General features: G+C 41.5%; 4 protein-coding genes and 1 non-coding gene across 6 annotated transcripts in view; 1 reads left to right on the forward strand and 4 right to left on the reverse strand.

Annotated features, from left to right (window-relative positions):
* Positions 1 to 8,598: 8,598 nt before the first annotated feature.
* On the forward strand, positions 8,599 to 24,524 carry LOC111869400 (venom allergen 5). Its single transcript, XM_033753419.1, has 6 exons — positions 8,599 to 8,837; positions 11,396 to 11,566; positions 13,356 to 13,434; positions 15,287 to 15,419; positions 16,986 to 17,215; positions 23,735 to 24,524. The coding sequence occupies exons 1-6, from the start codon at positions 8,688 to 8,690 to the stop codon at positions 23,956 to 23,958; spliced, it is 987 nt and encodes a 328-aa protein (XP_033609310.1). The 5' UTR covers positions 8,599 to 8,687; the 3' UTR covers positions 23,959 to 24,524.
* Trnaq-cug lies at positions 20,895 to 20,966 on the reverse strand. The gene has a single exon. It is a non-coding gene; the product is annotated as a tRNA-Gln (tRNA).
* A 9,046-nt stretch (positions 24,525 to 33,570) lies between the features above and the next one.
* Positions 33,571 to 42,182, reverse strand: LOC111869415 (phospholipase A2). The gene is made up of 4 exons (XM_023860932.2): positions 42,070 to 42,182; positions 39,748 to 39,907; positions 38,310 to 38,462; positions 33,571 to 33,720 (listed from the first exon to the last, which is right to left on the reverse strand). Exons 1-4 carry the CDS (start codon positions 42,161 to 42,163, stop codon positions 33,636 to 33,638), a joined length of 492 nt encoding a protein of 163 aa, XP_023716700.1. The 5' UTR covers positions 42,164 to 42,182; the 3' UTR covers positions 33,571 to 33,635.
* An 8,089-nt stretch (positions 42,183 to 50,271) lies between these two features.
* LOC111869435 (phospholipase A2) lies at positions 50,272 to 63,218 on the reverse strand. Of its 2 annotated transcripts, none has more exons than XM_023860967.2 (6): positions 63,131 to 63,218; positions 57,662 to 57,908; positions 56,914 to 57,073; positions 56,589 to 56,741; positions 53,765 to 54,411; positions 50,272 to 50,637 (listed from the first exon to the last, which is right to left on the reverse strand). In XM_023860967.2, the coding sequence occupies exons 1-5, from the start codon at positions 63,134 to 63,136 to the stop codon at positions 54,327 to 54,329; spliced, it is 651 nt and encodes a 216-aa protein (XP_023716735.1). In that variant the 5' UTR covers positions 63,137 to 63,218; the 3' UTR covers positions 50,272 to 50,637; positions 53,765 to 54,326. The 2 variants fall into 2 exon arrangements, with proteins under 2 accessions (XP_023716735.1, XP_023716734.1); XM_023860966.2 differs by having other exon boundaries at positions 50,272 to 50,695.
* A 6,832-nt stretch (positions 63,219 to 70,050) lies between these two features.
* LOC111869405 (phospholipase A2) overlaps positions 70,051 to 72,089 on the reverse strand; it is a 32,472-nt gene continuing 30,433 nt past the window's right edge. Inside the window, exon 7 of the transcript XR_002843662.2 lies at positions 70,051 to 70,961. The gene's annotated coding sequence lies outside the window, so the exon portion shown is untranslated. The remainder of the gene's footprint in view (positions 70,962 to 72,089) is intronic.

Raw genomic sequence — 72,089 nt, forward strand, 5'->3', positions numbered from 1 at the left:
GTATTGCATGAAACCGTTTATTAATATTGGATTGATACACGGACCAACAGAATTTGCATATTTTAAAAGTGAATTTTATATTTGAACCTTTTGTGTTAAGAGATGTTTATCATTCATGTTTACTTGATTACAATTCTTGTTCTTTAACTGCGGACTGGCGAGTCATCTAAGATAACCTACCAACAATATCCTTACTTAAGCTTTGTATTTGCTCATGTAGGTAGCATGTATGAAAAACCATTGTGGTCGTAAAGAATTCGATCTTCAGGTTTCCAACCCTCCTTGTTGTGAAATGTCGTTTGTATGCTGTATTTTTACGTGTATCATATGCGGAGTGTAACTGAGGGGTGCGGACAAACATTGGGCAGGAGCTTCACTTACCAAAACAAGAAAAATTGTTCATATCACGTGTAAGGCAAAAAAGAGGTAAAGCCTTTACATCTTGCCGGGATAGCATAGTCGGTATAGCAGCTTTCTACGGGCTGAACAACGAAGGGNCGCCCCAGCGCCAATTTGTCTACCACAAATACCACTTGACCAGACCCGGGATAGAACACGGTTCGCCGCCGTGGGAAGCCAGCGACTAACCGCTTGAGCTATGGCGCGGCCTTAGCTAGTCTCTATCCCGGATCACTTGTGTAGTACAATCTTCAATCCCCGACTGATGCTGCAACTTTCCTAGCATATGAGTAAGAGATGGAGTCTAAAACACGGCGTATTGACACTGTGTAATTCTATACCACACATCTGTCCACGGTATAAACTTATGAGATTTCAGGTTCTCACAGTCGTGACTGTTCTTCTGGGATACTCAGGTCAAAGTCAACCGGAGTTTAGAGGACTATTTCACCTCCATCTTCAGGTTTAAATAGCAAGTTAACGAAGAAACCAACATAAAGCAGGGAGTAAGAAGATCTCTGCTGATTTATTGCTTAGCTGAAACTTAATGCCCTGAAAGTAGAGGCAATATATTCTTCCAGAACTTCAGTTGACTTACACCAGACTGCACGGCGTTGTATGCAGGAAGATAATTCTGTATAGACTTTGTTACCAACGAAGCAGATACCTTCGTGAACCATAAAGGTGAGGCGAAATTGTCCCTGTGCTTAACTAATTAAGCACTACGCCATGAAGGCGTATCGGGGAGTGGATGTATAGATCCACATTTTCTTTGCCTCGGCACTAGCTGAAGGTGAATGGTCAGCTTCACGTCCTGGCTGCTTTACCTTCGCGGAAGGAGCCCCCGGGCTCCATTGAATAGGAGGTTTAGTGGACCACAGAGCCGGTCTGGACGATTGGAGAAGCGAAAAGTCTTGACCTTGCCATGACTCGAACTCCGACCCCTCGGTCGTCCAGCCCATAGCCAGTCGCTACACCCACTACGCTATTCCGGCTCCTCCTTCATGGACCATACGTCTGTGAACTTTTGTCGAAAGTAACAGATTCATGGAGCCGGTCACGGTAGCCGAGCGGTCTAAGGCATGCACTGTCTTCGCTCGCTCGGAAGCCGGGATCGTGAGTTCGAATCCCACTCAGAGCATGGATGTTTGTGTGCGTTTTTCTGTGTTTGTCTACAGGTAGAGGCCTTGCGACGAGCTGATCACCCGCCCAAGGAGTCCTACCGACCTAGGCCCACTGGGGCTGTAGTGCCAAGGAGAAAAAAAAACAGATTCATGGAACCTAGATTTTCTACAGCTGCGATTAAATTAGCTTGTCCCACACACGTACTTGAAAAGTACAGACGCCCGTTACCAGAATATCGCGTCCATTGCTGGGTCTGAAGCAGGAGTGGGGCTACATTATTACACAGATATATCAGAGGCATTGTGATAAATTACACTGTATAATGAAATATAGTGCAACATGTATGGGATATCACTAGCACGCGAAGAGCGCAGACAAAATATGAGATACGTATGATACGTGGTTGATATGTTGAAGCTCTTTAAGGCCCTATTATCGCAGTTATCTTAAGGAATAATTCATAATATACATAAGCTTATAGTAGAATCTGACTTTAATTAGTGGATTAGTGTTTTTGTATTGCATGAAACCGTTTATTAATATTGGATTGATACACGGACCAACAGAATTTGCATATTTTAAAAGTGAATTTTATATTTGAACCTTTTGTGTTAAGAGATGTTTATCATTCATGTTTACTTGATTACAATTCTTGTTCTTTAACTGCGGACTGGCGAGTCATCTAAGATAACCTACCAACAATATCCTTACTTAAGCTTTGTATTTGCTCATGTAGGTAGCATGTATGAAAAACCATTGTGGTCGTAAAGAATTCGATCTTCAGGTTTCCAACCCTCCTTGTTGTGAAATGTCGTTTGTATGCTGTATTTTTACGTGTATCATATGCGGAGTGTAACTGAGGGGTGCGGACAAACATTGGGCAGGAGCTTCACTTACCAAAACAAGAAAAATTGTTCATATCACGTGTAAGGCAAAAAAGAGGTAAAGCCTTTACATCTTGCCGGGATAGCATAGTCGGTATAGCAGCTTTCTACGGGCTGAACAACGAAGGGCTCGGAGTTCAAGTCCCAGTAGGATCATGAATTTTCTTCACATTGTCGAGACGGGCTCAGGGGTCCACCCAACTTCGTATCCAATGGGTACCGGGGACCCTTTCCCCGGAGGTAAAGCGGCCGAGGCGTGATGCTGACCACTCACCTCTAGCTAGTGCCGAGGTCAAGAATACATGGGTCATTACATCCACTCCCCATACACCTTCAAGGCATAGTGCTTAATTATTTAAACACGGGCAAATTTACCTTACCTTTGTAACTGTATCCCTTATCTTTACAGGTATGTGAGCCCTTGGTACTGAAAGTTCCGAGAGGGAGTATGCCATGGCTGCTGCACATTTACTTCGTGAGTATCGCATGCAATCTCAAGTAACTGGTGATTATTGTACAGTTTCATTGCAGGCATTGTCATTTCTGTTGTGTCCACACAATGCTCTGATTACTTTCCTGGATATATGGCGTGGCTCTCACCCTAGAAGTTGTTTTGCTTTCATTCAAATTTCGGTTTATTGAATTGCGTTCCATTACGTTACGAAAACCTGCATCTGCTTAACACGAGATTAATGTGATTCACGCATTTCTTGCGTAAGTTTAAGTGCATTGAATCTACTCTTCTTACAATGACAACGACCACTACTATTACTACCACCAACACCACCACCACCACCACCACCACCAACAACAACAACAACACCGTCAGCAACATCACAACTACCACCACTACCAACAACAACAAGAACAACGCCGTCATCAACATCACCACCACCAAAACCACCACACATTCAGCAACACACCACCACCACCACCAACACCACCAAACCGTCAGCAACACACCTCCACCACCAACACCGTCAGCAACACACCACTACCACCAGCAACATCAACACCACCACTACGACTACGTGGTCGGATGGACGAATACGATATCTCCATTTTTCTGTCATCATATGAATCTCTTTAACATAATTCATAGAAGAAATTCCGTCCTTGGGAGAAGGATGTGAATAGAAACAGTTCGAAATTTGAGTTGTGTCATTCCTAACGGGACTCAGAAAAGAAACGCTTAAATTTACGGCATAATTATACACGAAGATTGCTATTATATTCACGACATTGTTACGTAATTCTGTGTCGTAATCTGCACGGAATGAAGGTGTGAACATCCTGGGTCTCTAGTTGGTTATATCCTTTAAAGTTAATGCATATTATTTTACTTTAATTGCCAGGTTTGTACTCGCTTATGAGTTAGAAAGACCTTCAGTAATGATATATTGTTCACTGATATCGAGGGAACAGCACGTTATGAATCACAATGCCATGAAACTTTGAATTCAGTGAGAGTCTGCGTGATGTTCCAATAAAAATACGAGGGAGTGATGTGAATTTCCTTTAACTTTCTCATGTATAACTTTTAATAAGGAAAATAATATGCGAGAACCTGTTATTTGAACTCTTAAAAGTACTGCTGTATTAAGTAATTAATGCTCTGAAGTACAACTTAAATTTTCAAAGAACCATAACGAAGTGACAAGAGCGTGCCAATGATACCTTCCATACATGCGAAGTATTAGCGTGTTTGTTGCTTGGAGGCATGACAACGTTATCAGACGGTACCCTAGAAAAGAATCACGCTCTTTTCTGTGGTCCGGGTAAGGTAAACTTCATTTAATATAGCATATACATATATTTTACGACATTAATTGATATTAAATTAGAAAATCTGAGAAACAATGTAGCAGAGCCTAAAGCATAGTATCCTATTCCATGGATTTCTAGTTTGTACATATATTGCAGGTTCCACGAGCTGATCCCTCATTCAATTAGTCCTACCGACTATGCAAAATATCGAGAAACTGAAAGAGCGGCTGAGGTTCAGGAAAAGGCTGTAGAGCCATAGATATATTGCAGTGATCACTGAAATTTTGTTTTGTTAACATTATTTTATTTTTGGTGAAGTGATCATTACGTAAATGCGGATCATATTTGCTGTCAGCATTAAATTTGCATCCAATTGTCATTCACTATATTGCTCACAGGCTAAACCTGGACATACTCAGCTGATTGTGCAGCGGAAAATACCACGATGAGGTTAATTGTATGTTGGTAACAATGTGACAGTTCTACAGAAAATCTCTAAAGAGAATGAGGCAGTTGCAGAATGTGTCAGATGGCTTGTATTATTAACAGATTAAATTTATAATTCCTTCATGTTACACAGTAAGCGCAGTCGGTCGAGTCCCTGTAGTGTCGAGAATTTCCTCTTCTCAGAGGGTCCACCTAACCTCCTATCCAATGGGTACCGGGGGCTCTTTCCCCGGGGGTAAAGCGGCCGAGGCGTGAAGCTGGCCACTCATCTCCAACTAGTGCCGAGGTCAATAAAACGTGGATCTATACATCCACTCTCCCATACGCCTTCATGGAATAGTGCTTAATTAGTTACGCACAGGGATATCTGTACCTTTACACTGTATTTTGTTGACGGAGATCTAAAGGAGGGTAAAGTAAAAAGTAATGCTATCCCTGTAACAGGCCCTGGAGGCCCATGGAGTTGTGAGATGTTGAGGTTCCTACATTTGCTAGACAATCGGCTCAAAGATGGCGGTAAGGTTGTCAGCCTTACGTGCCGGCCGCGCTTTACTCCCCAGGAAAAGTATTTATTAATTCCTGGTACTCATTTCTGTTAGTGGCTGAGTCGACCCCAGGGCCATAGTGCGGCCGGAAGGATTAGGTCAATTGAAATAAATTCAACGCCGTCGTCGGGACTTGAACCCACGACCTTAGCATAGTACCTCAACCAACTATCCTACCGCGTGCCCCCCGATATAGGGGAGGGTACGTGACTTTAATATGGGCCAAGATTTGTGTAGTTCAAGGCTCCAAATGATTATTATTTTGTTATATTTGTGGTTAATTTAACTATTTCTTAGTCCTGTTTAACCGCGTTCAGAATTACCCGATATTTGACCGTGTCTTCTACCAGTGGAACACGTTAGACATCTTCACATCTTCTTGCTCCTAACCTCAGTTTAATATTGAAGAATTCTTCTTTGGCGATAAAACATCGTGTAGTCCCGTGAAAGTAAATTGAAGTTTACGAGGACTATATAGCTTCCTTCTTCAGGGTCGAATAGTAAGTCAAACAAGAAATCGGAATGAAGCAGAGGCGGCATGGTTCTTGCTGGTTTGATGCTTGGCTTACTTGTCGACCCTGAAGACGTGGGTGGTGTGAGACACCGCGGATCGTCGGTTGGCTTTCACAGGACTGCACAGCGCTGTATCACAGAAAATGGAGCTCTTCATAATCACCGCTGTGAGAATCTCAGATCCAGGAAGTCAGTAATATGTAGGATATTTGGATGGAAGAGAGATGAAGTGACAGGAGGTTGGAGAAAACTGCATAATGAGGAGCTTCATAACTTGTACTATTCTCCAGGTATAATTAGAATGATCAAGTCAAGGATGATGAGATGGACAGGGAATGTAGTACGAATGGTGGCGAAAATGAATGCATATAGGATACTGGTGGAAAAGCCTTAAGGAAAGAGACCATAAGGAAGAGCAAGACGTAGGTGGGTGGACAATATTAAAATGGATCTTAGAGAGATAGGTTGGGATGGTTTGGACTGGATCAATCTGGCTCAGGATAGGGACCAGTGTAGGGCTCTTGCGAAAACGATAATGAACCTTCGGGTTCCATAAAATGCTGGGAAGTTCTTGAGTAGCTACACAACTGGGGGCTTTTCAAGAAGGGTTCGGCACCATGAGTGAGTAATATAGGAAATTATACCATAATATTGTATTTCACTGTACTATATTTCTTGCAAAATTTACTAGAAGTGAAACATTTGAAGGACAGTAGACGTCACTTTCCAACGGCGTTTTGTTTATTTTTCATATGATAATTAACATTTGAAGTGCGTATATAAAAGTACTTAACTGAATTATATTGTTGTTGCGGGAACTCGATAGGCGAAATTATGCGCTGTCAGTATCAGCGTCATACTTGTCTTCATCGTTTGAATTACTCGTGCAATAAGACAATGTTTCTCACCATGTGGGACGTGTCCCACCGGTCGGGCTTCAATATCGGTCTGGTGAGAAATGAGATCTCGAAAATAACAAAAATTAATCCGATCTCACAAATACTGTTTTTCATGTTAATAGTAAATTTCTCATTAATATTGCACTATAACAGTATTTCTGGAGACAAAAACATATTGTTTTTGTGTGATTATATTCGTGAAATTCAGTAAAAAAATTGTTACAGCCTTTGGGTTCTTAAGAATATCCATTAATGATGGATCTAATAACAATATGTACGTAATTGTAAGAATACAGTACTTGAAAGAAAAAAAGATTTTCATTTGCAGCAGTAAAATTATGTTTTTTGGGGGGGGGGGACAAAATGACCGGTGAAACGTAAGATGCAGTATGTTGAGAATCATTGCCATCCAGCTGTTATCGTTGGCACTAAGCGGAAATAACAGCTGTACACTTCGACAATAATGACTGCTCCTGCAAGGTTAGTGAATCTTGCCTCTCAACAAACTCGTTACAAATTATCACTTACAGTGGACACTTTTCATCTTCCTGTTTCGCACGGCTGATAATATACAATACAGGCCTATGCAACACCTTAATAATATACCATAGTCACAAACGGAATTACCTTACTAACTAACTAACTAACTAACTAACTAACTAACTAACTAACTAACTGTGGGGCCAGCCGAGTCATTCTTGAGAAGCCAATAGTTGCTCAGCTACTCAAGACTTTCCCAATATTTTATGGAACCAGAAAGTTCATTGCCGTGTTAACAAGAACCCGCCACTGGTCTCTATGCTGAGCCGGATGAATCCATTCCGTAACACCCTACCCTATTTCTCTATGATCTATTCTAATGTTATCTTCCCATCGTCTGTGTATCCCTAGTGCTCTCTTTCCTTCATGTTTTCCTACCAATACCTTGTATGCATTCCATTTCCCTCCCATCTGTGCTACATGCCTTCCCCATCTTACACGCTTTAACTGATCATTCTAATTACATGTAACAAGCGCCTAATTATGTAATTGGAACCTCGCCAAAGCTCAAGCGGTTAGTCTCTGGCTTCCCACCGCGGCGGCCTGGGTTCCATCCCGGGTCTTGTCAAGTGGGATTTGTGGTGGACAAAGTGGCGCTGGGCCGGGTTTTCTCCGAGTACTTAGGTTTCCCTTGCCAATCTTCATTCCACCAAATTCTCCATTATCATAATCACCCGGTGCAGGTACAAAAGCCAATCAGTGGCCCCCGTGCTGAGTGGACCCAGCTGGACTCCACCCCCTTAAGCGAATTAAAAAATTATGTAACTTCCTCCACCCTCCAATTACTTCATTCTCTTACGTCCAAATTCTTTTTTCAGCACTCTGTTCTAAAATAGTCTCAGTCTATGTACCTCCCTTGACGTCAGATAACAAGTTTAACTATCAAATTACGTGTACAGGCAATATTAGAGTTTTTGTATTTTAATCTTTGCGCTTTTAGACAGATCCTCATAAACCTTTAGAGTAAATCTATCTACAGTTCAAAATAATGTCGATAAGACAGAGAAATTATTGATTATGATTTAAATAGTAGTAAATAATTTTTTGATGATATTATATAAGCCTTGCTTCACTTACTTGATGCGTAACCTTACAACACAATGTTGTTTTTAAAATAATTATTTATAACATTATATTTTTCTCAAAGCACGATGCGACCAAGGCTAAACAAGAGAACAAAAAGTGCTACACTGTTTATTTCATTTAATTCGTCGCAGTTTCCGTATTAAACGTCTGTAGTGTTATATTACCTTGAACCCTGAGCTCATTATTATTAAAATAGAATTAATGACCACAAGGTTTCTTCCCAAAGAGCGACAGAACTGCAACACAGATCGTGCGTTTTCACAAGACCTTTGCATAAAGGTCAAGAACTTCCTGTACGAACAAAAAGGGAAGGAATTTTGTAAAAGCAATGGATAAAGGTATAAAAAGGAAGAAGTTGGAACCTCAATTATATTTTCTGTTGAGTATCAGAGCTAACTGAATATCATTAATGTGAATATTTACTCTATTAAGAGTCGAATCTTCATGCGGTCTGGTGCTGAATTGCTGTACAATTAAATAAGATGTTAAGCATAGTTAGTAACGCCATGTGTCTTGTACTGGCGGCCATTATCACCATTGCAATAGCTAAGTACACAAATAAATATTGCAGTCTATGTCAGCCAGGGAGTTCGTCTGGGGACAGAGCGAATCACACCATGTGCCTTTACCGGGTAAGTTACCGTCTGTTTTCTTCTCTTCCTTTGGATTTATGCTTGGTATATTTAATGACAGCTATTAAATGCACAGATTACTCCATCTCTCTCAGTTTTAAATGGGAGATGATGTGTGGATGGAAGCCTAACTAAGTAACTGAGTCCACAGTACTAAGTAATTCTTGAGAAGCCAAGAGGTGCTCAGTCACCCAAGAAATTCCGAAAATTTTATGGAACTCGAAACGTCATTACCGTCTTGGCAAGAACCCGTCGCTTCCCTTATCCCAAGCCAGTGAATCAAGCTCACACCCCCATCCTAATTCTGTACGATCAATTTCAATATTTTCCTCCCGTCTACGTCTAGCTGTTCCTGGTGATCTGTTCCCTTCAGGTTTCCCCATCAAAACCGTCTCTTCTCTTCTCTTCTCTTCTCTTCTCTTCTCTTCTCTTCTCTTCTCTTCTCTTCTCTTCTCTTCTCTTCTCTTCTCTTCTCTTCTCTTCTCTTCTCTTCTCTTCTCTTCTCTTCTCTTCTCTTCTCTTCTCTTCTCTTCTCTTCTCTTCTCTTCTCTTCTCTTCTCTTCTCTTCTCTTCTCTTCTCTTCTCTTCTCTTCTCTTCTCTTCTCTTCTCTTCTCTTCTCTTCTCTTCTCTTCTCTTCTCTTCTCTTCTCTTCTCTTCTCTTCTCTTCTCTTCTCTTCTCTTCTCTTCTCTTCTCTTCTCTTCTCTTCTCTTCTCTTCTCTTCTCTTCTCTTCTCTTCTCTTCTCTTCTCTTCTCTTCTCTTCTCTTCTCTTCTCTTCTCTTCTCTTCTCTTCTCTTCTCTTCTCTTCTCTTCTCTTCTCTTCTCTTCTCTTCTCTTCTCTTCTCTTCTCTTCTCTTCTCTTCTCTTCTCTTCTCTTCTCTTCTCTTCTCTTCTCTTCTCTTCTCTTCTCTTCTCTTCTCTTCTCTTCTCTTCTCTTCTCTTCTCTTCTCTTCTCTTCTCTTCTCTTCTCTTCTCTTCTCTTCTCTTCTCTTCTCTTCTCTTCTCTTCTCTTCTCTTCTCTTCTCTTCTCTTCTCTTCTCTTCTCTTCTCTTCTCTTCTCTTCTCTTCTCTTCTCTTCTCTTCTCTATGCGTGCTAACATATCATTCCCAGCGGTATAAGCCTATCCTTAGATACCCCAGCTTTTGCTTAGAGCCATGAAGGAAAGGCATTAAACATGTCGGTCGAGATCGTCGGGATAGTTAGTCTTTGGGTCAAGACGTCGCAAGCGGGAAGGGGTTGTGTCCCGGCGCCAGATGGAGACGATCGGATTTCAAAGTTTGTAATGTCATAAACATTGTCGCTATCCGTGATTATAACACTTGCTAATTTTTAATTCCAAATGTTTATTAAACCAATCTCCGCGGCGGTGCAGCCTAATGCCCGCATTGTCTTCGATTATTTGCAGACTTTGGTCACGGGTCTTAATCTTATAGGGATGAGCTTCGTCGTCTTTGTATGTTACAATTTTTAAAGAAAATGGGGTGGGGGGAGTAGGAGGGTGTAGAACGGATTGATCTAGCTCAGTGCATGATCCGGTGGCGAGCTATTGTAAGCACTATAACAACCTTCGGGATTCATAAAAGGTAGGTAATTTCGTGAGTAGTTAAACGTTTTTTGGCTTCTAGGAATGGGCTCTCCTCCATAGAGTATTCCCTTGAAGGTTCAGGAGGAAGCTGATGCCCAACACAAGAATTTATAGCGAATGAGTAGTACAGCAAACGAATATAGATGTGTGCACATTTATATGAAGCAGTATAAGTGATAGATGAAAAAATATTATTAAAATTGATATAAGAGAATAGCGTATTGACGGTTTAAAACTGGTCAGGATAGGACCTAATTATAGATTTATGAGGTGTCAAATGCTGAGGCTTTAGGTTTTATAGGAACGGGTGACTTCGTAAATACCTGAATAGGGCCTTCCTACCAAATACGCAAAGAGTAGCCAGTACCAGAAATTTGGGTACTTAATTAACTGTGTGTTTCGAACGAAATTGCAAATATATTTGTACCCTACACTGGTTGAATAGATAATTAGGATTAAGGGACCCTAATTTTCGAATTTTATGCAAATTACCACATAAACATATCTGGCTTATTGCTTCTGATGACTATGTGTTGCTAAAACCCAGATGTGCTTTGGTCCAAAAAGAACATCAGCAGAGGGGTGCACCTCATTAAAAGAAAATTTTTAAAATAACATACAAGAAACTAAATGGTCAAACCTTTAGTTTTATATATGTGTGATTTTTAAACTTCTCTTTTGCATCTTCCTTTCATGTATATCGGGAAAAATAATCCAATTAAAATGGACCTAATATTGCACGACTCTCATATCTGAAAACTTCGAACACTGCCTTTACTGAGTTTTCGTACTTTTAACGACATCACAACCGACTGCTTACAGAACTCATCCAAACCGATAGAGATGGACCCTCCTGTGCGGAAAGGGTGGCCCTGACTGGCTGCAATGGGTTACAAAATTCCGTCAGACTTTAGAATGTTTCAGAATCTGCGCAAGAGTTTGTAACCTAACCCTCTATATTGCGTGACACAGGGAGTTGGCCCCGCTTGCACAGACGCCCTGGACGGGGGTGTGAAGGTGGAGGAGCGACACTTGATTCTGCAGGAGCACAATAGACTGCGGTCCTGGGTGGCCAGCGGCAACGAGGCGCGTGGTCTAGGAGAGGGAGCACCACAGCCACCTGCCGCCAACATGATGGCTCTGGTAGTTCTTGGAGTTTCCTTTGCTGTTAGAGACACTAATCTTCACACTTGCGGTCTGTGGAAGAGGGGTGCGGGGTAGTGGGGCCCTCAGAGGTGGAGAGGATGCAAACAAACATACCTACTCTGTATGGTCTCAGTTCAGAACTTATTGGTCATTAGCGTATTTGCGTGGTGTTCAACTGGACTGATATAAAGCAATTCTGCTTTGGCTCAGGTAGAAGTTGCTGATCCATGCTGCTACCGTACCTTTAATGGTTTCAACTTCCTGCATTCCTCACAGCTCTGAAGGTCACATTCTTATATTGTACCTCTCTTCCTGGAGTTTATTTCGTTGCGCATGTGTTTCTTTCTCCTGTAATTCGCACTCTTCAACAAATATTATAAGGAAGATCAAATCATGGTGGATAAGATGAGCGGAACTTGTAGCATGCATGTGAGAGATGAGAGATATATGTACCGTATCTCACGTATTTTTCGGCTTGAGTGTATCTTGCTACTTCCGTACGTTCCACTACCCTTAGCGTACAAGAATTATATTGTAGCATCTGAGGTTCTCACAGCTGAGGTTATGACGGGTTCTATCTTCCGAGATAACGGGCTCAATGGCGTTATATCCCACAAGATAGAACCCTTTAAGAGTAAATATGAGGTTCTCATAGAGATGAATATGAAGAGTTTTGCTTTCTGTGATTCGAAGTCTTTTAGGAGGGTAGAAGTTTACTAACATCCCTATGAAACGTCACTATACTTCAACCAGACTACACGGCATCACACCCCAGGAGATAGTACTTCCCAAACAAGAACGAAATTCAGTCATCCTGTTGTGACGATTTTCTAAAAAGCTCTTCAACAACCGTCCCAGGCTTTATCCAGTCTGCTTGTATTTTGTCACTAACTTGTACAGTGTATCTGTACAAATATCTGTACTTGTATATTCTAACGTGGGAAAAACATTTGTTTCTCGACATATCCTCCACCAACATTGATACACTAATCGTCCCATCGCTTTACCAGTGCTTCGAAACCCGCAGCACAGAAGTCTTTTTGACTGTTGTCTCAGCCACTTCTGCACCTCCTTTTCATCATCCGCGACTTTCGAAAGTCCTTGAAAGAATTTCTCGACTCAGTTGGGAACCGCTTTAAGCTACAAACACTTCACACCCTAAACAGGAAACATTTCTTTATGACTATCCTTCGCATCGAGTTGTTTTTCCACAAAAACAGTACAAACAACACTGCTCTTCGGTATTACACCCTCAAGCACGGTCACCATTTTGACTACTGAAACAATCATCTGAACATGTGAATGCGCTTCTGCTACCTAGATTGTCACGAAGCTGGACTCTGCTGCTACCTAGTGATACACATAGAAAACATATTACTTCCATTTCTGTTCTATTTACTGACTCTCCCTCGCATACAATTTTAAAGATGACGATCACTTAAGAACTTGAGTTCATGTTGCATGCTCAGTTCTCCACGATTTGTCTCTAATATCTCCACAGATCTCTGAGTTCTTAATACTAAATTGTCTCATAAGGACCTCAATTATAGCTTTTATCTTAGTCCCATTCCCATATGTTTGATGTCTAATTATCTTAAAGTATCTTAGGAATGTGCATGGTTATGCTGTTAGTGAGTGGAAGCTGTGTGCAATTCCTAACTTATTTTAATTTCCCTGTAGAACTGGGACGAACTTCGCCGACAAGCGGCGGTCGCTTGGTCGGTATAGTTAGCTTTCGGACTTCAGGCCATGGAGTTTTTTTTTTTTTTTTTGTTTTTGTTTGTACAACTGGGACGAAGAACTAGCGAGAGTAGCTCAGCTCTGGGCCGATCAGTGCGCCTTTCAGCATGACTGCCGTCACGTTGGTGAGTGATGCAGTACAGTTGCCTGATTTTATTTCTAACCTAGAAATGGAACGAAGTTCTGACGAAATTAACTCAACTTCTTGTCGATATGTGTACATTCCAACATTAAAACTCCCACATTTGTTCATTGCATTTGAATAAAACTGCTAACATTTTCAGCCTACTTTCCTAGAAATATGCTTATGAGGCCATCATGCTGTCAGCATGTCTGTGAAGGCCTTCCTTTTTTAATAGCTGAACCAATCTTTATGAAACTTGATATGTATATCATGGCATCTGATCCCATCTTAACGGTGTACTTCCTAAATCCCTCCCATCAGTCTGTGTGTCTGTATGAGTAACCCCTTATCGTTGTTACGCAACAGTTCAGTAATTATATTACCATGGCAACAAATAAACACGCAACAATAGAACTTTTGAACAGATAGTTTTCTATGCGGTCCGTGTCGTATCAAAGGAACGTAGTCGATTAGTTCTTCCCAGAACTTCTTTCAGTATGTGATATCATCATTACAGGTTTTAGTTATTATCTGAATAACAAGTCATCCAGTATAAAGAATTTAATAGAATAAATTAAATTAGATGTGTAATCTTCCATATTTCAACCCCTTGGGGCCATCCTCATGGGAGTGATAACAGAAGGAAATTAGCTTTACAATTGTAGATCTTAAATGTGGTCCAGAGTCATAAATTAAAAATTAAAAAATATATATTTCTTATCATTTTATTTTGCAGTAAACATATGGTTCGTTAGATATTCTTGTATGCATCACATAAACACTACTGCAAGCCATATCTTCTGTTAATTGTGCAAAGATAGGGCCTTTAGATTGTTGTCATGCCTATGAAGATGGGTTCAACCATTAGAAACGTGTAAGGCTACATATATGATTTGTTATGTTCTATCACATTTTTGACACTGGATAACTCATTATTCCAACAGCTGTCACTTCTTTGGTGAGTAAAGCCTCGTTGCTGATCCCGAGGCGCTGTATTGATTTAAGGAGGTTACGATGACTTTTCTAGATAACGCTACTGTGAAGGGAACTTGCTCGCTATGAGTTGGTCCGACTTGACGGAAAAGCGCCCGACACTTCCGCTGGATCCGCGCTCCCAGAAAATGCTCACTGGACTGATTTAATGCTACAGTTAGAGTTATTATGTGATGTATTTAATAAGTTCGAAACCAGGCTAGTGAAGTAGCTCAGTTCTGCACAACATTAGCTTGTAAACCATCATGACTGACTGCAAGGGACTTGTCTCTCCTTAGTTCAATTTGTAGGGCCTGTGTAGAGTTATAGACTAGCTGTCACAAGTTCGTGTCTCTGTAGATTAGCTACGCACATTCACTCAAAGTTTTGGAGAGACTGGATAGTAAATATGTACCTTTAACGTAGGGTCCCTCCTGCCCTTTCATGATATTGTGCTTAAGAACAGGGTACCTTAATTTGGTCATTTATTAAACGGGGCACGCGGTAGCGTAGTTGGTTGAGGCATTGTGCTACAAGCCGGAAGGTCGTAGGTTCGAATCCCGATGAAGTGGATTTTTTCCAATTTGCCTAATCCTTCCAGCTGCACTATGGCCCTGAGGTCGACTCAGCCTCTAACAGAAACGAGTACCAGGAATCTTCCTCGGGCATAAAGGGTGACCAGCGCGTAAGGCTGACAACCTTACCGCCATCTGTGAGCCGACTGTATAGATAATGTGGGAGAGTCAACCTCTCGCAAACCTTTGGTCCTCCACGGCCTGTTACAGGGATAACTATACCTTACTTATTAAATATTTTGGCTTTTATTATTTGTATTCTTAAAATGTTGTAGGACTCTGATATAGAGAATGGTTTTGTTGCAGAGGATTTTAAGGTAGGGCAGAATATCGCTCAGTTTTGGAACAGTGTGGCACCTGTCATACAGTGGCAGCAAGTTATTAGGAGCTGGTACGACGAAGTGGGCAGTTGGTCGTCAGCGGATACTCCGAAATTCAGGTATAACTGACCTAACTAATTGCCTTGTTAACTAACTTACTAACTAGATGGATAACTAACTGCCCAACTTCAAATTAATTTAATTGACTGGCCCCCTGATAGCCCGAAGATTCAGGCACCACTAATATTAAGGTCCGCCATCTAGAACTGATTAGTGTTGTATACTTCCCATTCTCATAATATGATTCTTAGTATTCTTCTTAATGTTATCACCCCATCTTCTTCTAGGTTTACCAAGTGATTTATTTCCATGTTCTCCCTTCAGAATTCTACGTGCCCCGTCCGAACTAGAAGGTTGCGGCTGGCTTATTTTACTACCAAAGCGGAGTGCAAGTTGTCCATTAATATTAATGAACATTCGTCCTTTTGTTACGACATTGCTGTCCACGTTCTTCGTACTTCTTAGCTCTAGATATTTTCCTGAACATTCTGTTTTCAGACATTTGTGTTTTATCTCTTTTCCTCAGAAAAATATAAAATATATTACACTCAGACGTAATTGTTTAAGCATTTAAATATGCCACTCTATTTCCGAAATTGAAATGAGTACACGTAATGCATGGGGCACGCGGTAGCGTAGTTGTTTGAGGTATTATGTTACAAACCGGAAGTTCGCGGGTTCAATTCCCGATGAGGTCACTGGATTTTTCAATTGACCTAATGATTCAAGCCGTACTATGACCCTAGGGTCGACTCAGCCTCTAACAGAAATGAGTACCAGGAATCTTCGTGGTGATAAAGGGCAACCGGCGCGTAAGGCTGACAATCTCACTGCCATCTGTGAGCTAATTGTATAGAAAATGTGGGAGCCTCGACGTCTCACAAGCGTATGGGCCTCCACGGTCTGTTACAGGGATACCTATACCTTCTTTTTACTTGTACAACATACTTAAGCCCACTATACTCGTTTCTTCTTTTGTAGTTCTGTGAAGAAATCCTACGTACAGATCTGCTCTTACTTTCATATCTTAATTCACTGAAATTAATTATTATCATAAAGCACCGCAGATACTTCGTTACACATGTAATACAGAAAAATAATTCCGATTAAATTTGTTCAACGCCGTATTCGTTACTATAGAGCACTGCTGAAACAACAAAACAAGTTTCTTTAAGCAGGTTTATGGGAATAATCATTATTATAGGGCAGCTTATAAAAACTAATTTTACTTCGCTAACAATGGAATTATTCTTTTTAAACAGGTATGAGTGTGTATTTTCCGGCCATGGTAGCCGGGCGGTCTAAGGCATGCACTGTCTTCGCTCGTTCGGAAGCCGGGATCGTGGGTTCGAATCCCACTCAGGGCATGGATGTTTGTGTGCGTTTTTCTGTGTTTGTGTACAGGTAGAGGCCTTGCGACGAGCTGATCACCCGCCCAAGGAGTCCTACCGAATGTGTAAGATCTAGAAAAATCGAAGTGAACGGAGAAGTTCATGGAGGTAGGCCTAGGCCCATTGGGGCTGTAGTGTCAAGGGGAAAAAAAATTGAGTGTGTATTTATTTTTGTCAAGCACGGTAGGACACTGATTATACTTCAGTAACAATGAAATCATTTCCATCAAACAGGTTCACTGGAACTCAGAAGATGACAGCGCATTACACTCAAGTGGTTTGGGCCCAAACTCGATTTGTGGGCTGCGGTCGCCGATCATTTCGAAAGGGACAGTTCTATGTAGAACACTATGTATGTAACTATGGGCCCACAGGGAACTACAGAGGCGAACCTCTGTACCTCACAGGCGCGCCCTGCAGCCGCTGCCCCGAGGATTCCGAGTGCACGGGTGGCGTGCTCTGTGGTGAATATACATTTCAATCCTGTAATCTTAATTATGAAGTTTAAAAGCGTGATTCATTTAAATATTAAGGTATTGTCGCGTATCGGGCGTATATCGCGACAAATAAATTCTCGATGTATTCGATGTAGCGAATTTTATTTCACATTCGCACTTACAATCACCCAAATTACAGATTTACGATTACTGCTATCTGCAGTATCACAAATAGTACACTCCAAATGCCACAATACAACTGACTAGTTGCTGGCTAACTCGTGGACTCGTAGGTAGCTCCCGGACTCACTGACTCTCACAGTACAACTCAGTACAACTCGCTAGTACAACTCTGCGGTAGCCACACTAGAACTAACTGTGAATAGCCTTCGCTGCTCCGTATGTAGCCTCGATCGGACAGTACGGGAAAACGGCCACGTAATAGGCACCCTTTTTGCCTGGCGCTGTGTTGCTCTGTAACGCTAGCGGAGGTAACCGCTGTTACTATCGTAACGTCGCCGCTGTTGACTCGCGTTGCCTAGCGACCGCGATATCCCTCGGTGACGTCACCGCGGAGGGGAGTGGCGGGGCGGGAACTCGCCTATTACCGTAGTAACGCGAGCCTTACGTTACCGCCACGTACCGCTGGGGAGGTAGGGTTCAACATGTCACAGTATTTATTCATTTTAATGTGTTAAAACGTGGAAGGATAGCCCGATAATTTAGTGTAATATCTAGCTTATGACCGTGGGGATCCGTTGCACTGACCACGCGTCACTGTCTATCCGCAAAAATTTGGCATTAACTTCGCCGACAAGCGGTAGTCGCTCAGTCTGTAGAGTTCGCTTGCGGATTAAAAGCCACGGAGTTTTTTTTTTATCTAGCCTATCAGCTCGACGGATGGAGATTTGGGGCTGTAATCCTGAAGGAGGCGCTGAATTTTCTTTTTGTTGCCGAATTAAAACTGTCCAGGGACCGGCCCAGCAGCGTAACCAATGTATCCTAGGAGCTCTTTCCATGGATTAATGCTGCAGGGCCGTTACACTAACCAATCAGGTCCATCTCCTTCCGACGGCTGAAAAAATACATAATTGTACTCCCTCAAGAAACCTAAAGCTTACAGTGGGTTGCAGTGTCAGCCTGTCCGAAACGTGAAACTTCATTACTACTATAAGGTACTTACAGGTACTTATCAGTATAGTGAATCTAGGAGCCTAGTATGGGCTTGACTTTCAACTGGGCTTGTGATATTAAGGAATGCTTACAGAATTTTGGTGAGGAACCCTCTTAGAAAGCGGTCGCTTGAAAGCTGGCAAGGAAATTGAAGCAATATGAACCATTTAAGTACTGTCATTTTCAAAGTTATATTATGACCAGTCTGTCTTGGAATAAAGCACACATTTTGGGCGCCAAGACCAGATTTTTATTACTGTCAGTTCCGGGTTTGTTGATGTGGGGCGCCCTCTCTGACGAGAGGACGGATCTGTCATTTACAATTTCTGCTGGAACTCGCCAGTGCAGTCATTCTCGGGCCCGAGTCCCTGGAGGCACATAACTATATTTTATTCGAGACTCCCCCAGCATGGAGGGTCAGGTCCCCATATTTATATCCCCCAGGAACAGGGTGGCCCAGTTATATCCCCAGGCACTGGGTTTCCTTTTCATCACCTCCTGCGACTCCCAGGGCTACAGTGGAAGTATTCGAACCCTCCTCCATGTGGGAGTGCTAATAAGGACTGATTTTCTTTAAATGATATATAAAATAAAGTTCTTACCTCACAGGAAACACATTACATCTCCGCTACAAATACGAACCGGTTAATGCTGTTTATTGTGAGAAAAATACTAAACAAATACGTTCCATGGGCAAATTGGAGAATTATAGCATGTTCGGGTAGGTGGCACATACAATTGTACTTGTATGGAACCGGCTAAATGTCGCACCAAAGACGAACTTTTATTTTAGCTATGTTGAAACTTCACGTTCTGCTACTAATGGGTTACGTAATTAGAATCGATTGCCCGATACGGGTGCGATGTCTAGTCAATTCTTAGAGCTGTGATAAAAATGTAAGCACATTATTTAATACAATTTCCATCCCAATGTCAACAGATATTGTAAGAGTGCCTGAGCAAAAACCATCAATTGATGTTTAGATACCCTGCATATTCAAGTTGGAAGATCTCTTCTTCTTCTTCTTCTTCTTCTTCTTCTTCTTCTTCTATATCACGATAGACCAAGGCGGTCTAAGATCTCCGCTTTTTAGATTTCGGATTCTTGTTTATAAGCATTCGGTAGGTAGGACACCTTGGATGATGGATCAACCCATCGCAAGGCACGTACCTACGCAGGGCAACACAAACACAAAAAAGACGCATATGTACATCCATGCCTCCAGTGGCAATGGAAAACATCAGGAAGACAAAATGGTGTCAGATAATTATTAAATCAATTGTAGAATATAAACTAGGCACTTCTCACACAGTTCCAGAATGTTGTGGAAATTTCGAGATAACAGCCTAGAGAAAATAGTTTTCCACATTCGATCCGAGCAGCGTGTTAGTCGCAGCTAAGAACTAAGCACTACATTCTCTTCTTTTCTCCGTGACATTCAAATTCATTTAAAAAACGTTTTAATTTATTGTATTACTCCCGAGAAGCGATGTCATGACTTACTGTTACTGGTTAGGTTGCAACTTATAGCGGTTGTGTAGTGATAGGTAATTAAGTAATGACATGAGTGAGATAATGCTGAAGAGTAGAATGTCTGAAGAGTTCTGTCTTCTGGGACATATAACTCCGTGTACTCCGGCGGTATGTCCCAGGAGATAGAACTCTTCACAACCATGCCTCTAAGAACCTGAAATGCTTCACAGTATAAAATCCTGTATAATGAAGTTGTGAGAACACTCAAACCTGGAAAACATGACTGAGTTATATTGTTCCTACTGGATCCTTGTACCCAACTATCGTAAGGACTATGCATTTCAGTTATTTCTTAGACCTAAACTGCAAGAATTATCTTCACCATATATGCAACAATTAGGTCTACCAAATAACAAATTAGAATACATTACAGAAACTAAATTAATCGAAGAATACTGATTTATGATGTGAAGAGTTCTGTCTTCTGTGATATAACGTCGTGTAGTCCGTTCAAAGTAAACCGACGTTTCGGAGGAACATGTCGCTTACATTCTCAGTGTCGGAGAACAATTCAAATAAGAAACCATCGTGAAAGCACAGCCAGTTGACTTTCAATAGCCTACACGACGTTATGTAGAAGATAGAATTATTCGTAATATCTTTAAGAACCTCAAATCCTGAATGAGTTGTGATGTGTTTAGAAAATTTATTGAATGGCCTTAAATAAAACCACGTGATGGTTGCAGAATCTTAAATGACCATAGTTTCATTGAATTTCCTCTCGTTTTTCTTCGGTGAATTATAGAATATGTTTCTTAATCATGTGCAGAAAAAGGCCTAACATTTTTATGTGTAAGTTACGTTGGAAGTGACTAATCCATTTACTACGAATAATAAGGCCCGATTTCATAAGGCTACCAGATGGTAATTATAGGCCTGTCTACTCGTCGGATATTATTCATAATAGCCAGTCAATGACTATAACACATTTAGTTTTCTATAAGTATAATACTCTCATGTACAACATTCGCGTAGCGTATGCAGGCAAAAAAAATCATCAGGTCCCACCGAGACTTGAACTCGGATCGCTGGATTCAGAGTCCAGAGTGCTAACCATTACACCATGGGACCAACGAGCGCAGTTTAGTCCTACGAGCATCCCATTCATATTTTGAAAGCGGCCTCCCTCTCTCTGTTGCTCTACGGCGCAGTTCTACTATTATTGAACGGGGCAAAGTACGGGAGGCAGAAATCCGGCCGGACATTTTCGAGCTGAACCGCCGAAACGTACAAAGATATCAACAAAACATAAACATTATAAGTGTGTTTTTACAGCATGTGTACTTCCACCTCGTAATTAGTTTACTTCTTCATGAGATCAATAGTGCAAAGTACAGTATTGTACGAGACAACATGAGCAAACTGCATCACCGTAAAGGAACCTTGTGTCTTGCCCATTGATTGAATTCCTCCGTTTCTTATTATTCTTAAAATAAACAACGATTAATTTCCTAGACAACATTAATAGATTGATTTTTTCGAAGCAGATGCAGTTTACGTATGTTATAAGAGGAAGGAAGTTAATTTTCAAGAATATTTTTCGACGAATCTGAGGCTTCGACGTGTTAATGTACCAGCAGTTACTATAGGATTCTGACGATGGTGCACAACACACACAAATATTGGGTTTTCGGACTTTATCCATCGTCCTGGTTTTAAGATAATTAAGTAAAACACGACGTTTCGGAAACTGGATCTGTTTCCGTCTTCAGGTGAGGGGAAAACACCTATTCTGTTGGGTCCCTTAGAAAGAGCTAGCCTCAATCACTGGACAATCTTTCTAAGGGACTCAAGAGAATAAGTGTCTTTCCCTCACCTGAGGACGGAAACAGTTCCAGTTTCCGAAACGTCATGTTTTTCTTAGTTATTTTAAAACCAGGACGATGGATAAAGTCCGAAAACCCAATATCTCTGTGTGTTAATGTACCGTTAACGAAAAGGAAACTTATTTTAGTTTGTTTTGTTGCATTTCAACTGTTCTTAAAACATCATATTAATTTCGTGACTTTAACTTAGGGTTCCCATAATTAAAAGAAACAGGACATTTCTATTTCCCTCCTAAAAAACTGGAAATTTGGTAAAAATTAACATGATAAAAAGTCAATTGACGACGTCCGACCAACCAACATGTCCAATGCAAAATTTCGCCGTCCATAACGTGCATTCACCATTCTCATTCACGCCTTTAACAAACGGATATTCGCCTTTACTACTGTTATTAATACTGCACTTGCATTTTGCCGTCACTATGCGGATGAAAACCGATAAATTCTCACAAGCTGTCAGAACACAACGCAACGGATGACAAAGAATGTAGATAATGACACAACCAGAACTTCCGTTATCAAAGTACTACCAACAGAAATGGGGGAAAAATACATATTGCCAACAGAAAAACAACTAATTTGTGAAATTGTTGATTAGCCACCAGGCGTGTTAACAGCGTTATAGAAATGCCAATCGCAGAGAATGGCATCCGTTACCGAGAGGTTATCGATGGAAATTAATGTTACCGAAGAGCACTTAAAAGGGGGACATTATATGAAAAAACGGGACTGTCCCGGGAAAATGGGACAATTGAGAACTCTACTTTAATGTCACAATAGGCAGTGGCTCATCAGGATTATTTTCAGAGCTTTTTGTCGTTTTTGATGCCATGAATATATTCGAGATGCCTATGAAGTCCATTAGTCGGTGGTTCTTTACACTACAATGATTTAAAACATATCTGGCAACAAACTGACTGATTTCCTTCGTCTTTCTTAAAATACTGGGGGGAACGCGATAGTGTAGTTGGTTGAGGCACTATGCTACAAGCCCTAAGGTCGCGGGTTCGAGTCCCGATGAGGTGGAATTCTTCAATTGACCTAATCCTTCCAGCCGCACTCTGGCCCTGGGGTCGACTCAGCCTCTAACAGAAATGAGCACCAGGAATCTTCCTAGTGGGTAAAAGCGCATGAACCTGACAACCTTAGCGCCTTCTGTGAGCCGATTGTCTGGATAATGTGGGACCCCCAACGCCTCACAACCCTATGGGCCTCCGTGGCCTGTTACCGTCTTTTACCTCTCTTAAAATACTTCCAACATTCTTCATGTTCTTCACTAATTACTGTGGATATCTAAAAAAAATCACTGTAAAGAATTTGAAAAAGACAGTCGACCTTTTTTAAGTTACCATAACAGACAGAGGTTGGAGAAAACTGCATAACGAGGTGCTTTATAATTTGTACTCTTCTCCAAGTATAGTTAGAATGATCAAGTCAAGGAGAATGAGAAGGGCAGGGCATGTAGCACGAATGGGGGAGAAGAGGAATGCATATAGAATATTCGTGGGAAAGCCAGAAGGAAAGAGATCACTGGGAAGACAAAGGCGTAGGTGGATATTGGAGAGGTAGAATGGGGTGGTATGGATTTGCTTGATCTGGCTCAGGATAGGGACCAGTGGAGGGCTCTTGTGAACACGGTGATGAACCTTCGGGTTCAATAAAATGCTGGGAAATTCTTGAGTAGCTGTACAAATGTCGGCTCCTCCAGAAGGGCTCAGCTCCATGAGTAAGTAAATAATGTTGCACATTTATATTTGTTATAACTTAATCTTTAACAAGAAACATTATAAACTACTATCCTGCAAAAAAGAGAAAGCGAGGCAGTTATTACGGCCCGTCCCCTTATACTGAGGAAGCTCAAAATATCAACACGAACTTCAGACTACTTTTACCGTTCTCCTCGGTACACTAAATGACCAATTCTACCCACAGTTTGTCTCACCTTCTCTTCGTTGGAGGATAATGCTGACATCATATATTTATTTCATCATTGTCCACATTATTCCTGGTTAGTTGCCGGTGCTGGGCGTCGACCGGACATATACGCTTACAGATACCAACACGAACCCAGTGCAGTAATTGCAACAGCACATGATGTGGGAGTTGTGGACCTTAATGTGACCTCCGCACCAGAGGATAACAAGCTGTACGCATCCAGCACAGGGCGGGAAGAAGCAGGACAGGCGTTGCAGGACAAGTGGCTCCGCTATGTGATCGTCCGCTATTCTAAGTCCTGATTCAACGCATCCGAAAAACGTTCCAACCTTGTGCAACATATAAAGTGATAGAACGCCTAAGATGTGCAAAGAGATTCAAGTAAAAAGGTCTTCAATTAAAGTACTTATTGGTTGAACTGATTGAAAACCTCGCTTTACGTTTTTACTTCCGAGTGAACTCACAGTATTAAAAAGCAATTAAAATGAGTTCATCGAAAGCTCATTCGACATTAACCAAGAGACAGACGGCCAGATAAATGTGACTTACATGTGAGGAGTTACATTTCATCTCTCTGCACATACGACGGGCCATATTCTTAACCTATTAGTGTCATATATGTAAATGTATTTACTAATGTATGTCTGATGGAGCACTGGAGAATATTTAAATATCCTTACTGTCTCTACTAATTAGGCAAGGTCCTTAAATATATTATATTACGTTACAGTATATCCAGTTGTGAAATAATGGGAATTATAAAATTGGGACTTCTTATTGTGCATGTTTGTTGTTATTGGAATTTAATTCCGAATAAATAGTGAGAATTAATAGAAATGTATCTAGTTATACAGAAATTAATTTGGTTATATTTCTTGCTTGATTCATTCATTCATCAGTAATCTGTCAGACGACAGGTCCACAGTCTCTTCCAAAACAGTTCCTCCACTTAATGCGATCTTCTGTTTTTGGAAAGAGACTATCCAGGAAAAGTGATAATGTGGTAGTTTTTCCATTTGCTTTCCACATCGCAGTACAACAGCCGTTCAAACCACTCTGGNATAGAAATAAAATTGTTGTTCTTAAATCCTTCGATTTGAATTGATATCTCCTTGCAAGTATATTGTCTACACTCTTAATATGAAATCTTAAAGAATGTTATTGGTGTCTCCATGAATATTCTATCATCTATGATCTTTCCACTTTGGTGCATCACCGCTCTACGTTTGTGTGTCACCTTTATGTTGGCCCACCTGTAGCGTCACTTCTTATGTAATCGACCCGCTTTGGGGGTGATTGGTTCACGTTTTAGGATGATTTTCATCTTGCACTGCTATTACCTCCCGATCTCATCTTGAATGTCGCTCCGACCACCTTCCGCACAGAAGGGGTAGGTATTTCAGAAAGTAGGGAGTGATCGTTGGGTGCCAGTAAATGTACGTGGGTAGTTTACAATCGATGTGTGAGATATCTGAGTCAGGCGGTCTACTCAGTGATTGGTATAACTGATCCCAGCCTTAGGGGGTCATAACTGCCGCTGTGAGAACCTCAAATCCTACATATCTAAGAGAAGTCTTCTCACCATGTGATTCGATTTTCGTTGTTAGCTGCAATTTAGAAAGAGCTATGCGTCTATTAGGATCTCCGAATACGCCTATTTCTCTGACTTGTCTATCACTTTATTTGTACACAACTATCGAAGTGTCTGGAAGAAATGTGAATCGTAAAGAAATTTGTATTTAGGACTTCTTCAGAGAGTTATGTCTGAAATAAATATGCCAACTGAAGTGTTAAATCTGTTTTTACCCCAAATCCGAAAAATACTCCAAAATGTAAAAAAAAAAATCTGTATTTAAAACTTTTATTCTGTTGGTATTAATGATTGTTTGATATGCAATTTTATAGCACTGAGTAGGATGGCGTAGCAATAAAACTCTAAATTTGTATTCTAGGGGTACCAGTTTCGGATCTGCGCCAAGTTCCTAATATCATACCTGAATTTTTTCATAGTTACACCAATATTCCTTTATCATCTCAAAATTTATGAGCATCTTCCGTTATCTTGTGATGCTACGTTATCTCTGCCGTGAAAGAGCGTACTTAAATAACAAGCACCTCCTCCTTCAGTTAGGTCAGAAACAAATTTGTTTTGATCGTCAAAAAAAATCTCAGTATCAATTTATTTTTAATTTGTCGGTCGATGTTTATGTATTCAATGGACGAAGATTGTGCTGCCAAATTTTCTTTCTTTCCTCAGTATATTTACTGCCTGAATTACGTTTGCTTGAGGCATTGCAACAAACGTACCAATTCTCCTTTCGTTTTCTTTAATAAATGTATGTACAAAAAAGGTCTAGGCAAAGCCCATCCTGCCCCTAAACTTAGCAACTGGACAATTATAGATATACCTGCCATCTAATATTTATTTACTTAACTTTCATGATCTCTTATGTCATCTAGCGGCAGATCCCGTAACTATTAGCATGTTCAACTTCCTGCTGGTTGTTTTGTAAATCGAAGATTATGGTCAGGGATATGTCGCATAGGTCGGTAAATAAGTACCAACGTTACGTAGGAACCCGTCGCTTCCATCTTCAGGGTAAATTAGTCCCATCTACATTTGTCCTGACCGAAGGATGAAAGCAGTGATTTTGTATATTAAACGTTTCCCCTGGGTATATTATTTTCAGGATTCAATGCGTAGAATTTTCCTTGATAAATTGTTTATAGTGTACACATTTAGTCGTGTTTGCTAATAAGGTGACATTTGGTTCGTACTTAAGCATACGGAACTGACGGGCAGACGCAGCTTCTGAGCTTACCTCATTCGCAACCAAATAAAAACGTTCCATCCCACCAATGAGGTTTTCGCGTGCTATGCAATGGAAAGTGTAAGTCAGAGAGCTTCTCTTCTCACTTACATGTGCAAATATAAATTATCTTGCGACGCATATGTCCATTGCTAGGTAACGGCTCGGTAAACACGTCCCCGTGACACAAGCGCTCCACAATAAGACATCCCTTGTTAGGTAACGGATCGGTAGACTCGCGTTCTGGACAACAGTAGACGTCCATTACTAGGAAATGGAAGTGTTTTGTATGGATCAGCCTCGGGGCTATAGAAGTAGTACAGAACAGAATCAGATTACCCGTATAGAAGCGAGGTCGAATACCTCCACCGTGACCCTGCGAGTCGCAGGAGACGACACAAAAGGGAAGTCTCAAATCTGAGACAGAAAATATGGTCACGAGTTCCTAGGGACTCGGACCAGAGAATGACTGCTCTGGCTAGGACCAGCAGCAATTATAAACGACAGACCCGTCCTCTCCTCAGAGACGACGCCCCACAGAAACAAAACTGTAACTGTCAAGCAGTAATAAATATCTGGACATGAGCCCCAAATGGGGCTCGACATCAAGACTTACTGACTGTCTGACTTGTCAGTCGCAATGTGACTTTGACTTTGACAGAATCAGAATGGAGCGAGTCCTCGGCAGTCAAGGAAGAAGGCCTCGGCTGAAGATTGATTATGATTTATTGTAATTGATTTTAATTACGAGTGGATTGTAAAGAAGTGATCAGTAAATCGAATCATCCAATCCAAACCCCGTTTATTAGTCACGACCAGGTACACGTGACAGTATATTACTATGGAAATATAATAACAGAAGTCTCTTTAAACAAAAAATAAACTGTAATGGGAGGGGTTAAGAAATATTTTTATACGGTAAGAGGTCCCTTGAAAACAGTGTCCCTATCGTTTTCGTCTTTTTTCCCGGAATCAAAATCAAATTTATTAATTTATTAATTTTTATTCTTAATGTTGTTTAATAAAAGTTATCAGTATAAGATTTGGGTGGGGAGTCAGGATGGCGCAGTCTGTATAGCGACTGGATACGGACTGGACGAACAAGGGATCGGAGTTTCACTCCTGGTAGGGTGAAGAATATTCTCTTCTTCACGTCGTCTACACCGGCCCTGGGGTCCACTCAGCCTCCCATCCAATGGATACCAGGGGATCTTTCTCCAGAGGTGAAGCTGACCACTCACCTCCAACTAGTGCCGAGGTCAAGAAAACGTGGATCTATGTAACTATTCCCCATACGCCTTTATGGGTTCTTGATTACTTAGTTTAAGCATAGGAACAATTTCACCTTCGCCTTGTAAGATGTGAGTAATATTAACACACTTTCTATGACATTACTGAGCAAAGATATGCAGATAGTTCCAATGTATGTTCGCAGTACTAATATATTTTTAAAATTAAAAAAATTTACTGAACATTAGAAAAAGACGATAATGTTGTGAACACACAGGTAATAAGATCTAAGAGTTTTTGATGATGATATATATATTGCTACAAGTATTATGTTTTCGGACTTTATCCATCGTCTTGTCTATTTAAAAAAAATCCTGTTTCTTTTTCAAAATACAACGTTTCGGATTCTGTCCTCGTCCTCATGCAAAACTGATTCAGTTGGGTCCAAGGTAGAGCTAGCCCCTATCTGCGGACCGGTCTATTAAAAAATAGACAAGACGAAGGATAGTGTTCAAAAACACAGGTAATGCTGACAGCGGGGGGGAGGGGGGTTACATTTTTATGTTTATTGGGTTTCCTCTTTTCCATTAAAATCTCCTTTCAAAACTTCTCCCTTCCTGGGAGCTCTCAGCACACTAGCCGAATTGCAAAGTATACATTCCAAGTACCTGCAGTGTAAGTCCAGCACGGTTTAGCTTTCATTAACGCCTCTATCTTGTTAGGTCCCTAGTCCCTCCAAGGCAATCAAATCTTCAGTCTTTGTTTCATCGTTTGTTTCCTTTGCCGTATATCCCTATTTCAGTTTAGGTTTAAATTTTGCAAATTTGGTAGAGAATTTGCGTCCCAGCTGTCTTATTTGATTTTATCCCTCTTTGTTGCTTGAATAGCCAAATTTCAGTCTTTTACCTGTTTTAATTGTGAATTTGGTTTTTTGTATCCACTAACCGTCTCTTAGAGAGATAGGATTGGGTGGTGTGGACTGGATCGATCTGGCTCAGGATAGGAACCGGTGGAGGGCTCTTGTGAACACGGTAATGAACCTTCGGGTTCCATAAAATGCTGGGAAGTTCTTGAGTAGCTGCACAATTGGCGGCTTCACAAGATGATCTCAGCTCCATGGATGAGTGATATCTACTAACAATTCTGCTATTTGGCGCTGTATAGACTGAACCATTGACAGCGCCGCTAAACAAACAGAAACAAATAAGACTGATCTACCTGTTCGACGGTTGCGAAAATAAGTAGTTTGTTTACTTGTGCAAACAGCACGTCATTGTACGCTATTCACTTTTATTGACGTTGCAAGAACGAAGGATACATCGTAATTTATTGAGTCCAGTTACTGAGAAATAATTACAATTCTTTCGTAATGTATACAGATTTGTATCATAACACGCATGGGTGTCGGAAATTTCCGAGAAATTATATTTTCTGTCAATTAAAAATATATAATCACTCGGAAACTACTTTTTTGTACCACCTGATGGAGATAGTAAAAACAGCGCAACAGCTGATAAAAATAAAAGTGACGTCATAGGAATTTCCAGGAATTAAGGCCCAAGGAATAAGGCTCACTTAGTAAAATGATTGTCTTAAATACTGGGCAGCCTGGATTCGATTCCAGACAAGGGAAATATGTCTAAATCCACCCTGAGGCACATCCAGTCACCTGACCCTGACTCCTCCTTTTCCTTGAAGATGAAGGCATATTTCTTCAGCCACCCACCAGGCTACAGATTGTCGCAGTCCAGAAACTGCAATATGAGTAAGAGATCCTTGTCTAATGCATTTTATTTAAGTGTTAATTGCAACCAAGTATTAGTTGGTGTTTCTGAGAAAGCACAAGGTCAGAAAATGCAAGAGACCTTTTCCATGTATGTTCTTTCCTACTTTTCAAAACTGACTGGCCTTGATGTTCAGTTATTGCAGTTATGAACCCGTTGTTTTTACGTTAAGAGACAAAATTGTGAAAGTATACTTAAATTACGAGATCTGCAAAAGGAATTATAAATATTTCAAAGCCGTGCTGTGATATAGCACTACATTGAGAGCGTAAAATCTGATTTCAACGCCGCCTAAACTCAGTTAAGTTTTTCTTTCGTTCTTTTTCTAACTGACAATTTTTTGATACAAGTAAACCATTTGTTTTCGTGTAAGGTTACATTGACCTCATGTGATTGAGAATAAGAAATATTCTAGAGGCAAGAGGGCTCCTTTTTCGGTCACGGTAGCCGAGAGGTCTAAGGCATGAACTGTCTTCGCTCGCTCGGAAGCCGGGATCGTGGGTTCGGATCTGTTTCCTGTGAGGTACGAACTGAATTCTTATATACGTGTATTATTCCTATACATTGTCGGTCACGGTAGCAGAGCGGTCTAAGGCATGAACCGTCTTCGCTCGCTCGGAAGCCGGGATCGTGGGTTCGGATCTGTTTCCTGTGAGGTACGAACTGAATTCTTATATACGTGTATTATTCTTATACATTGCCGGTCACGGTAGCAGAGCATGTACAGTCTTCGCTTGCTCGGAAGCCGGGAAATTATTGTTGAGTGATGAATATACATCTCTGAAAAGTACACATAGCACTCGTTTGTTTGATCACCTTGAAGACGGCAAAACTTGCGCATTTTATTCAGAACTGGAAGTGTCGACAAATTTAAGAACATTGCTCAATACATTATTTCATTAAAATCCATTCCGAGGTTCTGGTGTTGTTTCATCCCTAGAGATACATGCAAGGAATGATATTCGTACTGAATTTAATATGGGCTCTGAAGAGATGAGACTGCTCTTAACGTACGTATGTTACTCTTCGGCTCAATTAGATAAATATTCACAGCAAGAAAACATGTTTGACGTAAAAGTTGAAGATCTCCATTAGATGAAGAATGCCGTCTTCTGCGATGTGGCACTGTGTATATATTGTGTAAACAGACGTTTCGGAGGAACATATCGCCTCCATCGTCAGAGTATAAACATCCGCAAGCGAGGAACCAGCGTGTCTGCAGCAACCTACTCACGCTGATTCATCCTATCCGATGGGCACTGGGGGGTAGTTCCCTAGGTAATTTTAATGATTTAAATTTCGGGAGAATGAACAAATAACCAGACGTTACGTAATTATACACTTTCATCTTATGCTCTCTGTGGAAGAAAAAGTGCATAACAGAGATACAACAAAAATCACACGAGCAGCATCACGATCCGTTGGTTTAAGAACCAACATAGCGGGATAATACTGAGATATTTTAACTTGGTTCTTTATATAATATCTTACTTTCATTTGTCATAACTGACCTTACTTTCTCACCAGACGCCTTCTTTCATACGTTTTTAGCAAAGTCATATATCGGTTCTTTGAACAGAGAATTTTTCGGATGGTCGAATGATTCATAGACCTCTTAACGGCACTATGTCAGCGTTACAAGTCGTTTAGTGTCCACTGAGATAGGATGGTGATGACTCGCTAAAGACTTCTGAAGGTCGCAATATTTCTTTGTAAACTGATTTTCTTTCTTCAATGGCTCTTCCAGGACATTCAAGGCTCAGACCTCTTATTCAATTTCGTAATCAATTTTCACAGTCGGTAGGACTTCTTGGACGAGTGATCAGCTCGTCGCAAGGCCGCTACCTAAACACAGGACAGCACAAACACAGAATAAACGCATACACACACCAAACATCCAAGCCTTGAGTGGAATTCGAACCCACGATCCCAGCATCTGAGCGAGCGAAGACAGTTCATGCCTTAGACTTCGCGGCTACCGAGGCCGGCAAATTGAATTATTAGAACAAGTAATAAAATATAAGTTTATATATTAAGTAAAGCTATCCCTGTAACAGACCATTGAGACCCATAGGGGTGTGAGATGCTGAGGGTCTCACACTATCTAGACAATCTGCTCACAGATTGCGGTGAGGTCAGCCTTACGCTCCGGCCGCGCTTTACGCCCCAGGAAGATTCCTGGTACTCATTTCTGTTAGAGGCTGAGTTGACCCCAGAGCCATAGCGCGGCTGGAAGAATTAGATCAATTGAAAATATCTACCTCATCGACCCTCGAACCTGCTACCTTCCGGTTTGTAGCATAGTGTCTCGACCAACTACGCTACCGCGTGCCCCCTTATATATTAGTTTTTTTTATAACTCTGGATTACTCTTACTGACATCAAAATGCAGAGAAATACGAAACCTAAGCACTGTCATCAGAAAGTACATGCGGTCGTAGTATTTGAATATCTGAGACGTTACTCATAACACGTCGTTAATGAACGTTAAGTTGCTTGAAGGAGTTAGAAACATTATTTAGTCACAAGTCATGGGAAAGGCACAGATGAACAATCCCTGTTCTCCCTTAATTAAGCTGAAGGAAAATTATTACCATCCAAGAGAGTTCTGCGCCGGTCACGGTAGCCGAGCGGTCTAAGGCATGTACTGTCTTCGCTCGCTTGGAAACCGAGATCGTGGGTTCGAATCCCACTCAGGGCATGGATGTTTAGTTTGTGTGTGTGCGTTTTTCTGTGTTTGTATACAGGTAGAGGCCTTGCGACGTGCTGATCACCCGCCCAAGGAGTCCTACCGAATGTGTAAGATCTAGAAAAACCGAAGTGAACGGAGAAGTTCATTGAGGTAGGCCTAGACCCACTGGGACTGTAGTGCCAAAGGGGGGGGGGAAGAGAGTTCTGCAAAAGTGAATGGTTCCTGTCCTTAACTGAAAGACACAAAGAAAGGACAAAATGAAGACAAATAAAGGAAATCAATTCTCCAGGAAATAACTGTACAAAAGGCTGAAGAAAGTAATGGAGGAATCAGAATGAATTTCAGGCTTGTGTTCAGTCTTTGTAGATGACGTAGCTGGGGCTAGACAACCATCTTGGCACTAACTGACTCGATGCCGCGCCATAGCTCAAGCGGTTAGTTGCTGGCTTCCCACCGCTACGGCCCGGGTTCGATCCCGGGTCTGGTCAAGTGGGATTTGTGGTGGACAAAGTGGCCCTGGGGCGGGTTTTCTCCAAGTACTTCGGTTTCCCCTGCCAGCCTTCATTCCGCCAAATTCTCCATCATCATTCTCACCCGAGACAGGTAGAATAGGCCAATCAGTGGCCGTCGTGCCGAATGGACCCAGTTGGGCTCCACCCCCCACTTAGCGAAACTGACTGACTCCTTGGAGCTGAGTTCTCGAGAAGCTGTCAGTTGTGCACTTTCTCGAGAACTTTCCAGCATTTCATACAACCCGAAGGTTCACTGTCGTTCTTACAAGAACCCTCCACTGGTTTCTATCCTGAGCCAGATCAATCCAATCAATACCATCCCATCCTATCTCTCTAAGATCCATTTTAATATTGTCCACTCACCTACGCCTTGGTCTTCCCAGTGGTCTCCTTCCTTCTGGCTTTCCCACTAATATCCTATACGCATTTCTCGTCTCCCCCATTCGTGCTACATGCCCTGCCCACCTCATCCTCCTTCACTTGATCATTCTAATTATATTTGGAGAAGAGTCAGGTTATGAAGCTCCTCCTTATGCAGTTTTCTCCAACCTCCTGTCACTTCATCCCTCTTCGGTCGAAAGGTATTCCTCAGTACCCTGTTCTCAAACACCCTCAGTCTGTGTTCCTGATTTACGAGTAATATCAGAGACCAAGTTTCACACCCATACAAGCCTCTCAGCAGAATCTGACTTACCTTTTTGTGACAGCTCCGAAGTTACGCTAGAAGGACAGATGTAGTGAATCTCTAATAGATATATCTCGGATTCAGAATAAATTATGAAGAAATTTATTTCAGAATTGACGTACATGTAACTGTGTAACGTTAACACAACACTTTAGTAAGTCTCAAGAAGTATTGAAATCAATGTCTGGGATGGGTAGGTATTTATTGCAAGAAAATGGCTCCTACAGATCTAGTTAAGAACGCTTTAGCTTCGGACTGTAGTGATATCAGTACACTGGAACATCGAACCACTGCCATTGTTTCTCCAGTGTCTCGTTCAATTCATACAGCTCACACCTTGACATCAGTATTCTGTAAAGAAACACACGTGCCATTACGTCTTGGTATCCGCATAGCAACAATCCGTGCAGCCACTTCTAGATTTTCTTCTTAACTCCATTATTTAAGGACGCTGTCAGTATCGAGGTTATTTAGCATCGAGAGGAAGGATGATTGATGAAAGTGGAGCAGCTGGTGGAAGGAGAATTCTGAAGCATTCTGAGGAAAAGCATTCCCTTCCTCTGCTACTAACCGCCTCAACTACGGCATGATTATTAATTTGAAATTCGGTATAAACATTTTTCCCATTTTTAAAACACGTTTCATAGTACATGATATGAAGATCACAGTGGCCGCGAGGTCTAAGGCAGGAATTGTCTTCGCCCGCTTGAACGCTGGGATCGTGGGATCGAATCCCGTTCATGGCATGGATGTCTGTGTGTTTGTATGTTCATTCTGTGTTTGATTTGATCTGTGTGTAGGTACTGGCTAGACCGCCTCTGTGGTCTAGTGATCAGCGTTCCCGGCTACAGATCCCAGGGTCCGGGTTCAATTCCCGGCGCTACCAGATTTTTGTTTCTGAGAAATAGTGTGTCTGGAACGGTGTCCACTCAGCCTCGTGAGAATAACTGAGGAGCTATTTCAAGGAATAGCGGCTCCGGTCTAGAAAACCGAAATTAACGGTCGTGGGGATTCCTTGCGCTGACCACGCTATACCCTCTACTCGCAAAATTCGGCATTAAATTTCGCCGACAAGCGGCGGTTTCTCGGTCGGCATAGTTCGCTTGCAGACTAAAATCACGGAGTATAGGCAGTGGCCTTGCGACTGACTGATCTCCCGTCCAAGGATCCTTCTGACTGTTTATAGGATTAAAAAACAGTGAAAGCGGCCAAGACTCAACAAAAGGACTGTACAGTATAGACAGATAGATAGTGATATATAATTTAAATGAGAACACAAAATTACTTTGAATATTTGAGGTTTGAAGTTTTCGAGGTGGTGACTGTGAAGATTATTGTCTTATCGATGTGTGACGCTGTGTAGTATGGTACATTGTTACAGACGTTTCTGAGGAAAGCAACTCTCTCCAGCTTCAAAATAGAATATAAATCTTAAATGTGGAGGCCTGAAACATCGGTTAATATACAGGCTATCTTAGTCCTGAAGAGAGCAACCTTATCTAGACATTTCCCACTGTCTAAATAAACATGACTAGAGAGGCATACTCCAAACTGAAGGACACGTGTTTGCCGAACACTCATTAGATTCTACCCTGATGTGTATTTACTGTTAATGCATATATTAGAAGGAATGCAGTGTCTGTCTCTTTTTCTTAATATCAATAAAATTGTAATCTTCTTACTACGTTTGATTTGTTTCATTCTGGTCCATCACACTAACAATTACAAATATAAATCACTCCGTCCAATGTGACCTGTAAGTTTATTACTACATGAAAACTTAACACCCTTACATGTTTCGGTCTCTGCGGACCATCTTCAGAGGGCAAACATCACTACAAATTGGAAACCACCATCACATAAGTTGTTTACGCGTAAAGTACGTACACTTATATGCTACAATGCATTGTACATAAAATAGAACATTTCACAAACACAGCAGTTTCCTGGGAATGTAAAGTTTTAAAAAAATTATTTAAAATTTCTTGATGCTAATTAAAAATTTTTGCATTGTCAATAATTAAAATTCATAAACCATGCAGGCTCGTGTTCGTCCTCCCATCGTCCCTCTTGTATGGGGCAGATATTTTGCCACCTGGCTATCTTGATGTGGAGGTTCTTTATATCTTCCAGGATAAAAAAATTTCATTAGCATCAAGAAATTTTAAATAATTTTTTAAAAACTTCACATTCCCAGGAAACTGCTGTGTTTGTGAAATGTTCTATTTTGTGTACTATGCATTGTAGCACATAAGTGTACGTACTTTACGTCTAAACAACTTATGTGATGGTGGTTTCCTATTTGTAGTGATGTTTGCCCTCTGAAGATGGTCCGCAGAGACCGAAACATGTAAGGTGTTAAGTTTTCATGTAGTAATAAACTTACAGGTCACATTGGACGGAGTGATTTATATTTGTATTTGTTCTTACTAAGTATATGAATCTTTGCATTAAACATTGCTCAGGAGAAGAAATGCTGCTTTAGTGCCATATGAAATGTATATCTGATGTAGAGTATTACCTCCATGGATTGACGCCATATAATCTGGTAGAAATTTATCAAGGTTTAAGAGGAACGTGCCGTCTTAATCTTCAGGGTTGAAGGAAAGTGTAAGGAAACAAGAAGGAAGGCCACGGCGTCACATCCTAAAAGACACTGTGCTCTTCATAGCCCTGGGCCTCAGTACCTCAAACCTCGCAAAACTGATATACTCTAATTAATGAACTGTGTTGTTCAGAATCGTCGTATTTCTCTATCAATGGCTTCACAGCTCTGATGGACCTTGGCCGCTTTCTCGGTTTGATAATACATACACAGCCGGTACGAGTCCTTGGAAGGGGGAACAGCCCATCGGAAGGCCCCTGCCTACACACAGAATAAAAGCACACAGACATCAATGCCTTGAGTGGGATTCTAACTCATGATCACAGCTTTGGACCGAGCCAAGACTGCTCATGCCACTATGATCGCCGCAGAGTCCTACTAGGAAAGCATATTACTTGCTGAACTGGTCAGTACTCGGCCCGCCTTTTATGGAACCCGAAATTACTTTACTATGTCCACAAGTGCAATGCAATCCATATTTTCATACCCCTGTACGTCTAAGTTAGATGTAATATTACCTCCTAATACACCCATTGATCACATTCGGATTTTCGACAGTTTCTTTTTTGTGTTTTTAAGGCGCAATTCAGTGGTTTTATTGGTTGTTATGTATGTATTGGTGAGTTTCGTGATAGTTGTGTGCAGTCATTTCCTGTGCGTGCTACATGATTCAATCACACTATTGTCCCTGAGTTATTCACCATAGCAGTACAAAGTGAGGAGTGTAAAATTTTCAATACGTAATATCATTCATTACTCTGTTAGTTTTACCTCACCGCCATCTGTGAGCCGTTTGTCTTGAAAATGTGGGAGCCTCGACGTCTCACAACCCTATGGACCTCCACGTCCTTTTACATTGATAGCTCAACCTTTTACCCTGTTACTTCTGTGTTAAGACCAAAACATTCTCCTGACCAATTTATTCTCAACCACTCTCAACCCTTGCTCTCTGTTTAGGGATAGAAACGAAATTTCATGTTTTAACTGAATGATAGTAAACATTTCCCGTATTTAGTCCGATCTTAATTTCATAATAATATAATTTTGATTTTATACTGTCATTTGATCATAAATTTCTATTCAAGTAGCTCCTCAATTATCCTTACGAGGCTGAGTGGACCCCGTTCTAGACCTAATATTTCTCAGAAAATGTGGCAGCGCCAGTGAATCGAACCCAGGATCTCTGGATCTGTAGCCAGGAATTCTGACCACTAGATCACAGATGCGGCTCCGGTCTAGAAAACCGAAACTAACGGCTGTGGGGATTCGTTGCGCTGACCACGCAACACCATCTATCCACCAAAGTTGGCACTTACTTCGCCGACAAACGGCGGTGCCTCAGTTAATATAATTCGCTTGCGAACTAAAGCCACAGACTTTGTTTTGTTTATACAAGGTGTGTCCCAAAAGTCATGAAATATATTTCTTTCCCGCGCTGCTACTGGTCGGAGGGCGCTGGAACCGGTTGGGTTAGGGGGGGAGGCCTTTAGCTTCACAGCGCGCCCAAGGTCAGTCTGCTCGAGCATCGGGGGCTTCAGTATCGCTGATTTAGTGCACCTGTGTTCTGTGACCACGTCACGGCGCGCGATGGTGGATACTTTCGAACAACGTTGGGCGGTCAAGTTCTGCACAAAGCTCAATAAAAAAGCTGCCGAAACTCACGAACTGCTTAAGCAAGCCTACGGGGAGTGCCAGAGTGCTGAATGGCACACCTCGGCTTCCCCGAAACCGAAGAAGGCGAAGATGAACAAATACAAAGTGAAAACAATGCTCATCGTCTTTTTCAACGCCAAGGGTGTGGTCCACAAAGAGTTTTTACCCCAAGGACAGACCGTCAACGCTCCGTACTAATCTAGAAAGATTAAGGAAAAGGGTCATCCGCGTGCGAAAAGACATCGCCGCTAACTGGCGGCTGCATCATGACAATGCTCCAGCCACACGTCTCTGCTCGTCCGTGAGTTCCTGGTGAAGCACCACGTGGCAACGCTGCCGCAGCCACCCTACAGCCCCGACCTAGCTCCGGCCGACTTCTTTTTGTTCCCGAGGATCAAGACTGCACTCAAAGGACGCCGTTTTGAAAGCATTCAGGCTATCCAAGCGGCCGTGACAACAGCTTTAAATGAGGTTCCCGTCGAGGCCTTTGAGGGGACGTACCGGGCATGGGAGAGTCGGTGGAAAAAATGTGTAGATGCTCACGAACAGTACTTTGAAGAATATTAACACTTTGTACTGATATCATCAATAAATTAAAATATATATATATATATCATGAATTTTGGGACACACCTTGTATTTCATCATAAATCCTTGAAATGTGCCATGTTGACTGACTCACCGGTTATATTTCTTACAGCTTATGATGGGATATTCCTTCTTGTAGCACTGTGTACCTAGTACGTCGAAGTAGGTTATTCCAACTTCCATAGATGTGAAGTCGTTATTCTTCTTCAGACAGTAGTAAAACTCATCGTCACACTTGCAGTGCAGTCTGAAAAGAGATATATTTTGACTGCAGTAGTAGCAGCGACGTTATTCTTGTGACTAAGTGCCATAACATGAAGTATACAAAGGACAAAAGTAAATCTCCAAGCGTTCTTAATCTCAACAGTAGCTGGAGGTGAACTGTCAGGTTTTTCTCCCGCCCTTTTAGTCCCGGGTACAGTAATTAGGTACGAGGATTGATAGCCGGTCTTGAAGTGGCAATAAAGACATAAGTCACTGGCTGTTTCGGTAATCAAATCACTATAGTCCGACCAGTAGCTAGTTACTTTCTGACAGTTGGTTGAGGCACTATGCTACAAGCCGGAAGGTCTCGGGTTCTAATCCCAATGAGGTGTAAATTTTCAATTTACCTTATCCTGCCAGCAGCACTATGGCCCTGGTGTCGTCTCAGCTTCTAACAGAAATGAATACCAGGAATCTTCCTGGAGGTAAAGGGCGGTCGGGGCGTAAGGATGACAACCTCACAGCCATCTGTGAGCCGATTATCTAGATAAAATTTGGGAACCTCGACGTCTCACAACTCTATGGGCCTCCATGGCCTGCCACAGGGATCGTTTTACCTTTTTATGTTTTTACGTTTTAAAAGTAGAATCATAAGAAAAATGATACATTGCAGATTATGGCTGCAAGATCTCTAGGCTTAAATTCTTGTACTTTATTCTGTGGGGAAACCTAAGAAACGAAGTATATTCATATAATCCTCACAAACATTGGATAGACTTAGGCACAGCCTTTGTGAGACAGTTGGTCTGTTGAGGTCATATAATTCAAACTAGTGCTAAACAGTGTGTAAGATTTGAGTATCGTGTCTCACGGTGTTGTCGCTTGCAGATTTACTTATACTTTTTCTTCAACCCTGAAGATGGGGGCGATACGTTCCTCCGAAACGTCGGTTAACACCACATATACACGGTGCCAAATCCCAGAAGACTGCATTCTTCATAGTGCTAAACAGTCTTTGTGAGTAACTTGAAGTTTGGTTAAGTGCCGATGGAGGACATTTTGAATACCTAGTGTGATGTTAAGATATTCTAAACGATTTCTTTATTTTAATAAATTCACCTCTGTGTATGCACGGCATATTAACCGAGAGTCTAGACTCCGTTTTCTCGGAAGGCGATGGCTAACAGGACAACGGTGAGGAGGACAGGTTTTTCGGTGTTTCGAGAAATATCCCGAATACTCGTATGCAGGCGAAAAAGTATCGTTTCAATGAATGGAGGAGATATAAGGTGCCAAGATTATATCTTGGGTGATCAGAAGAATCTTACCTCGTATAGAAAGAGTTGTTTGTAAGATTGTGTTTCGATTTCCAGGCTTCTATGCTATCAGGACAATTATCATGCTCTCTGCAACACTTGTCCGTTTCTTCAGACGATCCTAGGTCCGCAAAGTTGGCAGCGATATTCCCCGAACCACACCATTTCGTCCCTGTAAGTAAAGGAATAGGCTTCATTATTAATGGAACTTGAAAACCCGAGACTTGCCGAAGAAGAAGCTTCATAACGATCCTCCCAGAGGGAATTCCCCATTCAAAGATTAGAAAAAAGCACATAAAATAAATTTAAAGTACGTGTATTGCGGCATATTTGCTCAACGTAAGAACTGTGGAGGCAGAGAAGCAGCCGTTGCTATGTAATGGACCCTACATACGCAACAGAGGTATGCGCCACGTACGCTGTGACGTCACGAACAATAGAAACATTTTGCAAGCGACATTCTCTCTGGGAACGCGCCACTTTCGCTACTATGCAACTACTGTACGCTAAACACATCTCTGCAGCAGTGAATCAAAACGCAGCAACAGAAGAAGCGGTATTCTCTGTGGAGCCGTCCCCAGGCTATATAACGAGGATCTCACGCAGCTATAATTAGAATTGAGTCGAGTTCTTTAGTTGGTAGTTGCAGCAGAGAATAGAATCCAGTCGGCAGTCGAAGGCGATTAAGAATAAATAGTAAGAAAGGAATTAGATTGTATAGAGAAGACATTTTGTGAAGTTGGTATAACTACTGTGTTGAAATCCGTTGCCAGGATACGACTAGAGAAAAATACACATGTGAAATTATTATGGCCCCTGGCAGACAATGTTTGGCGAATGTATATGCATTCGTTGTTTTGACTGCTTTTTGGTTTCATCATTCAAAAATGAAACCCAGGTTTCATCATCTGTTACTCGTAAACAGTGATTGAGAAATTCGTCGCCAGCTTCATGGTATAACTAAAAATTCCAAGCCGTAGCAATTCTCTGTGTTCGTGTGCACCCGTGAGAATTTTCGGAACCCACCTCGCGCAAAACTTGTGATAGTCTAGCCTGTGACATTATCACAGAAGGCTGCGTGAAATTTGTGGAAATTCACACGAAAATTCTGACATTGCGAAGCGCCGTCTTTCACAGATTTTCTGGTCAACACTTTAAACTAGATCATCACTCACTATAAATGATTGACCACTTCGCTCTTCATGGTGAATATACATTCGCCCATTTTTTAACATTCTACAATTCCTTCACTCATCATATTTTGGGTGTAAACCGCGCATAATTCACGATAGATTTCAGTAGCACAAGTGTTTTTTGCGTGAAGAAAGCAGATAATAGCGCGAATTTCGCAGCTGGTGAGATTATCAAACGCAGGATATATCATAACTCATATGTAGAGACAAGAACAAACACTAGGTAACCAGTCATGTGATGGTTTACAAGCCAATGAGTCATGTGACTCTACCTCGCATGCGCGAGCTCTACCCCGCTCCTACATTAGTTGCCTAAATAAACGGAGATTACTCTCCTAATAGCCCTCGAACAGGAAACAAATTAATGACGAACCAATTCCACTGATCAGAGAACTTCTTGGGAATCTGATGCCTGCAATCTACATGAAATGGACGTAGGCCTATTACCAAATACATACTCATACTCATACTCATGGAGCTGAGCCCTTCTGGAGGAGCCGCCAATTCTGCAGCTACTCAAGAATTTCCCACCATTTTATGAAACCCGAAGATTCATTACCGTGTTCACAAGAGCCCTCCGCTGGTCTCTATCCTGAGCCAGATCAATCCAATCAATACCATCCAATCCTATCTCTCTAAGATCAATTTTAATATTGTCCACTCACCTACGCCATGGTCTTCCCAATTCTGCAGCTACTCAAGAATTTCCCACCATTTTATGAAACCCGAAGATTCATTACCGTGTTCACAAGAGCCCTCCGCTGGTCTCTATCCTGAGCCAGATCAATCCAATCCATACCATCCCATCCTATCTCTCTAAGATCCATTTTAATATTGTCCACTCACCTACGCCTTGGTCTTCCCAGTGGTCTCCTTCCTTCTGGCTTTCCGACCAATATCCTATACGCATTTCTCGTCTCCCCATTCGTGCTACATGCCCTGCCCACGTCATCCTCCTTCACTTGATCATTCTAATTATACTTGGAGAAGAGTACAAGTTATGAACTTCCTCATTATGCAGTTTTCTCCAACCTCCTGTCACTTCATCTCTCTTGGGTCCAAATATTTTCCTCAACACCCTGTTCTCAAACACCCTCAGTCTATGTATCTCCCTTAATACCAGAGACCAAGAAATACATACCTGGAAAAATTAAACTAAATCTTGGGTCGTTCTTTAATCCTCCTTTCCAGGCAATAGACCAGCCTTCGCTTCTATGTGGCCAGGCTGTTGTCATTAATAGAAAAATCAGCAGCTGATGCCAGTGGTTATGATGCTTCATGGCAACTAGAAACATGACATACAAGAAGAGTACGTGAACCTAACTTCAAATGAATATTCAGGGGAATCCGAAGCACCTTAAATTATAATTATTGTCACATGTTGGGTGTATAACGCTGTATTGGATATAGCGAATTTTATTTCACATTCGCTCTTACAATCACACAAATTACAATCTGACAATTACTGCCATCGGCAGTATCACAAATACTACACTGCAAATGCTGGTTGACTGCCTGGCTTACTCGTAAATCGTAGCTCGAGAACTAACTCATAACTTGAGAACTCGTTCAGTGCTGACTTAAGAACTGCCTGTGAATAGTCTTCGCTGCTCCTTATTTAGCCTCGTTCCGGACAACACAGAAAACAGCCACGTAATAGGCACCACTGTTGTCTGCCGCCGTGGTAGCCGATAGCCTAGCAACGCTGTTGGGAGTTGTTTACCGCTACGTAGTGACTGCGGCATCCCGTGTTACGTCACCGCTGTTTACTCGCTTTGCCTAGCAACCGCTGTTTACTCGCTTTGCTTAGCAACCAGCGTGCTGGGACTCGGTTCACTTCGGCTCCGCTTGGCACGTCACGGCTAGCGGGGAGAGAGGGGCGTCATCCATAGCTCAACATGTCACATTATTTTTTTATTTATGATCTGAGGTTTTCACTACGGTGACTATGAAGAATACCGTCTTCTGGATTGTGGCGACTTGTAGTTATTGTGTAAACCGATGTTTTGGAGGAAAGAAAAGTAAAAAAGCTATCCCTGTACCAGGCCATGATGGCCCATAAGGTTGTGAGACGTTGAGGGTCCCACATTATCTAGACAATCGGCTCAAAGATGGCGGTAAGGTTGTCAGACTTACACGCCGGCAGCGCTTTACTCCCCAGGAAAATTATTTAACTAATTCCTGACGCAGCCTCTAACAGTAATGAGTACCAGTAATTTCGGAGGAACGTATCTCCTCTATCTTCAGGGTAGAAAATTTGTGAGCGAGGAACCAGCGTAAGCAGGTGGCTGCAGCCGCATCCCAGAAGACGATATTCTTCATCTTCTTGTTTTATACCACTCTGTACGGGCGATATAAGTGAACGTCTGGAGTTAAATTCGAATGAGAAAGCAGATTGGAGAGTTGAGGTCCTCACGGTGGTGATTATGGAGAGCACCGTTTTCTAGGATTTGGCGATATGTAGTGTGATAGACGCTTACCGTCATTTCGGGGGACTGTACTGCCTCCATCTTCAGAGTCGAAGAGTAAACCAGTCAGTCAGCAAGAAGAAAGCAGCGGACTGTGCTTGCTGAATGGTACTTGCTTCTTATTGAACTTTATACAATCATCATCATCATCATCATCATCATCATCATCGTCGTCGTCGTCGGCAAAACATTAAAATATTTCAAGACAATTTTCAGAAATTATTTTCTGGATTATGTAGGATTTAATGTTCTCACAACTTTGGTTATGAAGAATATTATCTTCTGGGATATAAAGCCATATAGTATGTTGAAAGTCAACCGACGTTTCGGAGGAACATGTCGCCTCCTTATTATCGAAGAATAATCCGACCAAGAAACGAGCGTGAAAAATGTGACAGTCAGAGTGCTCTTCTTTTGAAACTTAAATTATAATCACCAATAACGTAATTATTTCATTTCATTTCCTTCATTCTGCATATTTTTCTGTGATTACAAAGAATGGCGCCTGTTTAGTGAGAGGCGGTATGCTAACTCAACGTCCGTGTATTTCTCGTCCGTCAATATTGCAACACTTGTTTATTCACTACTTAATTTTAATTTTAGTTTAATATTATACACTTCGACACTACATATTTCGGCCCCAAACGGCCATCTTCAGGTGTCTTGATATGTTACAAATATTTCATTAAATTATGTTAAAATATTGACGGACGATAGATACATGGATGTTGAGTTAGACAATTGCAACAGGATGCTGAAATACAGAGGTATGATAACTCAACCTTTATAGGCACTAGGCTGCAGGCAGGGCGACCGAGGAAGTTAAGTTTGATTTATGCCAAGATTGTTTTCTTCTCAACAACGTCCAGACCAGCTCCGGCATCCCTTCAGCCTTCTGCCTACAGGCTGGCTTTTGGGGATATTTCCCATGGGACAAGGCGACCGAAAAGTGAAGGCTACATCTGGCGCCAAGGTTAAAAATACGTCGAACTATACTTCCATTCCTCTTTTAGGTCTACATGGCGTAAATAAGAACACGTAAATATTTAACTTTATCTACTCAGTGAGACCAGGAATACATAGAATCGAAATGCCCTTATTTGTGACCTTATGTGACATGTTCCGACCGCCTTCTTCCTTGGGATTACTGGGTGTTTTGGACTTTGTCCATCGTCCGGTGTTTAGAAAACAGTAGAAACCCACTAATCCTTAGTATTATGAATGGTTGCCAGAATCCTTTGAACTATACAAGTTATTTCTTTTTGAAACAAGATTAAAACAATGACAGTCAGCAATTGAAGTAGCTAACTACGTGATGGATCGTCAAGGTTCGATTCCCTTCAAGGATAGTGTTTCTTAATTATCATTAACTTCAGATAGACTCTGTTGTCAACCCAATTTCATATGCAATGTGTACCTGCACGATTTTCCCAGATGATAAAGAACAAGTTTGCCATTCTTTTCTATCTGGTACCGGGGGTAAAAATACTTACACCTTGCCTTCCATTTACAAGACACCGGGGTGTGGTAATAAGGTACATGAGCTACTTTACCTTTCGCTTTTGTCTGGCCTGTTTCAACGAAGATAGTGGAGTTATATAAATTCCACGGCCGTCTTCAACAAATTCGTAATCCTTTTCCGGTTATGGGCCTACCGTTTAGCTTTTTCTATGAAATTAAAATATTCTTGCGACGATAAATACAATAGTTTTGAGGGCTGTTGAACCGAACACATAACAGAGAATTTAACAAATACTGTGTCAAGATAGTGGCAATTCACTTATATATATATATAGCGAGAGAGAGAGATTATATAATCAACATTATGACGTCAAATATGGATCTAGAGGAAAAGACAATTTTATCAAGAACCCTGCTGTTTCAAACGCACCAAACTCCACGTTGTATTGAAAATTGTGTGACTTGTATACAAAGTGAATGGTGTGGCGATTTCTGAATACCTAACGAAGTGCATGGAGTAGAGTCCTTCTAGAGAAACTAATAGTCGCCAAACTAATCAAGAAATTACACGGCTCTTATGGCATCCAAAGACTCATTACAGTGTCCACAACAGCCTGCCATTGGAATCTGTCATAAGTGAAATTAACTCAAATATTTATTTTAATATTATCTAACCACTGACATCTTTACTCGCCGGTGGCCCCTTTTTCAGGTTTTCCAGTTACAATGTTGGATGCATTGCACATCTCCCGAATAGCGGAACGGGAGTGCTAGCCCCACAGCTGCAGCTTTTGAAATCATTGTCCATTTCTGCTCCAACAGTTTTACTGCAGTGGGCCATCCGAGCCACTTATGCAGTAGTTAACGTTGGATGTTCCCCGTGAAAAACAGACAACCAGATCTTCTAATTGATCGCTCATCTCCTCAAATATCCTTTGAGATTTTACCTTGGCTCCATTTGGTCAATTGCACGATGCTAACACAGATATAATCTGACCTTATGCAGATGTACACCTCGTCGTTTTCCCGAAACTCAACTCTCGTGCACTAGAAAAGGTGGAAAAGGTAAGCCATCCCTGTAACAGGCCGTGGAGGCACATATGGATGTGAGATGTCGAGGCTCCCACATTGTCTACACAATCGGCTCACAGACGGCGGTAAAGTTGTCAGTCAAAAGCGCCGGCCGCCCTTTACCCCCAGAAATATTCCTAGTACTCATTTCTGTTAGAGATTGAGTCGACCCCAGGGCCACAGTGCGGCTGGAAGGAATAGGTAAATTAAAAAAATCCACCTCCTTGGGACTCGAACCCGCGACCTCTCGGCTTGTAACATAGTGCCTCACTAAGCAAGGGTAAAGCTTCTGACTTGTATTCAGAAGGTGACCCGTTCAATTCTGAGCCCGGACACCGCCGTCCTGAATTTATTAATGGTTATCTTTAGTCCATACTGACAAATGCTAGGATAGTAAATCAAATTAGGCCACGACCGCTTTTTGTGCATTCTTTCCAGTTAGTCTTTTTCGGTATTATACTTACCATTTAACGCCGTATAGTCCGAGCTACTGACAGCGTAGTTAAATAAACCAACTATTGGACTGAATTTATCTGGCTCAGGATGGAGACCAATTGAAGGCTCTTGTGAACGTATTAATGAAACTGCGATCTCCATAAAATGGACTGGCTGCTTCTCAAGACGAACTCAGCTCCATGGAGTTAGTTGCTGTGCTGTGTAATGTCCGCCTCTAACCGTCGAGGAACCTGAACGCACCCTGAACGCCGACCTGCATGTAGTCCTGGGGTTAATAATGCGTGGATCTGTACCTCCACTGTCCCCTACGGCTCATTTCGTGGTGTCTAATTGAACACAGGTACTACACCGCCTTACCCTATTTCAATTATTAGGTGTTATTTATATGAAAGAACAACGTATGTGGAGTTCACATTTGTCTGTGAGTCCGTCCATAAGTCTGTCCCTGTCTTAGAATCAGTGCCTAAGTATTTGTGATGATTATCTTTTAAATTTGACATTGGAGACTTTGACTAAATATTGTTTGTCAATTTCTATTTTCAACAATCCATAACAAAACCTACATTACATCAGGCAAAAAATGAACTTTCTTTCTGTATGTCATGAACTGTTAATTAAATTTTGGCTATATTGGCTATTACAGCGTGTCACAAGACCTACTTGTCAAATGCCATTAATGGAACTTTCATGTATACATTTTGTAAATCATTCGCAGATGTTCTTTTAATTCGGTATTGTGAGTGATTATGCCACTGAAACGTGGATTATGCTTGTTTTATCTAACACATTTTGTGCTCTGATGAAAAGCCTTCACATTCCGGCTGTAGTTAAGGTTTGTGAGCTGCAACGAATACCGTTTGGAATGTTGTGCAATACGTCCACAGAATAACTTACACAATTCGCGACTTGTATGTAGGTGGCAAGTTACATGAACAATGTACAGTTATTAAAATACGTGTGATGATTTTAGAAACTACTTCTGTGGTTATCACTAGTTTCCCACTTTCACATGAGATACGGGGTTTGGGTATGATATGATTATTGGCCACTCACAATGACTGAAGTCCATAATTTTATATGCAAGCTTGACGCCTGCATGCCGGAACAGTGGATCCAGAGGATACGTCTGTGGGATGTCATATGAAGAGACAACCACTAGTTTAACGGTCCTATAGTATTTATTGTAGTTGCACCGTGTACACAGACGAACTTGCGTTTGAAGAATAATAATAACAATAATGAACACACTGAACCAGAATTGTAGAACTGTAGAATCTAGAACTTTAACTGTAACTGTATCTTCCACTCAATGTATTTCTTATGTAACCTAGAGTCGGACATATAGAAAACCAGTCACTGTCCGTATTGTTGTGGGCTTTGCCTAGCAACCGCTGTTTACTCGTCGTTGCTAAGAAATGAAGCTTGCGTTGTCACACTTACTTGAATGTGGGCAGTTCCCACATGTCCATTGCTAAGCAACAGTTCATTAAACAAGTTCCCTCAGCAATTAATACGTAAGCAGCAATAGAGGTATTATTTGAAACGATGTTTTCTATTTGGTCCATGCAAAGTGGTTATAAAAGGAGTTGAGAATCGGCTTTGTCTTTGGCAAGGTTAAACTTGGCCGTGGTCAGGCATAAGACCGTTTAAGTGACTAGACTGCCGTTGCAACAAGAGCTGTTAAGGATAGGGCATGATCTGTTGTACTGAGCCTGGATTGACAGAGGACTTGTATATATTGTTATGCGTTTAATAAAATGTAAAGTGTACATACTGACAACACACTTATTACCGCTGACTGTGACTCTGGCAAATGACAGACCCGTCCTCTCGTCAGAGAGAGCGCCCCACATAAATAAGTCTGCAACTGTCTGACAGTAATAAATATCTGGCCTTAAGCCTCAGGTGGGTGCTTTGTTCCAAGAAAAACTGACCGACTGACCGTCGGTCGTTGCATAACTTAGACTTAGACTTTGACTTTGGCAGTCGAAGATAATTGAGAAGTTATGGCAACAAGAGAGTTGGAAGTTGCAGCAGAAAGTTGGATTGAGAGTTCCGGAATCGACGGCAGAGAAGATCGAGGCATTAAAAGAAGTTGACTTCTAAGTCTGACTGTGAGAAGAAGACTTTATGTGTGTAGAAATTACAGTGAGACACTTATAAATCCGTTGCCAGGATACGACTATTGAAGATTGAGAGAACTTATCGTGTTATAGTGATTTGTATTTTATAAAGCCGATCACAGTGGCCGCGCGGTCTAAGACATGAACCTTCTTCGCTGGCTTGAACACTGGGATCGTGGGTTCGAATCCCACTCAAGGAATGGATGTCTATGTGGGTTTATTCTGTGTTTGTGTTGTTCTCTTTATAGGCAGCGGCCTTGCGATTGGCTGATCCTCCGTCCAAGGAGTCCTACCGACTGTGTATAGGATTAAGAAACTGAAAAAGCGCCCAAGGTCCAGCAAAAAGGATTGTGAAAAGATAGATAGATAGATTGATAGATAGATAGATAGATAGATAGATAGTGGTTTGTAAAGTGTGGAAATTAGCTATACCGCTGTAATTAATTGTAGTTACCAGTTGTGTGTTTAAGTGGTCAGTAAACCCAATATCCAATCCATACTCCGTCTTTAGTCACACAATGTATAATCGTCTCTTTTAATACAGCATGTGCATACAATCGAACAGGTTCACTTTTGGTAGCAGACAAATTAATGCTTCCACAGAATTAATATAGATAGGGATTCAAAGCCACACTGATATCTTAGGAAATAGACCATTTGTGGAGGATGTAGTGTGTCTTTGCTATGTACATGTCGCAGCATGTAGTGAGTCGTTACTAGGTTACGGTACAGAAAACAACTTATAAGCGTAACATTGATTGCACATACAACAGAAGAACACGTCACGCAACAATAGGAGAGCTGCGGGAAGCGGTGTTGCCAAGCGGCCCGCACAAGGCGGGCAGTGTCGTTGCAATGGAACACGTTATATAAAAAAATACAACGCAACCCGCATTAATAGAGGAAAGGTGTTTTGTTTGGAAAGGTAGCGAAGGTTAAGGTATTGTTATGAACATTTTAAATTCTTTCTAGGATACCAAGGGAATCATCGGTAGCATAGTTGGTTGAGGCACTACGCTGCTCTGCGCTGCGCCAGGAATGACCGCCTCGCCACTCCGCTGGCATGCCCGACTCGCTGGGCTGCCTCAGCTAGTAGGCGGTCATGTCCGACTCACTGGGCGTCTGGCGTAGCTACCGCCTCATCATTCATACGACATCCCACATTGGTGACCCCGACGTGATGATGGAAACCGCAGACAGTTCATCGGCAGAAGTGCCCAGAATGACCGTGCGGCTTCCGCCGTTCTGGGCCGACAGACCAGCAGTTTGGTTCGCTCAAGCCGAAGCACAGTTCACTTTGGCCGGTATCAGTAGCGAGCAGACAAGCCGGAAGGTCACAGGCTCGAGTCCAGATGATGTGGATTTTTCAAATTATCTAATCCTTCCAGGCGCATTATGGCCCTGGGGTCGACTCAGCCTCTAACAGAAATGAGTACCAGGAATCTTCTTGGACGTAAAGGGCGGCCGGTGCGTAAGGCTGACAACCTCACCGCCATCAATGAGCCGATTGTCTAGATAATGTGGGAGTCTCAACGTCTCACAACCCTACGGGCCATCACGGCCTGTTACAGGGATAGCTTTACCTTTACCTTACCTAGGATACCGAGATACCGCGAGCATAAGGATGGCAGCCAGCTATTGGAATGAAGAAAAACACAGCAAGAGCTTCTTATATTAATCGTAATTTGGGTCCGATTTATTATCATTTGGACTACTACTCAGTTCTGTTGAACTAATCTCTCGGTTATAAATAGAGAAACAATCTAATTAGCATTGACAAAATACTTGTATTCACAGCCATTAACAGAATTACATTTCCGTATGATACATTATAATCTTTATATGCATCTACAACACACTTAACTCTAAGCGAATGTAACACATTTAATAATTTTATTTGATTTTTTAAGAATGGAGGAAGATATCTATTAACTCATGCTTACTGTTGGGGAGATATTTATTAATAAAAGGATAATTAAATACAATTCTAGTGGCCCAACTGTTCTTTAATACAAATCATAAATTTAGGCGGTATCAGGAAGCTGTACAAGAAGGACTGAAGCCGTAAAGATCGTCAGCAGCAGTCACGCTGTCTTCAGACCTGTAGCAGAAGTCACGCTGTCATCAGACCTGTAGCAGAAGTCACGCTGTCTTCAGACCTGTAGCAGCAGTCACGCTGTCTTCAGACCTGTAGCAGACGTCACGCCCCAGATCAAAAGCAGCTTAACTCAAAGTCTTCCTAGCAAATTATCAGTGCAGACAGAATGTCAGAATGGGAGAATAAACGGTGGTAAATTTGTGAAAGAATGGAAGAAAAAATTATCCCGAAAATAATTTTAAATTTTAAAACATATTGTAATTGTATTTGGAAGAACAGTAGACCCGGACGTTGCCGTGAAGTGGTAACCATTCCCACTTCTTACTAGGGAGGCCAAGTTACCGTTTTTCTTTTAGAACTTCTGAGAATGAAATTAAGTTCCTTACAAAGCAAATTAATCACCAAAGCTAACTGTATTCCTTAAATATTACATCTTGAAACTAAAAATATTTGAAGTTCCAAGACTCTATGAAAATCTCTTCTAGCGTGAGTTTTGTTTCGAGTTTCCTTGAGCGATATCATGTGCATTAAATTGTGGTCTCTTTCGTGACCAGTGAACACGCGGATTCAAATTCTGTCCCGGGGTACAGCTATCCTTTCTGAGGTTCTCCGGGTTTTCCTCATCCCCTCTAAGCAAATTACGGGATAAGACATGTAATTTGGCCATGCCAGTTTTCTTCCACGTCGTTCACAATTCATTATTCAGTAGAAACCCCGATAATTTTACATTACACAATCTTACCTATTGACAGCGTCTTAATTACGCTACGAATAAATGAGAATAACAAAATATGAGGTCCTTGTAGCGGTGGCTATGAAAAGTACCATTGTCTGAGGTACTATAACGGCTTGAAGTCCGGTGAAAGTCAACCGAAGTTTCGGATGGACATATTGCCTCTATCTTCAGGACAAAAGCTAATCTAATCAAGAAACCAGTATAAAACAGTCAGATAGCAGCGTGATATGCTCCTTCTGATCGTAGATTGACTTTCACTGGACTAAACGTTGTCATAACCCCGTCGGTCTCGTAAATTGCTGCTGGTCCTCGCCAGCACAGTCAGACCTGTTTTCGGGTCCCATCGAGACCCATAACCATATTTTTATTCTTTCCAAGCCTTTTACATGTTTTGAAATGATGGTTGTTTGTTGAGGCGAGGAGATCTATTACTGGTCACGCCCCTTCTGGGGGTAATTCCAGCGGACTCTCATTAACCTACCCTTTCTCTACCCCAAGAGACAGAACTCTTCATGAAATGTTAATTAACCATATACGTAAGGGTTTTCAAGTAGGCTACGGTATAGACTAATGGACCTAATCCTTGAGATTCATGTTGACATGGCGATGATTCTAATCAACTAAGTAAGACCAACCGATGGTATTCATCGTTTCAGAAGTGTTAGAAGTCAACTGAATTTCGAAATGCCAAAACGTGGAAATAAAGCGTTCGACCTATTCACGAACTCTAAATATTTGTTTTTATTTTATTTTTTTAAGTTTTTATGTGACGACAATGTCAGTCAGTATTGAGACCATGTAGCGACGATTATAGGATGATTCATGAATATAGAGCAGTTGGTGGAATGTTCTGCCCCAGTCATACTCAAATATTTAAAAATACATGAATGCCAAAAACTGTTGTTGCTGTCGCTATAATTGGAAGGCTACATACTCTAAACGAAACATGTTGGGGGCCGGCCTAAGGCATGAAGTGTCTTCATCCGCTCAACCGCTGGGATCGTGGGCTCGAATCCCAATCGAGGCATGGATGGCTGTGTGCATTTGTTCTGTGTAGGTAGCGGCGTTGCTACTGGCTGAAAAGAGGCCAGGACCGAACAAGGGGCTATAGAGCCATTAATAAGTGAACATGCACTTACAGAAATCTGAAATTAGTTTCACGTTAACTTGTTGACTTAGTAGAAGCGCCATAGCTCAAGCGGTTAGCCGCTGGCTTCCCACCGCGGCGGCCCGGGTTCGATCCAGTGTCTGGTCAAGTGGGGTTTGTGGTGGATAAAGTGGCGCTGGGACAGGTTTTCTCCGAGTACTTCGGTCTCCCATGCCAATCTTCATTCCACCAATTGCTCCACAATCACCCTCACCTGACATCTGGGGCTGGTATAATAATAGACCAGAAGTGGCCTCAGTACAAGGGGCTTAGTCCCACCCCACTAGCATTAAAAAAGCTTGTTGACTTCCTTAACACATCGGCAGAATTTAGTGCTTCACTTAGCAGTTAGTTATGTTCGCAAATAACGTAAAGTGAGCTCTGCCTGCCCGCGTATATTTCGTTCGTATGTACAAATGTATGAAACATTAGTAACACAAATATTTGCGTGGTGTGAAGTTTCTCTGATGCAACAAACGGTCCACGAATGTGATAAAATGAATACGAGAAAACTAATAGAGCGAATGGTGTTTTAAAAATGTTCCCTGCATTGACACAACAGATAAAAAGATGTGAGGCAATGTTTTGGTGCCGTTTATACTTAAACTTCACAAGAAGAAGGCATAAAAACATCACATGTCAATACTTCCTCTCTAACAAATGTATGTAAATCGAAGATGTGAAGTTAAAGTAAATTTGCCTCTGTGGTTGATTAATTAATTAAGCACAATGTCAATAAGGCCCGCCTCTGTGGTCTAGTGGTTAGAGTTTCTGGCTACAGATCCAGAGATCCTGGTTCGGTTCCCTGCTCTGCAAGATTTATTCCTAGAAGTAGTGGCTCTGGAACGGGGTCCACTCGGCCTCGTGAGGATAATTGAGGAGCTATTTCAAGGAAATAGCGGCTCCGGTCTAGAAAACCGAGATTAACGGCCGTGGGAATCAGTTGCGCTGACCACGTGACACCTCTATCCGCTAAAATTGGTACGAGTACTAACTTCGCTGACAAGCGGCGGTCGCTCTGTCGGTATAGTTCGCTTGAGGACTAAAACCACGGAGTTTATTTTGTTTTTTGTTGTATGCCAATAAGACATATGGGAGAGTGGAGGTAAAACTCCACAGTTCTTGAACTCGGAAATAGAAGAAAGTGAGTAGTCATCTTCACGGTCCCACCAATTTACTCCAGGGAGAGAGCCTCCGGAACCCAATGGATAGGAGGCTTGTTGGGCCCCAGAGCCGGCTTCTAGTGTATAGAAAAGAGAAAAATAAAGTCTCTTACATGTACGCAACGAATATTCGTCCATTGGCACAAATCATCTGAGTACTCGGTTTCCCCTCCCCGTTATCATTTTGTGGATGTTCAACATAGTCTACTCTTCTTATTTTCACGAATTTTCGTTTACAAAGTCGAATCCATTGGTGCGAATAACTAATAATGATTTTGAGATAATTCAACTGCAGAATTCTTCCCATGATGCTCTTCTACCGGCGGTCACTTCGAAATGTATCTGTTCCTTGAGATTTGAGGTTCTTGTGGCTGTGACTACGAAGATTACTGTCTTCAGGGATGTGATGCCGTGTAGTTTGGTAGATTTTTACAGCCCATATTATTATAGACCAACCACGTCTCTAAGGAAAACGCCATTGCCAACGCGCGGGTTAGTACGGAATTAGCGAAGGATTGAGGATATTTTGAACCCTGATTAGGGAGTTATTAATAATTGGGAAAGTGAAGATTAAATATGTAAATGCCAAGATTTGGTCTATAGCTCTTAAGTTTGGGCCACCCTGCTTTTGACTCATATTTCCTGTCTATATCCCAGACATTCGTTGTCTGCTGATCAGAATTCCTTCGGATCGAACCACTGCCAGATCTGCGGCAGTGAATAATCCATGTCGTACTTTGCACATCTCTTAAGAATTATCCTGAAAGAGGAAGAGAAATATAAACATTAAAAAAGATATTAATTTAAAATGTTATATGATATTATGATATATTTGCTTGATTTTATCCACGAGCTTTCAGAGTGTTCATGATTAACCTGTTGTTTTACACACTAATGACACTATTTCTTAAGTTGCAGATTGAACAGGTTCATCTAGCTGTAGGGATATAGAATTTTATTCGTGAGATACATGGTTCGAATCCTGCCTCAATCCGAAAATTCTACTCGGCAGTAACTTTCATATAATTCGCCACAATTAATCAGCAGAAATATGTTGCTTATTCTGAAAGTAACGTTTTTTTCATACATAGTTTGTAAAGGTAATATTATCCCTGGACTTAATTAATTAAGCAGTGTGCCATGAAAGCATATGGGGTAGTCGAGGTATAAATCCACCATTCTTAATCTTGGCACTAGTTGGATGTTAATGATCAGCTTTACGCCCCTGCCGCCTAACCCCCTGATATCTTTTCCGGTACTCATTGCATTGGAGGCTGGCTGGGCCCCAGAGTCGGTATTGACGTTATGGAGAAGAGGAAAACCTCCTACTGCCGGGAATTGCACACTGGCCCCTCGGTCGTCCAGTATGTAGCTTGTCGCTATACCGACTGAGCTATCCCGGCTCATGTTCCCTTCTCTGCCGTTTGCATTCGAGTTGTGAAGATGACACGTGGTTCTGTGGTCGGTCCCTTGACCACAGAGAAATGGGAAGGCGGAGCCTTATTACCAGGGCCCGGATTTTGATGACATGTCATCTTTTTTCCTTGTATCCTATGCGATGCTCTTAAATATATAAATCTCGGATATGAGCTGCTGGTTACAGAAATGTAAATTTTATAGGTATTTTTTTTTGTAATTTTTTGGTAAATTTTTGGACTTTTAAGGGTATTTCTTGTTATTTTTGGCTATTTTAGGGAATTTTTCTTCATATGTTTTCTGAAATGTGAATAAGATGGAAGCGAAGTGTTCTTTCCCTTTCTCCTTCAGTTCATTTTTCTGGATTTTTTCGGTCATTTTATAGGTCATTTTTTAAATATTTTCAGGTCATCAAAATCCGGGCCCTGCTTATTACAAAGTCCGTATCTTTAAACACATATATCATTTCCCATCTTACATGTCATATGTTGTCATTAATGTATTTTGAAGGCCAAAACTTTTAATGGAAGTAAGTATGAAATGTCTTCGATTTTAATATCATGGAGCTGAGCTCTTCCTGAAATTCTGACATTAGATGGCTAAAGAAACTCTCGACCATCTGTGTAATCCAAAATTTGATTTCCACATTCACAACAGTCAATCATTTGTTCCTATCCAGAGCCACACCAATCTATTCCACACCTTTATAACTCATTTCTTTAACATCCATTCTAAAACATATTGAAGCTTCAATTTCTGTATAGAAATTTATCGTGTTCAGATATTCTAATAATAATTACGTTAGTATACCATCGATTGAATTGTGCAGTGGTTATCGGGAGTCAGAAGAAAAATATTACTGTCATATAGATCGGGGAAACGAGGCACTATACTACAATCCATAAAGTCGCGGGTTCGATTCCCAATGAGGTCATTGAATTGAGTTGGATTTGTTTTTAATTTACCTAATTCTTCCAGCCGCACTATGGCTCTGGGGTCGACTTAACCTCTAACAGAAATGAATACCAGGGATCTTTCTGGGGGTAAAAGGTGGTCGGTGCCTAAGGCTGACAATATCACCGCCATCTGTGATCCATTTGTCTAGAAAATATGGGTGCCTCGACGTCTCACAACCCTATGGGCCTCCACAGCTTCTTACAGGGATAGTTCATTTTTACCTTTTATCAATCGGCGAATCGTGAAACGTTGAGTAATTTACAATTTGTACTTCGTGCCTATGTATTTACGCTGTCAGCAACTCAGACATTATATTATCAAGTGACTGGATGACTTTGAAGAATGAAATGGCAGATATGTGGAAGAAAGTGATCATGGCTTCAATTTAATATATTATCCCAGTATTTAAATGGAGATACTGAGGAGAATAACGAAAAAGTTCACCCAGGACGGAGATTCGAACCGGAAACCCCAGAATATAAGCCAAGAACGTTACTACTTTTACTAACATGCTTAATAGAAAAGGTTGGAAATCTTTGCTTTAGACAGTTCTGGTCAACTCACCCTTCGTGTTTTTCGCATCCTAACACAGGATAATCCTTCCTGAAACATTTCGGCCTCAGGATATTGAAGTATGTTACACCGATCTTCTTGGAGATCAGTGTGTTGGCTTCCTTTAGGCAGTCGTAAAACTTGTCGTCACAGTCACAGTTGGACCTAAAGAAAACATACATTTCTACACGTAGAAACCACAGATCGACATACAAGGCCAATCCACATGCTTGACTTGTTTATATGAAGGATATTAGTCTCCAAGAACAAAAGGAGAAGTCATGAAATATATTTCCTTTCTCCACCTGCCATGAAGAAGGTGGAGAGAGCTGCTCACCTCGTGAAGAGTCCCGTGTTGTTGAGCCCGTGTCGCGATTTCCCCGCGTTGATGTTGTCCGGGCAGTTGTCGTGCTCCCTGCAACAGTCGTCAGTCAGTTTGAACAACCCCAGATCTTCAGCGCTCCTTGCCCGGTTGCCGTCTCCACACCACTGAGTTCCTGAAACCATAGGGCTCAACAGTCGCAATTATAGTTCACTAAGACGGGCGGGCGGGTTTCAATTCCCTTTAGGATCTTCAAGGTTTATCTCTGTATCTCTATCAGAACGGCTCTGGCGTTCACCCACTCTCATATCCAGCAGATACACCTGCTTGCAGGAAGTTTTGTCGTCTGTGAATCATGCCTTACAAGTCAGTCGGATGACGTAAGCACCGGAATGTTCCTTAATTTCCATTGGATTGACTGAATCGACTGGACGACAGAAAATTACACAAGTCCTTTGTCAATACAGGCTTTGCAAACAGATCATGCCTATCTTACGTGTACTTTACGACAAATTGTTCTAAATTATATATAAAGATTCAGTTCGTACCTCACAGGAAACATTACATTTCGGCTACAACGGGCAAACTGTTAATGATGTTTAGGGATAAAATCTCTGCTTACTGTGGTAGCTATACGAAACACACAAATACACTCTGTGGACAGAAGGCAGAAACTTCTTGCCTTAAAACACCTGACACTTATAGTTACTATTGGAATTTAAAGGGTTAATAGACTCTCAGCCATACTAAATACATAATTTACCTGGATATATAGCCTTCAACTTGGCATCTAGTACATCAGCAACGTCCTTTACTGGAGATACGATGGCTTCTTTGGCTTTCGGTGGCAAGAGAACGTTTAGAGGTTTCGTAATTCCTCCAACAATGTCCGATACCAGTCCAGATCTTGGAGCAATAGTTTCTTCTTCCTCTATATTGGCCGTGGTGTTCTCTGTGGCTTCAACGACCACAAGTTTCACCGTGAGGCAAATCAGTAACAACAGATATATCTGAAACATAAACACAGCTAGAACAAGAGTGGAAAGATTCAGTCCGTACCGGAGTGCAACCACTCTCCATGTGTGTTGATTGTACCTTGGCATTCTGAATTCGCACTTCCGCAAAATTCATTTTATAAAGCTAAAGGAATGTGTTCGCACCAAGACGTAGGTGGATGGACAATATTAAAATGGATCTTAGAGAGATAGGCTGGGATAGTATGCACTGGATTGATCTGGCTCAGGATAGGGCCCAGTGGAGGGCTCTTGTGAACACAGTAATGAACTTTCGAGTTCCAAAAAATGCTGGAAAATTCTTGAGTAGCTGCACAATTTGCGGTTCCTCAAGAAGGGCTTAGCTCCATGAGTAAGTAAGTAAAGGGATGTTCACTATTGTTACTTTGGTTACTATAACTATTCGTATTACTATTCTAGACAGGTTAATATACTATGGGTCGATTACAGGGACCGCGCGGTCTAAGGCACGAATTTTCTTCTCCCCGCTGAACACTGGAATCGTGGGTTCGAATCCAAACAAGGCATTGATGTATGTCCGCTTTCTTTCCTGTGTTTGTGTTGTCCTATGTAGGTAACGGCCTTGCAAAGGGGCGATCACCCGTCGAAAAGGTCCTGCCAGCTGTCTGTAAAACGCTTTATTTCAGATTAATTCTTAACGGGAACATGCCAGAGTGTCTAATTCCTAAAAGAATGAAGAGAAATAAGAAGTACGCTATGGCTACCATGATTACTGTTGGTTATTGTAGTCGCCGCATGTCTGTAATGGCGCTGCTGTCATTTCTACTTCACCACTTCGTGTGTCTACTACGCTGCTACTACGTACTGTAGGAAATTAAAAACTATGAAACTGGATTCACCTATAATGGCATATTTAAGCGTAGGTATCAAATATCATTAAGCTCCGTCCATCCGTTCTCCAGTTGATGCATGGACGGGCTGCCGGTCAAACATGGCCGTCCCTTTCTCTACACCTCGTGCAGAGAACACATAAAGTCATTAAACTCTGAATGTCCATCTTCCTATTACGAAATAATATTTAAAGCTTTTCTTCGTGTTTAGTGTTAAACACTTGAATATCCATTGGGTTGGTTTGTCGAAATCTTAGCTCCGTCTCTGCCTGCGAGACAAATCACCTGCTTTTTTGTATGGTTTCATTCGCACTCCAATTCTGTGTGTTCCAAATGCAGCAAAGTGCTGCGATAATATTGACTTTGTGTTTGGAACAGTTGCATAAGGATTCTTACAGCATATGTCATGGTGGCATACTGAGGCACCGTGATGCTTCTTAAGTTGTCTCAGTTCTGTTGTTTGCAACATAAGCGGATCTGTACTTAGAAATATACGCGTAGATCACTAGAAAGTGGTATTCGTATAGTAACAACTTTTTTCTATGCTCTTGAAAATATTTTGTGCCGTTGAATATCATACGAATTAGTTGAATTCGGGTAACGCTTGCTACCATTCAGTCCAGAACCTATTGTCTTCTCGTCTGCTGTCAAAAAATATAAAAATTGGAATATACAAAACTATAATTTTGCCTGTGGTTCTGTATGGGTGTGAAACTTTGTCTCTGGCATTAAGGGAGGAACATAGACTGAGGGTGTTTGAGAACAGGGTGTTGAGGAGAATATTTGGACCAAAGAGAGATGAAGTGACAGGAGGTTGGAGAAAACTGCATAATGAGGAGCTTCATAACTTGTACTCTTCTCCAAGTATAATTAGAATTATGAAGTCAAGGAGGATGAGGTGGGCAGAGCATGTAGCACGAATTGGGGAGACGAGGAATGCGTATAGGATATTGGTGTGAAAGCCAGAAGGAAAGAGACCACTGGGAAGACCAAGGCGTAGGTGGGTTGACAATATTAAAATGGATCTTAGAGAGAAAGGATGGGATGGTTTGAATTGGATTGATCTTGCTCAGGATAGGGACCAGTGGAGGGCTCTTGTGAACATGATAATGAACCTTCGGGTTCCATAAAATGCTGGGAAATTCTTGAGTAGCTGCAGAATTGGCAGCCCCTCCAGAAGGGCTCAGCTCCATGAGTAAGTAAATAAGCATCTTCATAATCTGTACTCTTGCGTCAGTGTTATTAGAATGATGACACCAAGAAAGATGAGATGGATGAAACATGTAGCATGCATGGAAGAGAAACCGATAAAAATTTTCGTAGAAGACCCTGAATGAAGGGCGTCACTTGGAGACCCTGAGCGCAGATGGGAGGATGGTTTAAAATGGATCTTAAAAAATAGTGTAACGTGTTTCGTTGCTGAATATGCCGTAGAGATCGTTAATTGGTTTATTTAACAATCTACAAATAACGGCTACAATTAATTATCACAACGTTACAGGTTTCCACAGTTTACAAACCCTACAACACAATCTTTTAACACTGTCTTCAAGAGTCTTCAAGTATTAATAACGCGGGAGCTATACCAGTCTCCCTGAATTACACACTCCGAGTATAACTGTACTACAGCACTCACTATGTCTGGAAAGCACACGAAAAGTCTTCCGCTCGCTGACTTCTTAAGTATCGCACACTCGCAGGCTGCTATGTTTCAACTCGGCGACTGTTACTTTATAACTCGCTCGCAGCCACTGTGCAGCTCACTTATATAGCTGCAGTGCTTGCTTGTTGCGTAATGAGTGCCACGTCATCCTGTTACGTCACCGCTGTTGACTCGCCTTGCATAGTTACCAGGTTGCGGGGCTCGGCTATCTTCGGCTCCGCTCGGCTCTCTTCGGCTCCGCTCGTGACGTCACCGCGCATAGCTGCCAGGATGCGGGGTGATTACTCGCCTATTACGCGAGCGTTACGTTACCGCTACGTGCAGCTGGGGAGGTAGGGGTCAACATGTCACAATATGATAGGTGGATTTGGACTGGATTTATTTGCTTCAAGATAGAGATCAGTGGCGGATAAAATGCTTGAAATTCTTTACTAGCTGAGCGCCTATTAGCTATAGAAGACGGGCTCTGCTCAAATTTGTTGCTTAGTAAGTTAGATAGTTATTCTTTTCTGATCTGTGATAGTTTTGAATATTTGACAAATGAATTCCATGCAGCCGTATAATTTTTTTTTAATTCGCTTAGTGGGTGATGGAGTCTAGCTGTGTCCACTCGGCACGGCGGCCACTTATTAACCTATTGTGCCTACCTCGGGTGATTATGATGATGGAGAATTTTGATGAAATGAAGATTGGCAGGGGAAACCGAAGTACTGGGAGAAACCCCCCCCCCCCCAGCGCCACTTTGTCCACCACAAATCCCACTTGACCAGACCCGGGATCGAACCCGGGCCGCCGCGGTGGGAAGCCAGCGCCTAACCGCTTGAGCTATGACACGGCTATGCGGCCCTATAAATTCGACTATCTGTCTTTATAACACCCTAAATTTGAATTTTCATGACGTATCTCCTAGCTCGCAGAATTTTACACCTTGAAGATGGAGGCGAAACGATCATCCGAAACGTCGGTTTACACAAGATCTATACGGCGTCACATCCAAGAATACGGCATTCTTCAAATGCAAATAAATTCTAATAACAATTGCAACAGGATGCTAAAATTCGACCTCTAAATGTATGCTTCTCATGAGCAGTAGTCATTCGATACTGAATTGAAAAGAGAAAAGCCATCATTAGGCAACAACGAGAACATATTCGTATTTTGATTAATATACATTAACTTCAACGTGAACTGCATGCCAGATAGTACCCCTGCCTTTACGATTTAGGCTACCTTTCTTTCACTCATGGAGCCGAGCTCTTCTTGAGAAGCAACCAATCGTGCAGCTACCCAAGAATTTCCCAGCATTTTATGGAACCCGAAGGTTCATTACCGTGTTCACAAGAGCCCTCCACTGGTCCCTATCCTGAGCCAGATCGATCCTGTACATTCCATCCGACACTGTCTCTCTAAGATCCATTTTAATAGTGATGAAAGCAGTTTTCAGGGATGCGGCGCCGTGTAGATATAGTGTTAACAGACGTTTCGGAAGAACGTATCACCTCCATCGTCAGGGTAGAAGACAAGTTGAAATCCTCCGAAACGTCGGTTAACACTATATCTACACAGCGCCACAACCTAGAAGACTGATTTCATCATAGTCACCGCCGTGAAGACCTCAAATCTTACATTTTAATATTGTTCATCCAACTACGTCTTCGTCTTCCTAGTGGTCTCTTTCTTTCTGGCTTTCCCACTAATATCCTATATGCATACTTCTTCTCCCTTCCCGCCTCATCCTCCCTGATTTGATCACTATAATTATACTTGGTGAAGAGTACAAGTTATGAAGCTCTGCATTATGTAGTTTCCTTTAGGCTACCTTTATAAGAACAAAAATTAATTTAAGTTTTTAATCTTCTTATAAAGATATATATACATATACAGGGTGTTTCACGACTTTAGGGCATAACTGCAGGAGGTGATTTCCTAGGTCTTTGTGATCAAAAAAGTTCACGTAAACATGTGTCCGATTTTGGACGGTTACGGAGTTATGACCGTTTTAAACTCAGAATAGAAGGTAACGATTACTGACAATAAACGGAACAAAATAATAAACCAGTATAATACATGATACATTTAAAGTATGAATGTAAAGTTAACTTCGTGAAATTACCTTTAATTTGAATTTATTGGTGCTTAAATCTGATTTTCGAGAATGTCACCGCCAGCTGCAACACAGGCTGCCGCTCGGTTGTGAACCGCGCCGGACATACCAACCCACCCAGCCTTAGGTAGCTCTCAAGTGTCGAGATAACGAGAACGCTCTGTCCGTAGCTGGCTAAAAATAGCGAGCCGCCAGCTGACAGCCGCGGTTCACACGAGGGCGTGTACGGGAATGAAAGAACGGTCTAACTCCGACTTTAGGGAATAACTCTGTAACCGTCCAAAATCCGACACATGTTTTTATGAACTTTTTTCATCACAAAGACCTAGGAAATCACCTCCTGCAGTTATGCCATAAAGTCGTGAAACACTCTGTATATATATGTATATTAAATCTGAAGGAAGAATCCTTCTGATAAAATGGTCCTGTAATGTATTTCGCTCGTCTCCGACTTGCACTTTGCAAGAAAATATCTTAATACAGTGTCTGGTCCTGAAGTCCCAGAAGGGTCACACAACTGTCTAAACGAAACAGGTGTCTTCAGGAGGTTAAGAGACTGAAACAGCAGAATATTAATAGCTTGATACTATTGTGCACTCACCTTCATGTCCGCTCCGTCTCCTGACTACAACGATCTGTGTTATCTTGCGTGGAAGAACGCACTTTCGAAGATACCTGCTCGACCTCTAATGCTCTTTCCATTCAAGGTCCACAGGTGCCTTGCGTTATATGTATTTGCTAAGGATCCCCACTCGCTGCAAACCGCCCCCCCCCCATTCACGATGGTGTAGGGACACGCAAGTTTATTTGTAACCTTAAGAATTTCAATTAGATGGTGCATTTAGGAAAGTTACATTCTCGTGTCGAGAGCTTCATTAGTCTATAGCAGTAAAAAGTAAAGTAAAGCTACCCCAGTAACAGGCCGTGAAGGCCCATAAGGTTGTGAGACGTTGAGGGTACCACATTTTCTAGACAATCGGCTCAAAGATGGCGGTAAGTTTGTCAGTTTTACGCGGCGGCCGCCCTTTACCCCCAAGAATATTTCTGGTACTCATTTCCGTTAGAGGCTCAGTCGATCCCAGGGCCATAGTGCGGCTGGAAGGATTAGGTAAATAGAAGAAATCCAATAACTTCATCGGGACTTGAACCCGCGACCTTCTGGATTGTAGCATAGTGCCTCAACCAACTACGCTACCGCGTGCCCTCAACTTTGTAGGAAAAGGAATTGTTGAGAACTTTTACTGTTTGCATCCTGCTGTGTATCATGATTTGTGGTTTTCTGGCCGTCAGCACAACAACAAAAATAAACCAATCGAATTGTTTACATTGGTTTTATTTAATGAAACTGCCTGAAGATGGTCCCAAATGTGGACCTGAACAGGTCGCAGTTAATAAATAAAACCAATGTACACAATTCGATTGGTTATTTTTTGCTGTTATGTTGACAGCCTATATTGAGAAGCCTACAAACAGATGGACTGATGTTAAAAATCTAATGGGAACAGCCACAAATCATTGGGCTTAATTCTTGAAGCTGATGATAATGTTATATATGTATCTGTTGTGTATTTTGAGAAGAATATTCTCTCTCCTGACCCCCCGTGTTTTCTCTCGCAGGTTCCTTCTGTCCTGTAATTCCTGTTTTGCATGACGCAGGCTCTGTAACTTGCTGGGTGCGGGGATTCCCAGTGTTGCAACTCGCAATTACATACAGCAGGTTGAGGGACTCTCTGAATTCTGTTTCTCTGGGCAATGAGGGTGATGTCCACTCTACAACACAGGCAGCGAGGAGGCTGCCTGTAGTGCACCCAGATATGACTAAAACCCTGAGAATTGTAGCAACGTGTAAGCCCGTTTTGGGGTTTATAAGCTTCAACCTTTATAACTTATAATACAGAGCATTGCCAATTTGATGATTTCTGGAGCTTTTTGATTCCTTGCTAGCGTGTGTGCTCCCTCCTTCTGAAGTGGCAGTCATCTGTTTCACACTGATGACGCCATAGTCTATCTCCTGGAGGGTCACAGTGACGTCGTCTGCAGAAACATTGCCAGTCAATTGCCTGATGACTTCAACAGGTTTATACGCCTTTGTGTAAAATGAAAAGAAGTGGATATTTTTCTCAGTGAGGAATTTCTGTACGGTGTTGTAGTCCGCCGTACTTTTAGTTGTGATCCGTGTTCCTGTTGCAGAGTTCCGGAAGAACTCTCCGCTCACGACACTTCCCAGTTCTCTCTGGAGACTAAGTTGACCGCAGCTGTTAATGCTCGGACTCTCGTTTGTTGCAGGTGTTTCAGTCGAGTTTCCTTCGCTGCCTGGCTCCGAATTTTCCACATGGAAGTCCCTGAGTGGCGTAAAGGAGTTAATCGTTGCCAACGGCCGTGGGGTTTGGTAAGTTGAAAGTGGCATGTTCTGTTTCTTAGTGCAGCACCTATCTTCAGAGTTTCCGTCTCTTTTTTGGTCGGTTGTTTTTTACTGCCTGTGAAGAATGTCGATTCCAAGCTGCTCGGTTGAAGGCCGTCCCTCATTTCCTTGTATGTTGCCGCTTACTTGTGAAATAAGCCGATAAATAGCGCCTGTCCATCCAGAAACTTGCAGAGGGTGTGCCTGTCTGCTTCAACTCTATCCTCTAATTTTCTCCACTTGGGGCTATTTCATAAATTTTGGGGGAATTTTGAAGAAGCGATCCTGTTTGAACTACAGAATCTCGTAGTAGATCTATTTTCTTGTGTTTCGATTCTCTGTACGGACCCAACAGAAAACACCGTTCATCTGTTGTGGGAGACGTGCTATCACGTGTTCCACTGCAGCGGCGCTGTCCACCTCGTGCCGGAACGCGCGGCGACACGACTCACTTAGCAAGGGCGTCTCTCTGTCTCCTCTATTTCGCCTCTCAAGCGTCATGGCACAATATGCATATTGATGAATATAAAAAAACAGGCTCGATAGCTGTAGTGAAGGTAGTTTCTCTTGGGCATGAACACCCCCAAATCAAAGTTCCTAGTCGTTCCGGTAGCATTTATGTAAAAGCTGTGGCCCCATCCGCGCAACAACTGTTAATCTCCGAAATTTCTGTGCTTGCAGCGAGTTTCGGATCAGGCTTTATGGCCTATACCTTGGCAGTACATAAAAAGAAGGAAAATTAGAGGAATGGAACAAATTACTCGCTGAAATCTACCATTTCAAAGCTAATCGCATAAAAATCACACAGCAAATGTCATAAATGTGTTGGATTTGAGGTTCACAAAACTGTGACTATGAAGAGTATGGTCTTTCGGGTTGTAGTTCCGTATAGTTCGGAGAGGTATGTCGCTTCCACCTTCAGGATCTAAAAGTAAGCCAAAAAGAAACCAGCAAGGTCCAAGCGGCACTGGTTTCTTGCTTCGATCCTGAAGATGTAGGCAGTACGATCCTTCAAAACTCCTGTGAATTTTACCGGACTCCACGGCGCTACGTCTCAGAAGATAGAAGTCTTGCTATGTAGACTTCAGTAGCAAATTTCACACAGTTCCTTTCAGTAGTTTTGAAGATGAAGGATGCATACCAAAGTGACCGCTGCGCTCGTCTGCTTGATGCAGTTGCCGTAGAGAGCAGATGTAGTGACAGAGACAATGAATCATGATTAGAATGCATTGCGTATGATTTCCTTATTATTTTGAAACGAACATAATGCAATGCCCACTGTACACGTATCGAGTATCACGACCAGTCTAGCAGTTTAACCGACAAAAGCTTGCGTCATCGAAGGACAGACCGACCGCCCTTGACATTGTGTCGACTGCTGCTTACCTCATGACTGCTACAGCTTCAGAATTAATGATATGTTTTTCCTCAATGTCATTCCTGTTGTAAGGTGTGTCCTTATCGTTACAAATCTGGCTCTCAAGGATTCGCACTAATAACGAGTATTTTCCGTTTGAAGAGTTACCTTCTGGGACATAACGCCATACAGCCGCGAGCCACATGTTTTCACGCTGGTTTCTTGCTTGACTTTTTCATCGACCCTGAAGATGGAGGCCACATGTTCCTCCGCAACGTCTGCTGACTTTCAACGGACTACACGGCGTTATTTCTCAGAAGATATAACTCTTCGTAACCACCGCTGTGAAACCTTTAGACCTTACATGTTCCATCTGCAGTCAGAGAGTACGCAAAGGCCTGGAAGGTAGTTCAGAATATGAGGTACATAACATGAGTTTTGAGGGCGGTGGACGTTCACGCTGAGGCATTCTCAGATATGACACCATGTATTCTAGTAGGCGGAAACCAAAGTTTAGGAGGAACAAGTCTCCTGAATCTTCAGAGAAGAATTCGAAAGAGAAGATGAAGACAATAAATTATCCCGAAATTTTGGTAGCTATCATAAAGATTATATGAATGGGATTTGTTGCACGCGTGCGAAATATGGGAAGGAATGCAATATTTTTGTCCAAAACTCTGATAAAAAACAGTAAGCACACACGTAGAAATGAGGATTTACTTACCTACTCAGGGAGATGGGCCCTTCTTGAGGAACCGCAAATTCTGTAGCTATTCAAGGATTCCCCAGCATTTTATGGACTCCGAAGTTTCATTATCGTGTTCACAAGAGCCCTCCACTGGGTCCCTATCCTGAGCCAGATCAATCCAGTCCATACCATCCCATCTCTCTAAGATCCATGTTAATATTATCCACCCACATATGCCTTGGTCTTCCCAGTGAGAAAGGATTAGTGAACAATAAATCGAAAGGATATGAATTGAAATTCTCGTGGTCTAATTTGAAGTTATATCCAGACATTTGCTTGGAGATGCTGAAGAAAAATATGGAAAACCTCAGGATAATCAGTATCTCGGCCAAGATTTGAACTGGACACCTCCCGAATAGAAGTCAATAGCGTCACCGCTCGAGCCAACTTGCTGTCGGTGCATAAGGCTGAGCCGATTGTCTAGAAGGTGTGGGAGCCTCGACGTCTCACAACCTTATAGGCCTTCACGGCCCCTGACAGGAATATATTTACCTTCTTACCTTAATCGAATTTGATGGCAGAACCCTCATTTTCACTTCCCTGTGGAAAGCAGAAATTTCGCCTATCGTTTCTCAAATAATAACGAAATTTAATATCCAGCATAAAAAGAAACGTAAAGGTTGTCATAGTGAAAACGTATCAGGCTCGCATTCAAGGCGAACAATGTTTGAATCCCGGTCAGGGACTGACTGCTCTGTCCGGAATTTATAGCAAGCAGAACCTACTTCATTCTGGTTCTTGCTTGGTTTATTCTTCGAGCCTGAGGATGGAGGCGACATGTTCCTCTGAAACGTCGGTTGACTTGCAACGGACCAGACGGCATTGTATCCCAGAAGATAAAACTCTTAAAAAAGAACAGAATTCTTAGGTAAAGAGAAAATGTTTGGCCGTCAACATAACAGTACAACAATACCTCGCATAGTCCGGTTTCGATCAGTCCGGATTCACTATAGTCCGGTTTGAAAGTTTCAAAACAAATTAAATTTTAATTGAGCAAAATAAAAATAAATTCTAAAAAAAAACTAGTACACAAAATTATTTTTAATGCGTAAATGATCGGTTCTTTCCCTTTATACAGTCAAGTCTGTTTTTGTGCGGTTTAATTTTATGTGGTTTTAAAGTTATGCGAGACGATACATATTTCAATTTTTTCTGGGGTTCCCCGTTGTACCTATGCTCAGGTCGTTCATTCTTGAGCTCTGATAGCTATCGGTGGAGGAGGTGGGGAGAGCACTACTTTCACGGAATTTTGGAAGAGCTGCAACATCAGAAACGTTATCGAAAATATAGGCAAAGCATGGCATGAATTAACGGCAAGCAATATGAGGGCAGTATGGAAACATATCATGCCACATTGTGCAAATGATTTCACTGGTTTTGAAACTCATTTTGCTGAAGTCACTAATAACAGTGCAAACTGGACAGCAACTTGGTTTCAATGAGTCAGATTCCGTCAACGTAATTAAGTGCATCAAAGCGAACACTAATGAACTAGATAATGAAACACTCATTAACATAGATGAACAACGGGCTTATGAAGAACGGGAGGACAACTTAGACCACGACGACTGTGTTCAAGTACCTGCACGAGAATTAACAGCTGAACAACTATAAAAAATTATTGTAATGGTTGAACCTTGTCAGAGCATATTATGGAAATTGATCCCAATTTTGAACGTAGCCTTGCAATTCGCCGAACGATAAACAATGCAATTCGTTGCTACAACGAAATGTATGAAGAGAAAAGGTCAAAGAAGAAAAATGTGCAGACATCAATATTGCAATTTTTATAGAATAAAAAATGATTTGTGAAAAACATGAATTTTTTAAATTATTTCTAATAAAGACATTTGAATTTATTAATCGCGTTTTATTTATTGAAAAACGGAGATTTTTTTTAAACAAATATCATTTTTATATATATTTAGTTCCTCGATTAGTCCGGTTTCAAACAGTCCGGGATATTGGCGGAACCGATTACCCGGACTATATGAGGTATTGCTATATTTAATAAAAAAACCAAGGTAATTCTTAACAATTGAGTTATTTCAGTGGCTACTACATGTTTCGGTCCTCGCGGGACACATCATCAGGTAGTTCTACAAATACGTCTGTAGTTAATTGAATGCCTAATATGGATCCGTATTTGTGCAATGCATAACACTCATATGATACACTCGTGCATATGCCATAAAGTTAAAATTAATATAAAGTAAAACTAAAGGTAAAGCTATCCCTGTAACAGGCCGTGAAGGCCCATAGGGTTGTGAGACGTTGAGGGTCCCACATTATCTAGACAATCAGCTCAAAGTTGGCGGTAATGTTGTCAGCCCTACGCGCCGGCCTCGCTTTACTCCCCAGGGAAATTATTTAATTAATTAATGTACATTGAAGTAAATTACAATTCCTGTAGTTTCGGAGTGGCTCGTGAATCGTTCCTAAGATCGGCGGAAGAAGAAGAAGAAGAAGAAGAAGAAGAAGAACTGTCAAGATGGGCTTATTCTCGTTATGGTCTCGGTGTGTTTCTTGTGGGGCTTAGAATGGGGAAATCTTGACTTGGAATCGAAAAAATTCAGGTAACAGGGATAACAGTTTCCTCAGTTTTCCTTTCTGTAGCGAACAACGTTTTTATTAAATTTAATCGTTGTCATTAATAAGTGCAGATATACAGAAGGTGGCAGACATACGGACGGATTTATGCTTTGAATTATTACCGTAGATGATTTCTGAATAACGTCAATCTATTCACGTAGTTTTATTCGTTGGTTTGTTAAAGCGATTTAATAAACATAATGCTTGGATTTTGTTATTAAACCTAAAGAGATAAATCTGATAAGTCTATGTAATTAATTTAATGAAACAAACAATTCATTCTTTCTTTAAAGTGATATAATCAGTAACGTTTAGATTTATAGTCCATCAGGTTAGAAATGGTTGTCTATCACATCATATTCTATAAGATTCCGTTGAAATTTATTATAGGAAAGGAGAACATTAAAATAACTCACAATCAAATGTCATTGTCAGTAAATATAATTTATTATACATATTATCACATTGCAACAATAAGTAATTACATGCAATTCACAGTTAATTCATTTCTATGTTTATTATATAATCACACTGGTTTGCATTGTGGGAACTCAAAAGTATAGAGGCACATCACTCATTGTGGAAGCAGCAATAGGAAATTCTGGTCACTTTATTAACACGAAAATAAACACAAGTAACATCCCTAAAAATCATTGAAATTCATAAAAATGTAGTACTAATTAAGTTAATGGAGCAGAGCATTTCTTAAGGATTTGACAGTCGCTCAACTGGAAGAGGAGTTTTCTGCCGTTCATCGAACTCAGAAGATTCATTACCTCATTCACATGAATAATTGCAGTTAATATTACATGCTGTAATTTCATTATAATTTCTTGAAAAGAATATGTAATAGCAGAATTCCTGTGTTCATAAAAACTTACTTAATAAGAGGATAATATTTTGGTCAAAGAATTAATGCATCTCTGGACAACATTATTAAGGATTGAAGAGAGTTATTATTAAAAATTCAAGTAGTATTACGAACTCTTGCAATTTCTTAACCTCTACTTTTTGCAAACCAAATAAACTGAAACTTACATGAATTAATATTTCTAACCACGTAAAAACGCACACTCTTAAATGTTTATTTTGTATACAGTGCAGAATACTAAATATATTATACAGTGAACATTATATCTGTCAGTTGGTATAGCCACTAGGCTACCGGCTGGGCGACCGATGTTCGATTCCCGGCATTTGGCAAGAAATTTTTCTCTCTTCCGAAGGGTTCAGACCCTCTCTGAGGCCCGCTCATCCTCCTACTCCCTGGATACCTGAGTTTTTATTCCAGGGAATAGAGCGAGAGGGACATGAAGCTGACCGCACACCTCCATCTAGTGTCGAGGTTAAGGATAGTGGAGCTACATCTCCACGCCTCATATGCTTCAAAGTCGTAGTGCTTAATTACACAATTAAGTACAAGGGATATCTGTACCCTTTTTTTTCCCTTGGCACTACAGCCACAGTGGGCCTAGACCTACCTCCATGAACTCCGTTCACTTCGGTTTTTCTAGATCTTACACATACGGTAGGACTCCTTGGGCGGGTGATAAGCTCGTCGCAAGGCCTCTGCCTGTACACAAACACAGAAAAACGCACACAAATATCCATGCCCTGAGTGGGATCCGAATACACGATCCCGGTTTCCAAGCGAGCGAAGACAGTGCATGCCTTAGACCGCTCGGCTACCATGACCGGCATATTTGTACCCTTACCTTACCATATTATGATATCCAACAATTTCGTAAATTAATTCTGTTGATACTCCCCATGAAAATCTTAATTACATTACTGTGACGTTCGTGTCAACAAAAGAAATTTTCACTTCTTGACTGTCATATGACACGACGAAGTACTGTGAAGATAGAAACAAAATGTACGAGATTTAAAAGTTATTTACATTTCAAACTTACAAAATGTTTACTTGAACCCTTCATATAGATCGCATGAATCAGTTTATCTCGTTTTAAAATCAATATCTGTCTTAACCATGATGAAATTTAATGCACAGTGTGTTGCTAATCAGCTTACACCGGATAGAAAGACTGATAATTTTGACAATTACATTTTCAATATGATTGATATTTACTCCGAAGTATGTCGCGCCATAGCTCAAGCGGTTAGTCGCTGGTTTCCCACAGCAGCGGCCCGGGTTCGATCCTGGGTCTGATCAAGTGGGATTTGTGGTGGACAAAGTGGCGCTGGGGCAGGTTTTCACCGAGTACTTCGGTTTCCCCTGCCAATCTTCATTCCACCAAATTCTCCATCATCATAATCATCAGGGGCACGTACAATAGGTCAATCAGTGGCCGCCGGGCCGAGTGGACCCAGCTTGACTCCACCCCCCACTAGCGAATTAAAAAAAAATTACTCCGAAGTAGATGAAAACATGACACCTTTTTCAAATCTTTCAATAGATATGTTGATAATCTCACAAAAGCAATTAGAGTTTTATTTCTGTC

The sequence above is a fragment of the Cryptotermes secundus genome, unplaced genomic scaffold, assembly GCF_002891405.2.
Source record: "Cryptotermes secundus unplaced genomic scaffold, Csec_1.0 scaffold813, whole genome shotgun sequence".
Classification (NCBI taxonomy): Eukaryota; Metazoa; Arthropoda; class Insecta; order Blattodea; family Kalotermitidae; genus Cryptotermes; species Cryptotermes secundus.

Bases quoted from the DNA above. Each gene is read 5' to 3' on its own strand.
- LOC111869415 (XM_023860932.2), bottom strand. From the start codon at position 42,163: ATGACAACAGCCTGGCCACATAGAAGCGAAGGCTGGTCTATTGCCTGG. The intron at 38,463-39,747 runs GTAAGATTCTTC...ATCTCTTTTCAG, and splicing joins AACAACTCTTTCTATACGAG to ACTGCACTGCAAGTGTGACG. The intron at 33,721-38,309 runs GTGAGTCAGTCA...GTTTCTTTACAG, and splicing joins AGCTGTAAGAAATATAACCG to AATACTGATGTCAAGGTGTG.
- LOC111869400 (XM_033753419.1), top strand. From the start codon at position 8,688: ATGTTAAGCATAGTTAGTAACGCCATGTGTCTTGTACTGGCGGCCATT. The intron at 11,567-13,355 runs GTAGTTCTTGGA...TTTTGTTTGTAC, and splicing joins CCGCCAACATGATGGCTCTG to AACTGGGACGAAGAACTAGC. The intron at 13,435-15,286 runs GTGAGTGATGCA...GTTTTGTTGCAG, and splicing joins GCATGACTGCCGTCACGTTG to AGGATTTTAAGGTAGGGCAG.
- LOC111869435 (XM_023860967.2), bottom strand. The intron at 56,742-56,913 runs GTGAGCAGCTCT...TGTTTTCTTTAG, and splicing joins AACACGGGACTCTTCACGAG to GTCCAACTGTGACTGTGACG. The intron at 54,412-56,588 runs GTGAGTTGACCA...TTCCTCTTTCAG, and splicing joins GGATGCGAAAAACACGAAGG to GATAATTCTTAAGAGATGTG.